The sequence below is a fragment of the Setaria viridis genome, chromosome 6, assembly GCF_005286985.2.
Source record: "Setaria viridis chromosome 6, Setaria_viridis_v4.0, whole genome shotgun sequence".
Classification (NCBI taxonomy): Eukaryota; Viridiplantae; Streptophyta; class Magnoliopsida; order Poales; family Poaceae; genus Setaria; species Setaria viridis.
Window position 1 is genome coordinate 5,798,173 of NC_048268.2, and position 71,767 is coordinate 5,869,939.

Consider the following 71,767-nt stretch of genomic DNA (forward strand, 5'->3'; position numbering starts at 1 on the left):
CAATCTCACCCTTTGATGCATACTTAATACCTAGTTTTTCAAACACAACCTATTGGCCTGTTTTACAAAATGCATATTATTTCACCGGAAGACATGGTTGGATAGCCACCCCTTGATTGTTATGAACATTCCTTGTTGTCCTGTGCTTATCTCTAAATATGACTCGCTCTGTTTAGATGATAACCGCCGCTAGAACGCTTAGGAATTTGTTACTCAAATGCAATCATTATTACACTAGGTGTATTCGGGAAATAAGTGCGTGTGTGGGTGTCCACGCAAGAGAAATGGCTTTTGGGGTTGGGAAAAAAGGATGTGTAGACGGGATGGATGGGTGTTCCTCGTGTGGGATGCCATGTTGTTGTGCTCGTACCTTGGTGGTTGAGCAATGTCGGGAGATATCCATCCTGTCGTGATTAAGGACCGAGTTGATGTGTCATCTTGCCTAATTCCACTATCGTGCAACCACTCGACCGTTGTATGGGCAACGGCTTAGCATAAATCCCACTAGCTGAACTGTTAGTCCTTAGGGGTGCTGGTGAGCAACGGGAACCCATGGAAAAGGAGTAAGATCTTGGTGACTTAGGTCCCGGTTACGGTCTCATGGACGAGCTGTGAACCCCTTGGGTGTTTCCGCGAGGGCTAGCCAGCCTTAGCTAAGGTGGGTAATGGCTTTGTTAGGATCTGTACCGTCACTAAGGTGATCGTGCTGCGGTACCCTACTTGTGGGAAAAGTGTACACCCTCTGCAGAGTTAAAACCTATCCGGGTAGCCGTGTCCACGGCATTGGACGAGTTACGGCTTGGTCACATAACTAGTGTTTGGGCAAGAATGTCATGTGTGTGTGTGTGTGGAATTTCAGAAGAGTCCAGCAGTTGTGCCGTGCGCTATGACGAACGGGGAGTCCGATAGCGTTAAAAACTTGGGTCCTTTGTGTAGGATCCACCCCACTCAATGTTTCGATTAGTAAAGGAAAACTTTACAAAAACCCTTTCGAAAACGATCCCCTGCATGTGTTAAAATCTAGCTTTTCCGCAAATGAACTCTAGCCTATCCTTGTTATACTTGTGCATAAACTTGCTTGTATCCCCTCCGTGGATGGGGTTGGACTTGTTGAGTACGTTAGTACTCACCCTTGCTTCATTGCTACAGAGGAAGACCCCGATTTCGTCGCCGAGGACCTCGAGTAGAGGTTGTGTCCGCACCCGACGCTGCCTGTGGTGTTGGCCTGCCCAAGATGCTGCTGCTGCCGTGTAGTCCCGAGTGCTATCTTTTGGCAGTCGCTTGGTTAGCCGCCGTTATTTATTTACTGTTTATCGCTGCGTGGCTTTCACGCCCACTCCCTCGGGAGTTGTACGGTAACTGAATTATCTGTCGAATAAATGTGCTATCAGCCTCCTGGGACTGATATTTGTATCACATTTAGTCTCTACTTATGTGGGGACGCTTCAACAGTGGAGGTGTCATCCAGCCTCGAAAACTTGGTGAAATCGGGAACTTTGTACCGATGGGGAAACGGCAGTAAGTCATAAGTAGGCGGGTATGGTGTCTTGTATGTGTAGGTCTGCATCTTCGGTTTTAAACCGAATTGCTCTTGAATCACCTCCGCTATACGCGCCGTCCAGTCTGGTTGTTACTGGTGGACTATCGGCTGGGTAATCGACATGTGCTGGTAGACCGGCGACGAGATGACTGGGTGGTGGGTGAGAACGTGGGGCACTTGATGTGACGTGGCCGGTTGCGTAGTCGGGATCGGCTGTCTGAGTGAACCGACGGCTTCGTCATATAGAACGATCGGCGCGCCCCGAAGTGCTTCCGTTGCTTCTGCCCCCCTGCTCATCTCCGGCACGACGGACTGATATTGTGGCATCATCGGCCGCGCAGCCGATTGGAAAGGTGCTTGGATTGGAATGCGTCCATAGCTGGCCAATTGATCTTGGACGGCCGACACCGATGGTGCCCCCCAAGGCATTGAATTCGAAGAAGACAACTGCGCGGAGGACAACTGAACGGACTGCGGCTGGAGATACGGCGCGCTGTTAGGCCCCAGAGGGATTGATGATGAGGAGGTGCCGGGACCTCCAATTGGAGCCTCGATCGGCTGAGGAGCCGAGTAGGGTGTATTTGAATAACTCCTGGTTGGGGCCGTGATAGGTGGAGCATATGCCGGCCCCTGGTACCCTTGGGATACGCTGTTGGCCAAGGAGCTGATGACGGCATTGTATACAATATTAGAAATCACCGGGGATTGATCAATGAAAGCTTGATAGACAGATTGTTGAACCATCTCGGACATCTTGCCCGATTCCTCGGTGATTGTGATCTGGCGGCGAGTTGAAAACGGAGTCTTTTTGACAGTTTACCCGCTCCTGGTACGACTGAAGGATTGCAGACATGTCTTCCGGTAGTATGCCATCTGTTTTTCCAATTCCTCCTTCTGGTCGTCCCTGAGGTCTGCTTCCGTCACTTCGATGACGTTGTCCTCCGAGACTTCGGTAGCTTTTGACATAGTGGCAGTTCTATTTGTCCCACCGGGCGTGCCAAAAGTGTGTTGGCGCTAGAAATCGGCTGATCGAATTCCCAGCGTCGGACACACGACCCGGGAGAATCTGCTTAACTCCTGTTCGGGTGATCGCCCTGGTGCGGTTCGCGCGACGTTCCAGCCAATCTGACCTGCTGATTGGCAAGGAAAGAAACATGTCAGATCCCAGATGTTGCGATCGGCTAAAGTTCCGATCTCAAGATAGCTTATCAGCGAATCGGCCGATTTGCCGTAATAAGGAAATCGGCTATAATGCAGCCGATTACCGGGCAGCGTTAATAAAGAAGACTGCTGGAGTAATCTAAACAACACTACAGTAACAACACTAGGAACAGATCTAAATCGGCTGTACGTAGAACGAATAGATTGAATAACGAAGTACAGGAAACCCGAAAGTTCCAATTCCTAGCTGGATAACTGGTGATAAAGTTAGAACAACAGGTAAAACCTAGAATTCTAGTGAATATCGATAACTGATGAATAAATCTAAACGAAATGACAGCGATGCGCCCGAAGTTAAAGCTTAGATGTTACTCGGTAAACGGAACTTACAGAATCAGCCGGAGGTCAAGTTGATGCAGCCCAGCCAACTCGTACGAACTCGTGAAAAAGAAGAAAAGTATTGGCGAAGTCGCCTGCTTGAAAGTAAGTATAAGGAAATAGTAGTTTGTTGTATTGATTTGATGATGATTACAGATCTATGAAGGTGGCTATTTATAGCCTGTTACAAACGACTCCTTAACCGACTAGAACTCTATCTCTAATTTTAAACGAAAACGAATATTTACAAGTACGATTCGTACTGGAGTTGATCATCATGCTCTCATGGGCTAACTCCCTTTTTATCTTCATAATCCACTTCAAGCCCATACCGGCCCAATTGCTCCAGCCTCCTAATCGGCCGATTTTTAACCACTCCATCGGCAAGGGACAGCCGATTACGACCCACATGTCGGGGGCTCTGACTACACTGACCCTGGGACCTAAGGTCGGGCGAGGCGGAGATCCTCCCTCGGAGGGTCGGGCGCATCCAACCCTAGGACTCAGAGGTCGGGCGAGGCGGAGTTGAACCCTTGAAGGGTAATCGGCCGATCCTTGACTGTAGCACCAATCGGCCGATTTCCAACCGTGACCTCTGTGTCTTGCCGCAACTCCTGATTTCTTCCTTTCCTGACGCCGATTTCATACGTGTCAAAATCTGGCGTCAACAGTTTCATTCTATATATTGTGTATATATATTGTGTAACCTGATAACACAAACTGATAGTTGTATATGAATGTTATCTGTATATGAATGCCATTTGATGGTAAAGTTCACTACATCTAGAATATAAAAAAAATTGAAGTAGATTATACAAAAAATTGAAAGTTGTATTTACATTAAAAGGAAAGCTGCAATTATCCTTAGAAAGAAGGAAGGTATGACAGGTAGGAGGTAATGTCACCATGCTTCTGCAGAAGGTTATCATAACCAGCTATCCCTCGATCCAAACAGAAAACGGGATCATCCCATCCCACGTTTATCCCTCAAACCAAACAAAAAACAGGGACGCCCCTGTCCCTCTAACCAAACAAGAAATAGGATCATCCTATCCTAGAAAAGTAGGACAGGACCATCCTGTCCTACGTTGTCTCCCAACCAAACACACCCTAAGATCCTTGAGCCTAGCAATCTTAACCCACCTCTGCCTCCATTTGCGCAGGTGGTTATAAATTTGGTTAGTGATGACATTGACTTCAGCAAAATCAGAAACCATCCTAGCAACTTGCCTAACATGCACTTCCTTGAAGCCTTTGTCAGTTTTGACCCCTTGCCTAACCAGATCATGAAACCTCCTAAGTATGAAGGCTGACTGAACACTGGTCCATTGCATTGGCCCCCCAGGCTGGGCTCCATTGGGTGGAGGGGCTGATGGGTTCCCTTCCTCCACAGCAGCCACCCCACCCTTGGCCCCTGCCTCATTGACAACACCAACAACATCCTCACCCATCACAGCCATGTCCTAACCATCATACCATCAGAAAAAGAAACACCAAAGCACTTAGAAATCAAATAGCAAAGAAAATACTGCATGCAAATATCATACCATGCATATTGTTCATGATTGTAGGTACACATCATAGCAAAGTACCAAGGTCATAGAACATATTACAAATTCATCAATGCTACTTAACAGTACATGACCCCAAGTAGTTTAGTGGAATTAAACTCTAGAAGATCCCCTATTCTGCCACATTTGTGCAGCCCATGCATCCCTTTGTTGTGCCCAGGTTCCATTGTCAGGACTATTTTCTGGCTCAGGGGGGGTATCAGTGGAGTTAGGAGTCCAAGCAGCTTCATTGTGGATATGTTCATCTTGTCCATGTCTAAGTATCCAATTGTGCAGAATACAACAAGCAAGAACCAACTTCACTTGGGTTTTGTAAGGATGGAAAAGCTTGTTATCAAGGATTCTGAATCTATTCTTTAGAGCACCAAAGACCCTATCTACTGTCACCCTAAGAGAAGAATGTCGTAGGTTAAACAACTCTCTTTGATTTTGTGGCCTATTTGAACCAAACTCCCTCAAGTGGTACCTTGTACCACGATATGGCGGCAGGAACCCAAGCCTGGCTGCATATCCAGCATCCACAAGATAGAATTTCCCTAGACAATGTAACAAATGGAGATGGTTTATCAGTTTAGTGTGTGCAAGTATTGTTGGCATGTGTGTATGTGAGTTATGGTACCTTGTGGGACTGTAAGACCATGTGCCATTTCAAGAGCATCTGATAAAATCAGAGCATCATGTGCAGATCCCTCCCAACCAGCAAGCACATATGTGAACCTGAGATCAAAGTCCACTGCTGCCAGTACATTCTGAGTGACGGTGTGCTTCCTGCCTCTAAAGGCAGCTTGCATCTTCAAAGGAACTCTAGCTAAGACATGTGTCCCATCAATTGCTCCTATGCAATCCTAAAAATAAAAAGTCATATTAACAGGTTGCTACCATATGGGTAAGGTCAGTTGGTTTGCAATTAGGAAAGGGCCACCAACCTTGAAATATGGGTTCCATCTCCTGCTGCCAAAGATCCTAGGATGGACACTAGTGGATGGTGGAACAATCAACTCATTTCTCAACTCACCAACTGCATACAAGACTTGATGAAAGAACCTACTGATAGTTTCAGGTGATCTCCTAAATGTCATGTTAATAACCCTGAACCTTTGGTTGTGTCCCACTACATGCAAGAACATTGCTACCTGTTCTTCAACAGTGGCATGGATGCTATCCAGAACCAACTCTCTAGACCGAAACAAGTCACACAGTTGGAAAAAAGGTGCCCTTCTCATCTTTAGCAGGTTGACACAATGGACATCATCAGATTCATAAATGAATCTGAGGTTGCTATTCCTCTCTCTGTCCCTCTCTGCCATGGGTCCATAGGTAATAGATCGAGCATCCTCACTTCTCCTTCTAAACCATAAGAAAAACCATGCAGCAACAACAGCAACAAGAGCAGCCGCAACCCGGCACCTACCTTGCAAGTCCATGTCTAAGAATACAATGCAGTGTTCATTAGAGCTCAGTACAAGAACTTGGGGCACTACAAGAAACCTTGTAATCTGTGACGAACTAAATCTGTCACAGATTGCTGAAAAACCGTCATAAAGCAACGTCTGTGATGATTTCAGATAACGTCATGTATTGAGCGTCACAGATTAACGCTGGTGACGTTTTCTTCGTTCCCTTCATTTTCGTCACAGATGAGCACAATCTATGATGATTTTAAATTGTCACAAACCACCCTCGGGCCCATGTAGCCCAGCTCAGACCCAATGTTTTGTGATGAAAATAAACGTCATAGATGGTTACCACGTGGCAGCCAACATGGATGGTGACGTGACATGGACGCTGATGTGGCAGATGATGTGGCATTCACGCTGACATGGTAGATGATGTGGAATTCACACTGACATGGCAAATGATGTGGCATTCACACTGACATGGCAGATGACGTGGCATTCACGCTGACATGGACGTTGACGTGGCATTCATGGTGACGTGGACGCTAACGTGGCATTCACTCAATTGGGCCATTTTTCAGCCCACATATGAAACCCACTAAACAGGCCAGAGCCCACCAAATGCAATTTCAGCCCATATATCACAATCATCATTTCAACCCAGAATACATATAATATTATATCAACCAAAATAACAGCAGTTAGCATGTCCAGGTTCCAGCAAATACATTCAGATCATTCAAAAATAGCAATACATTCATGTTTCTCTGCTTCCAGAAACAACAGTTAGCATGAACAGTTAGCAAAAACCAACAGGACCAACAGTTATCATGCACCAACAGCTAGCTTGGTCAATTTTGACCCAGAACAAGCTCAAGCTTGGCCTTCAACTCATCTTGCTTCGACCTGACAAACACTTTGACCTCAGAAACACCACCATTTCCTGCTGCCCTACTCTTCACCCGAGCTTTCCTGCAAGTGATACACGATAAGTTTAACATTCATTTTGTTTTCTTGGAAAATACCCACACTAAGATGTGTAACATTCCAATAGAAAGTCACTCTACCAGCAATTATCTTGTTAGCTTCACATTATATAGCAGGTTGCATAGAATATTTAACTCAGAAAAGCACTTTTAATACTTTGTCAAGAAGAACATCTGAAAGACTGCATATAATGCACCGAGTACTCTACAAACTGCAGCAGCTTATTACAGATGGATCATCGATTATTATATATGACAGCTCCATCAGGTCTGCATGTAATGTAATGTAATGTAACATATAGATGATAAGCTATAGCTAACTAATCTTTCTCATTATCCAATCCAGCATTACTGTCATGTGAGAAGTGGGACTTCAACTCAATCCAGCATTGGTAGTAACCACGGTCTCGGCACGGGGAATCGAGAGCCCACCTGCACACGCGAGGGATCAGCGAGGACTCGAACATGAACGCCAGCGTGCCGCGCAGCCTGAATGGCTCCTCCTGGTTCTTGGCATCACCAGCTCGGCGAGGCCCAAGGTAAGTAGGCAAGTGACTTATAAAAAAGTAAAGATAAAAATCAAACTAATCAAAGAAACTGGAAAATTATAACAAAACAAGGTTATATATTGTATATGGAAATATTACTCAACAGCCAACAGTCAGTAGCACAAACAACAAGCATGAGCAGCCGCAAAAAACAAACATGTAACTAAACTTCCATTTACTGCTACAATTTGGGACAACCTCTAAAGTGACATGGAACAAATGAAGTATTCCATTGTAAACATTGATATAATGAAAGCAAATAAAGTACTCAAACAGTGCTTGTCACTGTTGGCAAATCCAAATTCACCACATCTAAACCGTACAACAACAAAAATATAGGTCAGCAGCTTGAAGAGATAGAGAGCTTGCGCAAATAACGAGGAGAATGAAGAACAAAATCACCAGCTGCAGGCAATTAGTGGCGGGATAATGGGGCTTCGGATTATTGTTGGGGAAGGACAACAATCCCACGCACAGATCCGCTGCTCCTGCGTTGCAGTAACATTAGAGAATATCAGAAGGTGTAGGCCAGCAAATGGGGAAAATATCTACCTCCAGAGTACCAAGTCTTCCCCTCCAGGCCGTCGCAAACCTCGTCCGCGAACGCCCGCGCCCGGCCCCCTTCCTCCGCCTCCGAGCTGCCTAGCCTAGCGCCGGATCCGAGCTGAGAAGGCGAGGACCGGAGCCTGGGGCCGCCATCGCCACTAGGCTTCAAGCCACCGACCGCCCTAAGCAGGTCCGAATGGAGGGGGGAGATCCGAAGCTGTGGGAGACCGACCACCCTAAGCAGGGCCCTAGGGTTCTCCCAGTGGCGGAGATCCAAACGGAGGGGGGAGGGGACTTACTGGGGACGCCCGCCTGACGAACCGGCCCCCTTCCTCTACCTGGCCTACCACCGGATCTAGGGAGGGAGGCGCGGTCGTCGGCGCGAGGAAGAGAGGAGAGTGGGGGGGAGAAGGGAGGAGGGGCGCTGTCGAAGGTGGAGGAGGGAGGCCCGCTGGGGTGGGGCGGTGAAGGTGGGGATGGCGTCGTGGGAGGAGGAGAAAGGGGAGTGCGGCTGCGGAGAGGAGGAGAAAGGAGAGTGCGGCTGGAGGTGGCCGGTGCCAATGGTGTCCGGGAGGAGTTAGGGTTTGGGCAGGGGATGCAACATGTTATATATGATGGGAACGCGATCAGAGTCGTCGAATCTGCGATGAACGGTTGGAGATGGTTGGGCTATTTGGGTCGAAATAGCCCATCTTCCATTTCTTCTCTGCTTAATATTTTTCTTTTTCTTTTTTCATTTTATTGCACCATTGTGAAGTAACACACAAAAAAAACTATCTTATATATATCAATATATTTTTAAAATGTAATAAACAACATATAAGTTGTTACATAGGAGTTTCAAGAATTTTTTAATAGATTTAGTATTTTCTATCATTTAAATGAATTTCTACGCGCTTATCGAAAGTAATTTCAAGTTGAACTATGTGTACCTCCAATAAGATTCAAAAAAATACAAAAAAATTACATTTAGACTTTTATGTTCAATTATAGATCATTCCTTGGAGATAGATGAAAAATTAAATTATCTTCTAGGGACAATTCAAACTTCTACCTCCAAATTACCATATAATAATTACAATAATATCTAAATTTGGTCAGAAAATTCTAAAAATTTACATGACAATATATTTTGGGTCTATAAGCTTGACATAAAAGTTTCGTAAGATTTTAAAAAAATTAGAGTGTACGTTGTTTACATAATGTACAGACCTCTCACATTGTTTCACACAAATTAAATCAAACTTTGAGATTTGAATACCTGGTAATATGTTTGAACTCGTACGCACCTCAAATTTGGACACAACCTTACTTTTACCATATTGTTGACATTTGTGGATTTACATTGCCACTTGTTGTGCAAAAAAAATATTTTTCTATTTTTGAACTAACTAATTAATACACTACCCTTGTGAAGTAACATGCAAAATAATTATTTTAAATACCCCTAATTACATTTTTAAATGTAATATACAGCATTTAAGTTATCATTTAGGAGTTTCCAGATTTTTTTAACATATTTAGTATTTTCTATCATTTAAATGAATTTCTACGCGCTTATCGAAAGTAATCCCAAGTTGAACTATGTGTACCTCCAATAAGATTCAAAAAATACACAAAAATTATATTTAGGCTTGCATGTTCAATTATAGCCCATTCTTTGGATATGGATGAAAAATTCAATTGTCTTCTAGGGATAATTCAAACTTCTATCTCCAAATTACTGCATAATAATTACAATAATATCTAAATTTGGTTAGAAAATTATACAAATTTACATGACAACATATTTTGGGTCCATAATCTTGTCATAAAAGTTTCATAAGATTTCACAAAAATTAGAGTGTATGTTGTTCACAAAATGGATAGATTTCTCACATTATTTCATATAACTCAAGTCAAACTTTGAGATTTGAATACCTCGTATAGCTAGCCTATGTGTTGACGCTAGATTTCGTCACTAGTAAAATCGGCGTCAAGAAGAGAAGGAGTCGGAGAAGCACACTTGGGAATCGGCCACATGGTGCTACAGTGTGAGATCGGCCGGTGACTTCTGTCTCGCTTCGGGTTGAACGTGCCGAAGTCCCAATCGGTAGCCTTTTGCCGATGAGGAATCGGCCGATTAGGAGGAAGGGTTAATTGGGCCTGCATGGGTTTGGAAAGGAATAAAGGGATGAGGTGGAGATCAGCCCATGAAGCGTGGAGTAACCAACCTAGCACGAATCGTGCTTGTAGATATTCGTTTTCTGTTTGAATTAGGGATAGAATTCTAGTCGGTTAAGAAGTTATCTGTACGGGGCTATAAATAGCTACCTTTGTAAATCTGTAATCATCAACCAATCAATACAACATACTACTTTTTCCTCATACTTACTTTCAAGCAGACGACTTCGTCAATACTTTTCTCTTTTTCACGAGTTCGTACGGGTTGGCAGGGCTGCATCAACTTGATCTCCAGCCGATTCTGTAAGTTCCGCTTATCGAGTAATATCTAAGCTTTAACTTCGGGCGTATCGCTGTTGTTTCGTTTAGATTTATTCACTAGTTATCGATATTTACTAGAATCATAGGGTTTTGCCTGTTTTTCCTAGTTTTATCACCAGTTATCTAGCTAGGAATCGGTAGTGTCGGCTTCTTTTACGTTCTGCTATCAAATTTATCTGTTGCCGATTAGATCTGTTCCTAGTGTTGTTATCATAGCTTTGTATCGATTACTCTAGTAGTTTTCTGTCTACAAGGCTACAGTGATCGGCTGCTTTATAGCCGATTCCTTTGTTAAGGCAAATCGGCCGATTCGCTGATAAGCTCTCTCGAGATCGGAAACTTAGCCGATCGTAATTGCTGAACCTGACACGTATTCTTCCTTGCCAATCAACAGGTCAGATTGGCTGGCACGCCGCGCAAACCGCACTAGGGCAATCACCCGAACAGGAGCTAAGCAGATTCTCCCGGGTCGTGTGTCGGACACTGGGATTCGGTTGACCGATTTCTAGCGCCAACACACTTTTCGCACGCTCGGTGGGACCAATACAACCGCCATCATGTCGAAAGCTGCTGAAGTCTCTGAAGATAACGTCATTGAGGTGACAGAAGCAGATCTGAAAGACGACCAGAAGGAAGAATTGGACAAGTATACGGCGCAGTTCCGGAAAGCTTGCCTGAAATCTTTCAGTCGCTCCAAAAACGGGGAGACTATCAAGAAGAATCCATTCCCTGCTCCCCGCCAGATCACAATTTCTGAGGATTCGGACAAAATGTCCGATATCATCCAACAGTCCATTTATCATACCTTCGTTGATCAATCCCCAGTACTTTCAAATATGGTGCACAACGCCGTTGTCAATTCCTTCGCTGGTGGGATACCTCAAGGATACAGGGGACCGGCATATTTTCAGCCGATTCCACCAAACCAGAATTATTCAAATTCAATTTCACAGCCGATCCAATTTTTTGTCGGGAGTTCAGGTGCTTCCTCATCATCAACTCCTATGGGATATGGCTCCATCCAACTGTCCTCTGCACCATTCCCTCCAGTTAGCCCATCACCCTGGGGGGCACCTTCAGCCACGGCCGGTCACAATCAATCGGCTAGTCAAGGAAATCCTCCATTCCAGGCATCCTTCCAGGCGGCCATTCGGCCGACCGTACCACCATACCAGCCTGTCGCTCCGGAGGTCAACAAAATAGCAGAGCTCATGCTATATGATGAAACAAGTGGTTCATTCAAACAGCCGACCTTTACTACACAGCCGGCTTTCACCCAGATACCACCTGCTTTCAATCAGCCTCCATTTATTCCGCCTCCGGTGTACCAGCACGTGCCAATACCATAGCCAACGATTCACCAGCAGCAGTCAGATTGGTCGGCACGTATTGCGGAGGTGATGCAAGAACAATTCGGCTTGAAGCCGAAAGTACAAACTTATACCTACAGAACACCATACCCGTCTACATATGACCTATTGTTGTTTCCCCATCGGTATAAAGTTCCTGATTTCACTAAATTTTCGGGGATGGATGATACTTCGACTGTAGAGCACGTGAACAGATTCATCATCCAGTCCGGAGAAGCAGCCACGCAGGACGCCCTACGGGTACGGTTGTTCTCATCATCTTTGTCTGGTTCGGCCTTTCAATGGTTCACGACATTGCCGCCAAATTCGATTATCACATGGGCCGATTTAGAAAGACAATTCCACAAATACTTCTACACCGGGGTGCATGAGATGAATCTGTCCGATTTGACCAGCCTCAGGCAAAGAAGTGACGAGCCGATATCCTCGTATATACAGAGGTTTCGGGAAATCAGAAACAAGTGCTACTCCTTGGCTCTAAACGACGCGCAGTTGGCCGATATAGCTTTTCAAGGCCTTCTGCCCCACATCAAAGAAAGATACGCCTCACAGGAGTTCGAGAGTTTGAGCCAGATTGTCCACCGATTGTCTGGACAGGAGGTACGTTCCTTCGATCCACGAAGGAATTTCCAGAAGAAAGTGGCGTTCCTGGAAGAGTTAGAGGATGAGGAAGAGATTGAAGTCGGGCTTGCGGAATGGATCAAGGGGAAGAAGCCGATATCATGCCCATTTGGCAAAAAGGAGCCGGAAGTGTTCGGTTTTGACACGACTAAAGCCGATAAAATCTTCGATCTTCTCCTCCAGGAAGGACAGATTAAGCTCTCGCCGTACCATACAATACCTTCTGCCGAACAACTAAAAAAGATGAAGTATTGCAAGTGGCACAATGCCACATCCCATGATACCAATGAGTGCAAGATCTTCAGGTAACAGATACAGTCGGCCATTGAGCAAGGTAGACTTAAATTTGAAGTGCCGGCAAAATCGGCCAAGCCAATGAAGATCGACCAACACCCCTTCCCCACCAACATGGTTGATACGGGGAAAAATTCACTCCAAACAAAAGTGCTGACATCCGAATCGGCCAAAAAGAGTGGCGCCGTCGACCCCAGAAATCAAGCTACGCCTGAAGATGTCAAGGGGAAGCGGCGGATGGAGGATGACGCCGGCGAATCAGGAGAGCCACGCATTACTTCCCAGTTCCTGCTCCAGAAGTACCAACGTCAGCATGACCGCTCAAGGTCCCGGGAAGAAGCAATGCGACGGCACGAAGAGCACTGGAGGTTCCCGTTCTTCATTCACTGTTGGGAAAACAACCTCAGGCTACCTTCGGCCGATACTTGCCCAGAATGCAACGGCCCATATTGTGGCAATCGGCCATTCGACAGGTCTCGCTCCAGAGACGAAAGGCCAGAACCGATCAGCAGGAATTGGCGCAACCAAGATGACCAGCGCCCTCCCGTGCGTGATCGGCTGGGGGGCAGAGGTGACCGATATGATCGGTCGGAAGATAGACGCCATGACAGGCAGGGGGGCAGGACTGATCGGCATGACCGGTCAGAAAACAAAGCCAACGTTCACAGCCGGCTCGAAGAAATGGCCGATGCTCGGGTGACAGACGAAAACCCGTTAGGACGCGAACCAGAGTGGGAACGCGCCAAGTCAGGGGGCAGACCAATAAACCCCAGGTGGTGTCCCGATGGATTGACCAAGTCTCAAAAACGAAGAATCCAACGTCTCCGCCAATGGGAACAGCAGGAAGAAGAACAACAGAGCATGACAGATAAGAAGGAAGGAAGGCCTCGGGTGTGGCACCCCAAAAGAAACGATAAAGGGGACGACGAATCGGCGGGTGACGAATCGGCAACCGAGATCGGCATGGTTTTCATACTGCCGATGGAATTCATGACTCCCGCCGATCAACAGGATGTATCGGCAATAGAAGAACAGACAGCACAGTTGGCTTTGGAGCCAATGATGGCCACGTTCGAGAAGCCCGAAGATGACGAACGACAACACATGAAGGCATTGTTCCTTAAAGGGCATGTTGATGGTCGCCCCCTTACTAGACTGATGGTAGACGGAGGAGCTGCTGTCAACATCATGCCGTACGCCGTACTCCGGAAGCTTGGGAAAAGTGACGACGACTTGACCAAGACAGACATGATGCTCAAGGACTTCGAGGGCAAGGTGTCAAACGCTCGCGGCGCCCTCTGCGTCGACCTCACCATCGGCAGTAAGACCCTTCCTACCACCTTCTTTATTATTAATGGCAAGGGGTCCTACAACATGCTACTTGGCCGGGACTGGATACACGCAAACTGCTGCATCCCATCAACAATGCATCAATGCCTCGTACAATGGGTCGGCGATAACATCGAGGTGGTCAACGCCGACTCCGCATACAGCATTGCGGCAGCCGACACGCAGCAGTGGAGCTGCGAAACCGTCAGGTGCATATCCGGCAGAGTATGGGAGACCGATTTCCTAAAGGTCACCGATTTTGGCCTACAGCCGATCCGAGCAGTCGGCTCCGAAGACTCAGAATAGATGGATCAATTCGCCCGAGAAGATGGGAAACTAGGACACGGGTTCACGTCGGCCGATTCATTAGAGATGATAGACTTAGGTGATGGTACCAAACCAAGGCCGACTTATATTAGTGCAAATTTAGACCCAGAATACAAGTGTAAATTGACAAATTTATTAAAGGAATTTAAGGATTGTTTTGCTTGGGAGTATCACGAGATGCCCGGTTTAGACCGATTTATTGTTGAACATCGGTTACCCATAAAACCAGGGTATCGGCCGTACCAACAACCCGCACGGCGCTGCAATCCTAAGATTCTACCAGACATAAAAGCTGAAATAACTCGGCTAATCGAAGCAAAATTTATTCGGCAATGTCGTTATGCCGAGTGGATTTCCAACATCATACCAGTATACAAGAAAAATGGAATGCTACGCGTTTGCGTTGATTTCAGGAATCTTAATCAGGCCACACCGATGGATGGTTACCCCATGCCAACGGCCGATGTACTGATCGACGCTGCCGCGGGGCATAAAATCATTAGCTTCATGGACAGAAACGCTGGATACAATCAAATACTTATGGCCGAAGAGGATATACCCAAAACGGCCTTCAGATGTCCAGGGCACCTTGGTTTGTTCGAGTGGGTGGTGATGACTTTTGGCTTGAAGAACGCTGGCGCTACATATCAGAGAGCCATGAATTACATATTTCACAAACTCATTGGCATTCTGGTAGAGATCTACATCGATGATGTCGTAGTCAAGTCCAAAGGTCACGAAGAGCATCTGGCCGATTTGCGAAAAGTGCTAGAGTGTACCAAAAAACACGGTCTTAAGATGAATCCCAATAAATGTGCTTTCGGTGTATCCGCCGGACAGTTCTTAGGATTCTGGTACACGAACGAGGAATAGAGATCAATCGGAAAACCATAGCGGCCATCAACAAAGTCGTGGCCCCACAGAACAAAACCGAACTGCAGTCTTTAATCGGAAAGTTGAATTTCATCAGAAGATTCATATCTAATCTATCTGGGCGGATTCAGGCGTTCACACCACTGCTAAAGCTAAAGCCTGATCAGGAATTTATATAGGGCGAGGAGCAGCGCAAAGCATTGGAAGATATCAAGCAATACTTGTCTCGCCTCCAGTATTGGTTCCCCCTCAAACTGGTAAGCCGTTTAAACTATACTTATCAGCCGATGAAAAAGCTATTGGGTCGGCTCTAGTCCAGGAGTTCGAAGGCAAGGAGCGGGTAATTTATTATGTCAGTAGAAGACTTCTGGACGCTGAAACAAGATATCCTCCGGTGGAGCGTATGTGTCTATGTCTTTACTTTTCATGCACCAAACTCAGGCACTATCTACTGTCGGCAGAATGCGTGGTCGTATGCAAAGACGACGTAGTAAAATACATGCTATCACTGCTGATCTTGAAAGGCCGAATCGGCAAATGGATATTAGCTTTGTCAGAGTTTGACCTGCGGTATGAATCGGCAAAAGCCGTCAAAGGTCAAGTCATAGCCGATTTCGTCGCCCAGCACTGTGGACCGGAGATTGCCCTCGTAGAGCCAGCACCTTGGACATTATATTTCGATGGGACATCATGTGGGGTCGGATCAGGAATCGGCATCATTCTCATATCGCCTCGGGGGGCAAGCTATGATTTTTCTCTGCCGATAGAAACCGCCGCTACTAACAATCAAGCGGAGTACCGAGCTGTATTAAAGGGCCTACAACTATTAAGGGAAGTCAAGGCCGATTCTGTTGAAATCTTCGGAGACTCCATGCTTATTGTGGATCAACTGACCGGAAGGTCCGAATGCAAAGATGACGTATTAAGAATTTATTACGAAGATTGCTTACAGCTTTTAAAAGAGTTCAGATCGGCAGTAATCGAGCACATCCCAAGGGACCGCAACGAAGATGCCAACAAACTCGCCCAGCATGCATGTGGATATCGGCCGATTCTAGGTGCTATGGCTCTAGAACTCACGGCCGATGACTGGCGTAAAGAAATTGCCGACTACCTGAAGGATCCGTCTAAAAAGGTGGAACGACGAGTCCGTTTTCATGCTACCAAATACGTACTGCTCGAAGATGACCTGTTATACCGAACGGTCGACTGAGTTCTTCTCAAATGCCTTGGGACAGAGGAGGCCAAGACTCTAATGGGAGAAATCCATGAGGGAGTATGTGGAGCACACCAATCGGCCCATAAGATGAAATGGATGATCAGGAATAATGGGTACTACTGGCCAACGATCCTCGAAGACTGTTTCAAATATTATAAGGGTTGTCAGGATTGTCAAAAGTTTGGAAATGTCCAACGTGCACCCGCATCGGCCATGAATCCTATCATTAAGCCATGGCCGTTCAGGGGATGGGGAATAGACCTTATCGGCCAAATTTACCCACCATCAAGCAAAGGGCACAAGTTTATTCTGGTGGCTACTGATTACTTTACCAAATGGGTAGAGGCAATCCCATTAAGAGCTGTGACATCGGCTATCATGGCCGATTTCGTAAGAGATCACATCGTCTACCGATTCGGTATCCCTCAGACTATAACAACCGATCAGGGAACAATGTTCACATCGGGGGAATTTGAGGAATTTACAACCGATATGGAAATCAAACTGTTGAATTCTTCTCCGTATTACACCCAAGCCAATGGTCAGGCAGAGTCCTCCAACAAAGGGATAATCAAGATGATCAAAAGGAAAATCGAGGAACAGCCAAAGAAGTGGCATCTATGTTTGACTGAGGCCCTATGGGCGTACAGGATGGCTTGTCATGGGGCTACCAAGTTGTCTCCCTACCAGTTGGTGTACGGTCACAATGCAGTACTACCGTGGGAATCAAGGGCGGGATCGAGGCGTATTTCGCTCCAGGACCAGTTAACGGCCGATGACTACTCATCACTTATGAAAAGGGAACTTGACGATTTGGCTGGCCAACGATTGAGGGCTCTGATAAGCATTGAAGAAAACAAAAAGAAAGTAGCCAGGTGGTACGATAAGAAGGTCAAAGTCAAACAATTCTCCCCTGGGGACTTGGTATGGAAGTTAGTATTGCCGATTGGGTCGAAAGATCCTAAATTCGGAAAATGGTCTCCTACATGGGAAGGGCCGTATAAAATCGGCAGATGCGCTCCAGGGAATGCTTACATTTTGGAGACAATAGAAGGAGAAGAATTTACTAGAGCTCTGAACGGAAGGTACTTAAAAAGATACTACCCCAGTATATGGGTCGGAGCATAAGGAATTAACCGTAACAAGATCACACATAGCCGATACAAAACGGTTCAAACACATAGTCGTCCAAATCGGCCGATTGTATTCATTCGGTACGGGCGACGGGTTACATGGCCGACAAAACATTAGTCGCCCTTAGAACAAAAAATAAATAACTAATTATTCTTCTTCTTACGCCCCCTCCCATTCCGTTCCAACTCATTCATGATGCGGAGGTATTCTTCTTCTATTTCCTTCATTGAGGCCTCCGCTTCAACTTGACGAGGAAGAGGATGACTCCGATCCATGGGAGGGCGCGAAGTTCCTGCCGTCGTGTCTTCGAGGACGACTTACGGAGGAAGCGGATGGCTCCTGTCGATGGGAGGTCGCCGGCTACCGTTGCTCTCCACAAAGTCCAAGATTGTACGGGCCGCCGTGGCGACATCGTCTTGAAGGTCGTCACAACGATGGCTCCTGATAGTTGGAGATCATCGGCTACTATCACTCACCACGAAGTCTAAGACCACACGAGCCTCCGCAGTGACGTGGTCTCGAAGTTCCTCACGATGAGCCATGATCAGCTCCTTGTCCTCCGACGTCAATGGGTCCTCAGAGTGAATAAGCTCGATGGCGCGCACAAGCTCAGGGCTAAGACGTTGAGGCTGAAACGAAGAAGGAATAAGAAGGGACATTTTCTTCCTAGGATCTAAAAAAAGAAAGGGAAGTCGAGGTCAAGATTTCACCTGGTTAACAGAAGAAGAAGAAGCCGACGAAGCCATGACAGAAAGTCGCACCGATGAGAGGAATGGGAGAGTAAAACCGAAAGCCAAACCGGTACTATCGGGAGGAAGTGCCTAGGCCGGTATTTATGGGAAAAAGATGCGTGGAAATTTGGTAAGGCTACGTCCCATCGGAAATAAGAAAGGCAATAAATAGAAAGGGCGTCGCGAGGGACGGTCAAAGTAGATAGTAAATGTTCGTACAAAACAATCAGTGTTTTACAGATTACCCAGAAGGGTATCGATAGCCGTGATTGCTCGACGCCGAATCTGATCGGCAGAGTCAAGGACCCGTTGGTCTTCATCCGCGGATCCAGGGACTTCTGATGCACTGCGGTGGAGTTTTAGGGCCTCGTGGGCAAAGCGCTGCCTCTCCCGTGTCAAATTGGCAATGACAGAAGGTAGCTCTTGGAGCTTTTTCTCTTCGGCACTAATTGCCTTGGTCACTTGCTCCATCTCCTTGGCAAGCTCCGCCCTCCGACGCTTGAGGCGATCTATCTCACCGATGATCGCCGGGTGGGAATCTTCCAGAAAATGGATGCGTCGATGTGCCTCTTGAGCTTGACGCTTGAACGTGTCCTCTTCTTCACGAGTCTTGGCCAGCTTGGCGCGATCGGCCATGTGACGAAGGGCTCTGAAGACCGGGATCCTCATAGACTCGATGAAGGCTGCCGGCGCCAGGGCTTCCTCCGCCTCTTCAGGTACTCGTCCGCTGACGTCACTGAAGAGCTGCCAAATCGGTGAAGCGTCTTCTACTAGTTAGCCGATGTCCCCTTGAAGGAGGGATCGGATACTAGCAAGTTTGGCTCGGACGTCATCAGGAACGGAGCTCAAGGCAACTTGGTGAGAAGCAACTTCTTCATCGTCGGAAAGGGCGACCGCAAAAGAAAAGAGGCTGTTGTCGGGGGTGTCTTGTTCCTGGAGATAATAAAGAGGGAGAATAAATCGGCTGGGAGTAAAAGCAAATCGGCTGAGTAAAAGCTGAAACATAACTTACCGCTTTGAAGCGAATTTCTTCATGCTGCACTTGGGAAGCCGTCACGCCTTGCTCAGGGGCCTGCGCCATGGGTTCATCAGATGAAGAAGATTCCACAATGATTGGCACGGTGCTTGGACCAGCTCCCTGGGAAAAGGCCGGTGGTTGAGGAGCGCTTGGTGTGCCGATGGCCTGTGTCAGAGGATTGAATAAGTACATTATGCAAATACTAAGGAAAATTGGTGAAATAGTACTATACCTCAACGGATGGAAGTGGGGGCGCGCCGATGGCCTGTTGGGTTGCTGCCGATTGTTGTATAGGGATGCTCTGTGCAGTCTAGAGATAAGAAAGGTTAATATCAGAACAACAATCGGAAGGATTAAAACTTAGGATTACCTGAACGGCCTCCAATAACAATGACGCGGTGGCTGCCCCAGCTTGCGCGACGGCTTGGATATCGGCGTCTTGGATGACCTGAGAGGATGGTGCGGCTGGAGTCTCTGCCGATACGAGCACAGGAGGATCCACCGATTCTACGCGAGCTCGGACTCGGCGACTGGTCTTCTTGGTGATCCTCTTCTAGACTTGTTTCGATCGGCCAGCGATCACGTCTACGGACGGGGCATCATAGCCGATGAGAGGATAAATGGTGTATGGATGATTCTCTATTAGCCGTCCGCTCCGGCTGTGTGTTGGAGGAGTTCGATTCTCGGCCTGAAAAGAATAAGTAGAGCCATTGGTATTCAAATCACGTTAAGAGGAATAAAAATCGGCTAAGGAAAATACCTCGGCGTTCGGGTCGATGTTGTCTGGATCCAAGAGGTTGCAGTATGCCGATGCCGAATTACAGAAGAGAAATTGCTTCCAATCGGCCCACCAGAGTTTGAACGGCTGGACAGCAAAGGGAGCTACTAGCCAGTTGTTCAGGTCAATGGTACTGGAGTCCGGAATCCGGTCTCGTAACCGATTGTAATCCAGACCAGATGTGAGCTCATCTCTAAACTTGATTCGGCCAGCGAAATACACTTGAATCGGCAGCTGACCCATGCCAAACTGACGTGCTGCAGTGGAAGGATTGTAGAATTCATACGTAGGGGCGTCCTTCCCCGAGAAGAAGTTGGCTGGCAAGATTCCTGGCTTGATTAACTCATCATAGAGCTCTTCATCAAATCGGCCAGTGGTCGAATCAAAGCAGGTTGGGAGTTCAAAGACTGGGTCATCCCGTTGATAAGGAAACCAAATGGTTGCATCTTCATTAAAGCCGTTATAGAAGCATCGAAAGTACTCGGCTACCTTTGTGGCAGAATACGTGCAACCTGGGAAAGCTGATGCCGCTTCACCAAAGGACATGCATCGGCGGCGTTCGGTAGGGTCTTCTGCCGATTCGATGTTGGGGAACATCATACGGTCCACCCTTTGCTGAGTGATCTTGCTCATGTAAAGATTCAGCCACAAGTTGATGAACCACCAGGGTCCGCCTGGGTTTCCGATCGGCTCTCCTTTGAATAGTCTGATGCCGATTTGATGGAGCATGTGGTACGCCGCACCTAGCAAATGTTTCCCAAGAGGGACATGGTTTCCCCTGGACAGTGCTTCAGCTAAAGCCTGGGTATTGGTTGATGGGCCGGCGGCTCTTCCACAAAAGAAATGTTTTTCTAACCACATCATCAAGAAGGCCGTATGCTCCCTATTTTCAACAGACCCGGTTCTTTTATTGCTTCTGATGAACCCCTTCCACCCGCCGATTCCCCTTGTGTCCAGCCGATGTGACGTTACGGCTAAAAGGTGGAAGGGTGTGTCCGGGGAAGAAATATCAAGGCCGATCAACAGGACCACATCGGCCAGTGTTGGGGTCATAGGTCCGTGCCCAAATAAGAAGGCATTAAGTGCATCAGACCAAAAATAAGAAGCCGCTATTACTAACGGCTCATTCTTCTCCATCTGGGACAAGGAAAGGTTGATGCATTGGCCGATTTTGAGTTCCTCCCATGAGACGCTTTTCGACGCGGCTACCCTTTGGTACCATTCCCTCCAACCTGGGGTTTCATTCGGCCAGGACCTAAAAGTACCCAACCATTGATCTAAGTCCATGTCGGACAGTTTGAAGGGTATCCTGTGGGTTTCCAAATTGATAAGATCTATTGGATCTGGGTTCCCCATAGGTCCGAGACAAACAAGGCCGGGATTTCCCGTAAGTTGGATGGTAATGCGATGCCTAATCGTCTAAAAAAGGAAAGGGGAGTGTAAAAAGTAAGAAACAGATCTAGAGTAAATGCATTACTGATAGAAGAATGATTCGGTATTTACCTCTGGGATGAAGTTCTAGGTGATCGGCGTAGTCGCCGGTGCAGATGCGGATGATGGGGCCGCGATGGGGATCGCCATTGGGATCTCCGATGAAGCTCCTTCTTCTATGGATGGAGCAACGGCTGACGCCACTACCACCGGAGGCGCCACTTTTGGGATGTCGCGCGCCGGAGAGCTGCCGGAAGGAGCTGCCATTGGAAGAGAAGGGGAAAAGTAACAAGAGGATGGCGCTAAAAGGCTTCGGCGGCAAGGGAACGATGCTGAAGAAAGAAGAGGGCGCGCGCGCTTGGAAAAAGACGTGAGCTTGAAGATGAAGTGCGGGGTGAAGCGCTATTTAAAGGATGCCTGAAGGGGGGTAAAAACAGAATTTTCACCGCGCCGGCGTTTCGAGTTTTTCAGGAGTAGTGGCTGTCGTGGGCGCCCGTTTCGAAAAGATTGCAATCATCAGCTGGAAGACCGCGAAACGGAAGGATATTTTCACTGCGGCCGTTTCGGAGGGGAGGTTATAAAGAATTTCGAAGTAAAAGACTATGTTTTGCTCCGAAACTGGGGGGCATGTGTTGACGCCAGATTTCGTCACTAGTAAAATCGGCGTCAAGAAGAGAAGGAGTCGGAGAAGCACAGTTGGGAATCGGCCAAATGGTGCTACAGTGTGAGATCGGCCGGTGACTTCTGTCTCGCTTCGGGTCGAACGTGCCGAAGTCCCAATCGGTAGCCTTTTGCCGATGAGGAATCGGCCGATTAGGAGGAAGGGTTAATTGGGCCTGCATGGGTTTGGAAAGGAATAAAGGGATGAGGTGGAGATCAGCCCATGAAGAGTGGAGTAACCAACCTAGCACGAATCGTGCTTGTAGATATTCGTTTTCTGTTTGAATTAGGGATAGAATTCTAGTCGGTTAAGAAGTTATCTGTACGGGGCTATAAATAGCTACCTTTGTAAATCTGTAATCATCAACCAATCAATACAACATACTACTTTTTCCTCATACTTACTTTCAAGCAGACGACTTCGTCAATACTTTTCTCTTTTTCACGAGTTCGTACGGGTTGGCAGGGCTGCATCAACTTGATCTCCAGCCGATTCTGTAAGTTCCGCTTATCGAGTAATATCTAAGCTTTAACTTCGGGCGTATCGCTGTTGTTTCGTTTAGATTTATTCACTAGTTATCGATATTTACTAGAATCATAGGGTTTTGCCTGTTTTTCCTAGTTTTATCACCAGTTATCTAGCTAGGAATCGGTAGTGTCGGCTTCCTTTACGTTCTGCTATCAAATTTATCTGTTGCCGATTAGATCTGTTCCTAGTGTTGTTATCATAGCTTTGTATCGATTACTCTAGTAGTTTTCTGTCTACAAGACTACAGTGATCGGCTGCTTTATAGCCGATTCCTTTGTTAAGGCAAATCGGCCGATTCGCTGATAAGCTCTCTCGAGATCGGAAACTTAGCCGATCGTAATTGCTGAACCTGGCACGTATTCTTCCTTGCCAATCAACAGGTCAGATTGGCTGGCACGCCGCGCAAACTGCACCAGGGCAATCACCCGAACAGGAGCTAAGCAGATTCTCCCGGGTCGTGTGTCGGACACTGGGATTCGGTTGACCGATTTCTAGCACCAACACTATGAAATCATGAAATAAAACTGTGAATCTGATACCTTATTTTCCTCCATCAACTCAAATATCTTTAGATGATATTGCGCTCTTCGAAATGGCAAAATAATCTTTAGATGATATTGTACTAATGTACTTGGATATTACTAGGTTGTGCTACCTCACCGTATGGTCAGTATTCTGTCTTCAATCATCTCAACCACATTAAACAAGAGTCCTTGTACGCGAGCCACAGCATGCATAGGTTCTTAAACTCTCCCCAGAGGAGGCGCATAAAAATGTCCTTATACAATAGCAAAATGGTCACCAAGCCACAAGTAACACTTCTTGACAAAAATAGACGAGCCGGTAACATAACTGACCTAGTAATCTATTGGTAAGGCGATCGTTGCCTCACCAGTTGGGCTCAGGTTCGAATCCCAGTTGCTGCACTCCTCTTTTGCCATTTTATCTCGCACAGCACAGCAGCAGGCCCAAGAGCACCAGCGGCCCAAGCTGAGCGCGCAGCACAGCAGCCGGCCCAAGAGGAACAACAGTATATCTAATGTAAATTTCATCTAGCGAACACAAGCGAACATGTTATTCGGTGGTTAGGCACGCAATCTGCTTCCTTGAGGTTGCTGGTTCGAGCCTGCAGCTCCGCACATATTTTTTGATAAAAATAAAGCGTCCGACGTGGCCGGCCCGCGCGGCGGAGTGGCCCGACGTGGCCCGATAAAGCGGCTGACGTGGCCGCCCCATGCGGCGGAGCGGCCGACGTGGACGGCCCACGCGGCGGACTGGCCCGACGTGGCCAGCCCACGTGGCTGTCTGTTAGATGACGTGGACTCAAACACAAGCACTTCTTAAAAAAAGATCAGATACATTAATAAGGTCACAAGTAGCTCGATGGTGAAAATGTATGCTTCTTTTACATGAGATCTCATCTTCAAATCCACTTATCACAATTTTTTCCTATTTTTGATTTCAATCATTTTTTCCAAATTATAGTGTCATGACAATTCTAAATTGAATTGATAATCGTGACAAATTTATTATAACGTCACAGGTTTTGGACCCCTTCGTGACGAATTTATTATTACGTCACAGGTTTTGGGTTGCTTCGTGATGAATTCAATATAATGTCATAGGTTTTGGGCCGCTTCGTGACGAAATTGAAAAAACATCACTATGGGCCTCATATCCACTCTGACAGGAAATTGAAAATCGTCACAGATTATGTACAGTTAATGACGGCCACACCCGAAGGTGCTCCTCTGGCAGCAAGGATTCATCATCGACCTAGGCACTTTGCTCAGCTCAGTACTACGGGCGTGATTGGTTGTAAAGGAGTTAGGCATGGTTCAAGGACACAAGAAATCAGATTGAAAAATATACATGACAACCATAGATCCGCATAAGAACCAACATAGGGTTCATGAAAACCATAAATGCAGATGCGGAACAACCATAGATCCGTATCAGAAACAACCTAGGGTTCATTGACACCAACCAAGATGTACCGTCGCAGGACCGACGGAGGCACAGGGTGCCGCCGGAGGACCTCGACCCACCGGGAGGATGGTACAAGAACCAAAAAAAATTCAGATCGACCTCTACAAATGTGAGAACCATAGATCTGCATCACAAAAGTACTTAGGGTTCATCACAACCAACCAAAAAAGACGAATCGACAGATCAGCGGGGGGAGAGGAGATGAAGCAGCGTAAAGAGGAGGGGGAGATGTAGCGTCGCAGCACCGGCGGGGGCACAGGGCGCCGCCGGGGTACCTCAATCCACCGGTGAACCGAGGTCGAACAGGAGGAGGGAGAGGAGAAGGCGCACTAGGGAGGAGGGGAGCGAAGAAAGTGGGGCGAGGATGGGAGGTCACCGTAACCTCCCGCACCTTTAGCCCCGGTACGGTGCCATCTCCCGCGCTCCGCCCAAATCTTCCCGCCAGCATCGCTCCATTCCAACTCGCGAGCGAAGGAGCCCTCTGGACGGACGGGGCGATGTGGGATGGAGTGGGGAAGAGGAACGGGGGGGGGGTTGAGTCGTTTCGGTTCTGGGAGGGAAACCGAACACGCGAGAGTGCACGGGACGCTTCGGGTCATGCAACGGACGACATGCCCTAAATACGTTGTTTATTTTACTAGTTCGAAAATAATTCAACCCCCACCACCCTCCGCCGCCCCCCAGCCGCAACGCGAACCCGGCTCCGGCCCTCTCGTCTCCCCTCATTCCTCCCCCACCTCTCTCTCTCCCTCCTCCCCGACAGCCGCCGTCTCCGATGCCACGCCGCCGGTCGTCGCTGCCGTTCTCCTCTTCCTCTCCTCTCCTTCCACCCTCCGCCCGTTCCCGATGTCGTGCTGCTACAGCAGCACCATCTCTCCCTCCCTCCCTCTCTCGCAGAGAGGGGCACCGCGACCGCGCGGGGCCGCAGCGAGCTGAGTGGCCGCCACCTCTTACGGCCGTCGTCTCGCTGCCCGCTCGTCCTACGAGCTCCCTCGCTTACCGCGCGATGGGGGAGGCGAACCAGATGGCCGGCAAGGCGAGACGCCGACCTCATCCTCCACGCCCGCTTCTTCTCCCCGCCGGCGACCACCGCGGGCACCAAGTGTACACCCCAGCTTCCGTGGGGTGCTCCGGTGCCCGCTTCCCTGGCAGGCGGCCAGCGCGTCATTTCCCCAACGCCCAAGCGGCGTGCAGCGGCAACATCAAGCTCGGGCACCACGGCGGTGGTGGCCGTGCTCTTGGCTCCGCGTCGCTGAAGGCCGCCCGTATACGACAGCAGGTGCTGGTGGCTCATTCGTTCGTAGGGGAGTGGTGAGCAACAGCCGTGGTGCCTCATTCTTGGTTTTTTAGAAGCGATTCTTGGCTAATGCTCTTAGGGAATTTGCATTGCCAGTGATTCTATCAGAGTGCTCAGAATGGATAGTGTGGATTCTTCTTCCCCATTGTGCCTTGCTCAGCATGAGTAGGTAAGGTTGCTATTGTCAGGTAATCAATTATCTGCATGTAAGTAGACTGTAATAATAAAGTGAAAACATATAATAAATGGAGCACCTTGCCACTATTATTCCAGTAGTTTTTTCTTGGCACCATTTTTAGCCAACCTTTTAATGGAAGGATGAGCTTGACCAAACAGATTACTGTTATTTTACATTGTAGGAAACAAATTCTAATTTTCTAACCCACCAGCAAAAATTGTTATCTTGAAAAGGTGAGGAAGTTTTCATGTACCATAAGTGGGATCATCTTTCATGTGACAGCTGCTGTTTCTTCACCTAACCATTGAATAGCTTTATTTTTTTCAGTGCCTGGGTTTAAAATTGAACAAACTGGAGCTCGTGTATTTTGTTTGTATATAAGATTAAAAGAGAAATTTCGTACCTTATCGAATTAGCAAATGAAAATGTTTCTATGCTTCAGTCCAAAACAAAAATGCACACATTGTGAAGTAAACATGGAGATCATGAGCTGAATTCTTTACCACACATATGTGCTTAAGGATATACTGACAGTTTTTGCTTTGAGGAGGATTCTCAAATCTTTAAGCCATAGTGCATGATATTATCGCTTGTCTCTTTTTTCTGTGGACCTTTTTCATACTAAATTAGTAATGAGATCCATATGATTCTTGCATTTTGGTCATAGATTTTTGTGCACTGCATGGCTCTTTGTGCTTCAGTTTTTTTAACACAACGGCTAGACTTATCTCAGGCACAAACTGGCCTTGCACATCTGCCTTGCTTGGTTCTGGACAAGAACCTATTTTCCCATACATGGATGCTAACTCAGTAGTGATAACCAATGGTGTGTCCACTTAATCTTTATTTCTCTGTGTTTTAAATTTGTTGCTAGCTTCAGGATCATGATGTTAAATTTTTGTTTTGAACCTGTATGGTCGAATTTGCAGGTTTTGATGTTTTGTTGGGTGGCAGTTTGTGCTACAACGGCTTGCTTCTAAAGAAATGCATAGACAACTCAACATACATTGAGACATGCCCAGATATTGGATATATCGCTTTTGGTATACCGGTCGAATCTTTGTATTGGTGGGCATTCACTGACAGTACAGATCTATGCAAAAGTGAACTCTTCTATTGTTAACTTGGCTGATCACATCTCCTTTGCAGGTTATTCTTCACCTGGAGCTTTACATAAGTATAATCTGAATTCTGTGTAAATTGCCAGTATGCCTTTGACTGTTGAACACAAGTAAAATTTCTTATATTTGCACGCAAATTGTGTGGCAGACTGGCAGTACATCGCGTTGCTAGGAGATAGCATCATCAGTGTTTTTCGTTGGAACATTTAGTTTTTACCATCATCAACTTGAATGCACATGATCTATTTGTAATCACAATGCCGTTGGCAATTCTCCCATCAGTCTGGCTCAGGAACCTCAGCCTCCTCTCATATATTTCTGGTAAGTGGAAATGTAGAATGTCTACAACATTCCCTATTATTTCTGATCTTTCAGAGCAATGGACGACTATTAAGGTATAATAATGTTTTTCTAAAGAATGACAATATCATTTGACTCTTCCTGATAATATTTCATTTAATTTTTAACAAAAAAATTATCTTTCGGCGAATGAACAGGGTAATAGTTCATCCTAACAGTTCAACTCCAGGCATTGAGTAGCACTCATGGCCAAAATCATGGATACCAGAGAAGAAGAGATATCTGTGCTGTCAGTGTTTGCTTCTTTGCCATTACATCTTTTGCTTTCAATTATGGGTCTCATTATGCTAATCCTTCAGGTAACATTGTGGCTCTCTTCATAGTTCTATTGATTAGGTTCTCTGTTTATGCATGTGAGAATAAGTATACTTGCTTTCTCTAGCTTATATCCATATTTGAATATATCTGAACTGCATGGGTTTTCAATCAACTAATTTAGTGATTTCCTTCTATATTTTTTTTGGTTCTGATACATATATGTTTAAATGCATAGAGATGTTTCCATCGACGATCTTAAATTTCCTTGTTTGGGTTCTGCATTTTATTCAACTATGACATGTGTTTCATTTTATCCTTTTCAACAGTATGATAATTGAAGTTAGAATTGATTATATGTTTTATCCCACAGTAGTGGATACGTTCGCACAAGTGCTACAAAATAAGTATACAATATGATGATTAATTCATGCTTGCTGGTACAGTGCTCCATTGAAACTCCATAGTTCAGTCTCACTTTATCCGTATTATTGATTGGCACAGTCCTGCATCTATCATGCATGTGAAAAAGCTCCCAATGGCTCTAGCAAGGCAGTATAGGGATATCTCTATATTCTGCTCTTCTTCCTGATAACAGTGCCAAACCTGTTGGAGGCTATCATGCGGAAACAATTTAGTATCATGAACCTACATCATTGAGAGGGCCTAGAAGGATATATTCAATCATTGGCCTTTATGAATGACTCCTTTTTGTAACACCAAAGTAGCCTAGACTCCAGGCTTGATGCTCTCTAAGATTGATGATTTTGTGTATAGTAGCATGTACATTGTATAGATATGCATGCTGTTTGTTCCACCGCATGCGCAACATCATTCTGCACCTGTGAGAATCATCTGTACTTTATGCATGTCTTTTTATCTATGTAACATTCTGCATCTGTGAGAATCTGCTGTGCTTTATGCCTGCTATTTTATCAATCTGGATGCTAACTAGTGCCAGTAATGTCTCAGTGACAAGAAATGTAGCAAAAGTCAAGAGTATGCAGCAGAGTATAGTTTGCCTATTCTGAAAAATGTTCTTCCAAAGACAAAGGGATTCAATAGCTGTTTGCAAGAGCCGAGGAGTTCCATAGATGCTGGTAACTGCTCATACTTCCCTTTGGAAACTTTCACTTCTTTATTGTAGCATTTGCAAACAAATATTTGGGGATTCGTGCATTAGAAGTTGACATCTTACTCTAGACTGAGGCTCTTCTAGCCAAGTGGCCAGTTCAGTTCACTAGCTGGCTGACATGCCCCAAAACTCTATTCATGTTAATTGCGAAATAAAATTCTAAATATTGTAATAATTTTTCACTATCCTGGAAACTTAACTGTACTGCATGAAGCCAAGAACCCATGTTGCAAGTGGCATTTATGAACGTACTAACATAGCAAGTTTTAGTAACGATATACTTTCAACTGGTTGAATGCGAATAGTTCGCGGCATTTTGCTGCAAACATTTACTGATTTGGTTGCATGACTTATACTTTGCCGATTGATGCAGTTTATGATATCACAATTGCATATAAGCATCGGCTACCGACTTTTCTTTACAATGTTTATGCCATTGATCCTTCCAAAATCCACACCATATCAACAACATTCAAGTCTCTTGACATACCAACAATGGAAGGCAAAGTGGCTGGCTGGCTGATCGAACACTTCGGACTGAAGGACGAGCGGACTGAAGGACGAGCTCCTGTCCAGTTCACGGGCCACTTCTCGAATAAAGGGACTGAAGGGGATCTGTTGACATGCAAGTGCCTTGCGAATTTTGCAGCTGTGGTTAGGGCATCATCACATACGTGACTTTGTTTTCATCTGTGTGGTTCAATGTTTCGTAGCGTTTGCACGTTCGGAGCGTATATGCATGTGTTCAACGTGTTTTGATACTGGGAACTTTGTATATGGTTTTGTATATGGTTTAATCGTTGAGTATTCTTTGCCTAAACTGAGACGAAGAAATGAGTATGTACAACAAGCGGCGCTGCTGTCCTGCAGCTGTGATATGCTCCGTGCAGCTCGAGAGCTTTACCTTCCCTTAATGTCACCACTGGGTACCTTCCCTTCATGTCACCACTCGGTGGCTCCCAACCATCATGGCGTGGTTTCCCATCGGCGTGATCCAACAATATCCTCGATCAAGATCTAATCCTGATAATAGAGTACCAACAACTAGCCTACATTTTTAGAAAAATTTTGTACCAGCTTATATTTTTTGAATTTGAAATGAATTAGTTATGATTTTTTTATTAAATCAAAATTTTTTAAATTTCTAGAAAATGCAAAACCATCCTTGAAGGGACAAATTTGTCAAACAGTTGGAACAGTTGGATGCCTCTCCCTGTGCAGTTTTGTAGGTGTGAGTTGAAAATCATACTTCTACCTTCTACTTATAGTTGAAGAGTGAAGATAGGACTTCTTTTTCCTTTTTGAAATATTCTATGATAGTTTCAGCCATAAAATGTCGGAATTGGGACATACTCTCCGACTTCGTATTCCTTGTATGCATGTTTGATGAAGATTATAGAATAAATTTCACTAGCTGTTCATGAAACTTTGGGGCCGTTGGGTTTCGATTGCTTATTTTTAGCACCTGTCACGTCGAATGTTTAGATGTCACGTCGAATGTTTAGATACTAATTAGAAGTATTAAACGTAGATTATTTATAAAATCCATTACACAGATGGAGGCTAAACGGCGAGACGAATCTATTAAGTCTAAGGGGGTGTTTGGATACGAGGTGCTAAACTTTAATAGTGTCACATCGGATGTTCGGATACTAATTAGGAGGACTAAACATGAGCTAATTACAAAACTAATTGCAGAACCCTGTGCTAATTCGCGAGACGAATCTATTAAGCCTAATTAATCCATTATTAGCAATGGTTACTGTAGCACCATATTGTCAAATCATGGACTAATCAGGCTTAATAGATTCATCTTGCGAATTACACTCCATCCGTGCAATTAGTTTTGTAATTAGCCTATGTTTAATACTTCTAATTAGCATCCAAATATCCGATGTAACATGTGTTAAACTTTAACACCATATAACCAAACAGGTCCTAATTAGTCCATGATTTGATAATATGCTGCTACAGTAAACATTTGCTAACGATGGACTAATTAGGTTTAATAGATTCGTCTCGTCGTTTAGCCTCCGCAATTAGTTTTATAATTAACTCATATTTAATCCTCCTAATTATGCGCAGTCCCGGCCACTGCCAGTGTGGAAAAGCCCAAGCTGCTGGCCTGCTGCTGTCCAGCTGCAAGGAGTCCGCACTCCGCGGCCTTCTGGCATCCGGGACCGTTGCCCCGAGCGCGGCCGGCCGCCAACACCCGCGTCATCGAGTGGGAAGAGGAAGGCCGCTCCGGCGTTCCTGCCCGCTGCCTGCTGGCGATGGGGGCCGACGCGGCGGGGAGGCGGACGCTGCTGATGGTGAACCTGGCGTCCATCATGGAGCGCGCCGACGAGGCGCCGCGGGGCTCGGGGCCCTCACGCTGTGCCGCTCCGCCGTGCAGGCCGCCTGCTACCCGCTCGCCGCCTACGCTGCCGCGCGCTACGACCGCGCCCGCGTCGTCGCCGCAGGGGCCTTCCTCTGGGCCGCTGCCAACTTCCTCGTCGCCGTCTCCGACAGCTTCGCACAGGTCGGTCGTTCCGCCGCACACCCCCCCCCCCCCCCCCCCCCCCCCGCGCGCTCTCTCTCTCTCTCGCCTGCGCGCAAAATTAGCTTGGTTTAATCTTGTATTTGCTGTGATCCTGGCGCATATTTAGTGCTTAATTCGGGTGCTTTCAAGTTTCGCGGCATGGCCCAAGATTTGGATTCCGCGTCTTGTGAAATTTGTTGATTCGATTAGTTCACATCGAATTCTAGTACTGCCTGCCAGCAGATGCATCTTTAGGACTCGAGACTCAACTCAAGAATACATCAGTGCGCCGAGTAAATCTAACCTCTTCCAGTGGACGACTAATATGAGATTCACAAGATATGCGGCCAGGGTTTTCCTGACTTGATGAATATAGTCATGAATAGAAATCGTGTTCCATCTTATTAATTATGAAGCGTGCTAAATATGAACAAAGGCAACGTTCTGATTTAGAACTGTGAGTCAACATATACAACATTTGGTAGCTACTTTTAGGGCTGATTTGAGTCTACGACAATGTCTTCAGAATGAATGTTACAGGTACATTCTAATCGTGCAAAGTTACTTTTACGATGCTGGAAATCCTTTTACTAAACATGTGTAACAATTTTTAATAGGTAGCTGTAGCAAGGGGAATGAATGGTATTGGACTAGCGCTGGTCACCCCTGCTATTCAATCTCTGGTGGCAGACTACACAGATGACAAGACACGTGGCTCAGCATTTGGATGGCTTCAACTCACTGGAAACTTGGGATCTTTGATTGGAGGTTTATTCGCAATCATGTTAGCATCGACCACATTTATGGGCATTGCTAGTTGGCGTATTGCATTTCATGCTGTTGCTCTCATCAGCGTCATAGTTGGTATACTAGTTCGCCTGTATGCTGAGGATCCTCATTTTTGGAATGTTGGAAAAGGCAAGCAGCTTTTCTGCAAACCAGTGTGAACTGAAATGAAGGATTTAGTGATAGACGCTAAAGCTGTTATCAAGATACCATCGTTTCATATCATTGTGGCTCAGGGTATCACAGGGTCGTTTCCATGGTGTGCACTATCATTTGCTCCGATGTGGCTGGAGTTGATGGGCTTTACACACAAGGAACTGGAATTCTAATGATCACATTTGCAGCTGCAAGTTCTCTGGGAGGGTTTTAGGTGGAAAGATGGGGGACTATCTTGCTAGGCGCTCTCCAAATTCTGGTAGAATTATCCTATCTCAGATAAACTCTGCCTCTGCAGTCCCTCTTGCTGCTTTGCTGCTGCTAGGCCTACCGGATGACCCATCTACAGGTTTTCTGCATGGTTTTGTTATCTTCATCGTGGGTCTTAGTATATCCTGGAATGCTCCTGCTACAAATAAGTAAGTTGCCACAGTTCATGGTCCTTGAGTCTCTTTACTGTTGCAAATTTATAGAAATACATTGGGTGAAGTAATGCTCGATTATTAGTATTTTATACGTGCGATAGTAGTGTCAAAGTGGGAAAAATACTTTGCAATTACCTAACAGTTCAAGGTAAAATACAACTATGAAATTTAAAAGTATAACGAGGCCTCTTATGATGGATTAGCTATTTCATTTCATGGTCTCAACATCTGTCGATCTGATACATCACATGAGTAGTCTGATGAAGATAATGGTCTATGTGCAACTGATGACTAATTTGAAATTTCTTTTGCCGGCAGCCCCATATTTGCGGAGATTGTTCCTGAGAGATCAATGACAAGTATCTACGCGCTCGATCGTTCATTTGAATCTGTCTTTGCAGCGTTTGCTCCACTAGTTGTTGGATATCTAGCAGAGCATGCCTATGGTTACAGTCCGGTCACTTCTGGAGTTGGCATGAGCAGCATTGCGAGGGACAGAGCAAATGCTGCTGCACTTGCTAAGGCTCTTTACGCTGCAATCGCAGGCCCAATGCTTCTCTACTGTTTCATCTACTCCCTGTTGTACCAAACATACCCCCGTGACAGGGAGAGGGCAAGAATGGAGGATACTCTGATATCGTCTGAGCTGCAGAGGATTGAGTTGGAAAGATCTCAAGGGAGCAGAGAATATTTCCTTGGAGAAGATGTGGCAGTGATCGATGCTGAGTGCGGGAAAGAACTACTAGACGCCGATGATAATGAGGAAACAACGTGCTTCATGAAATTGGACAAAGGAGGCCTGCCAAATGACTGTGAGCCAACCGAAGGTGACAACCAGCCAAATGAGCTAGTGTGAGCCAACAGAAGGTGACAACCATCTGACTTCTACAGTTGCATGCCCACGGTAAACGGAAGAAAATTCGGTGCAGCCGGATGCACAGCGCATCCGGTGCACACCCGTCCGCTCGGCCTCCACGCGTCAGCCGCTTCAAATCCAACGGAAGCAATCGCGCGTCTGGTCCAGCGGCTCGGCTCCGACGCGGCTCGGCTCCAGGATATGACAAAGCTCGGGTTAATGGCTCCAGCGACACAGACGGACTCTGCGCCGCGAGGGTTTGGGGAACGCGACGCAGTTGCCGCCGCAGTTTCCAGGCAACAGCAGCAGCGGTCCATGTACGATACCCGCGATGAAGCTGACACCCTCACCTTCGACACCCGGACGGCGGCGCTGGACATCATTCCTGATCTTCCCGAAGGTGTTCGCCAGCACCGTATCGAGGCCGCCGTGCCCGTCGGGAACAATGCTGTATGTGATCGAGAACAGGTCGCCGCTAGAGTGGAGCCAGTACGAGGACGACTTCTGCGTGGGAGGCTTGCACTACCTCAAGCTGGACGAACAGCAAGACGCCGGCGGAGACGACAAGGCGAGCCTCAAGCTGGACGAACAGCAAGACGCCGCCGGCGGCGACAAGGCGAGCAGCAGCTCGAAACCAAGCGAGGAGCGGTGGTCTTGGTGGGACCTGTTCGATGTCGCCGCTGCCGGCGACCTCTCGTATACCCGCTTCCAGCGGAAGGTCGCGGTTCGCGGAAGGTCGCACGCCGCGGAAGGTCGCCGGTGGTGCATCGAGATCACGGTAGCGGCGGGTCAGATGGAGGAGGCGGCGGCAACTGCGTCGCGTTCCCCAAACCCTCGCGGCGCAGAGTCCGTCTGTGTCGCTGGAGCCATTAACCCGAGCTTTGTCATATCCTGGAGCCGAACCGCGTCGGAGCCGAGCCGCTGGACCAGACGCGCGATTGCTTCTGTTGGATTTGAAGCGGCTGACGCGTGGAGGCCGAGCGGACGGGTGTGCACCGGATGCGCTTTGCATCCGGCCTGCACCGAATTTTCTTCCGCTTGCTTGCGCTGAATGTCTGTACTTGGTACCCTCCTCGCACAAGTTTGGAAAGTGATGAAGCACTGCTACTTGACATGATCATGTGCCTAATTCATGATTGCTGGAGTCCAAGCCCAGCTGAAAACATCCGCCTGACCTTGCTGGGGTGCATTGCAGCATCCTACCTGCAGGGCAGCCAGCCTGAGATCCATTACGATCAGTAGCTGCATCATGCACAAGTGCTGTGAGGCTCTCTCCTCTGGTGCTCCCCCGCCCTGCCGAGGGGTCGAGCCCCCACCACAAACTCAATCGCTGGAGTGGATCAGGCTAACCCAGACCGAAACTTCATTTCCCAGCTCTTCTTTTCTAGACTGGCTGAAGCTTTTGGAAGGCAAGTACAACAAGTCAACAACAATATACAACAACGCCGATCCTCCGCCGCATCGGGACGAGCCGTGGTGCCTGCTCGCTCCACGGCTACTGCCTACTTGAACGACGCTCGCGGCTTGCCCGAGTAACGTCTTCGGTTCAAGGTCAGCTGAAACTGAAACACAGCTGGTCTTGCTGAGATGCATGGCGGGCGGTGGTGGTGTCCGGTCCGGTCCGGGTCGGTCCCTGACTCCCTGGAATCGGAGCAGCGCCGGCGATTGGATGAGACAAATCTCCGATTGGTTCGCCGACGGGAACAGAGTCAGAGAGAGGAGAGGACAAGGCTAGGCAGCGAATCAGTAGTTTTGTGTGATCACGACATGGGCTGGAACCAACAGTCAGCTAGCAGGCTAGTATTATTACTTCACTCTGCTTTTAGGGGCGTTTGTATCGTTAAAGTCTTCCGGGTCGCATCAAATTTGCGGAGGCTAATTAGGAGGACTAAATATTGAGTTAATTATAAAACTAATTACACAGAGGCTAATTCACGAGACGAATCTATTAAACCTAATTAATTCATGATTAACACATATTTACTGTAGCATCACATTGTCAAATCATGGACTAATTAGGTTTAATAGATTCGTCTCACGAATTAGCCTCCATCTATGCAATTGGTTTTGTAATTAATCTATGTTTAATACTTCTAATTAGTATCTAAACATTCGATGTGATAGAAATTTTAGTTTGGACAAAAGAATCAAACACCCCCTTATTTTGTTTGTTTATAGAATCGTCCAAATGAATATCAAGTTTTAAGCACCACCCACATTTACCTCGAGCACAACAAATTATTGGGATCCTCATGCTATATATATGTGTATCTGCACACTGAAATTTTCAGCTATGTCTACATAAACAATGGCAGACAAGCATTTATCAGTTTGAAACTGCTTGGAACAAAGGGAAAGCAACAATACCTGTTCAACCAGACATAATTAATCCTAGGATACGGATTGTTCAAGTAAAAATCCATGTCTGTTTGGTAGAGCTCCGTATAGTTCTGATTCTTTATGGAAATTGAATCTCTGAGAGAAGTAATTATGTGGCTGAAAATTATAAACTGATAGAGAATCACTTCACGGAATCAAGAGAAATTACTTTTTCCAGCTCCCAGCCTCTTAGTTCATTTTAGAGAATCACTTCACAAAATCAGCAGAGAATCACTTGTCTATAAAAAACTGTTTGGCAGAGCTCCTGCTGAATTCAGCAAAGAATACCTTAGAATCTAATTGACCAGTAGAATCCAATCGCCAAAGAAGAAATGATCACAAATCGAGGAAGCATTTCAGCTAGCACTGGATAGCTGCAGCAAATAAGTTTGTATTCGAAACATGGATGTCTAGTCCGGATCACCTAACCTAAACTGCTCGAGAGTGCATAGCTGAAAACGGCATTGTGGTCAGAAAGATTTGTACCTTCCAAGGGCCTCTTCTTGGGACAAACCATCACCTTCCTGCTGCTATCTTTTGGGCTGGGGATCGATCTTCTGCTTGTCAACCCTCATTGAGTATTAGCTGCTCTCCTTAACACGTATCACGTATGGCAATCTCTTCTCAGGATGTGAGAGGTGTCTCCTCTTGTCAAAATTTATCCATTCTTTTTCTTCTTTACCAATTACCAGAATGCATGCATGCCAAGAGTTTGCATTTCAGTACATTTCATGGGGTTCATTTTGGAATAATTAGAACATCTCAACATCCATAATAAGTCACAAGGATCATTGCTCCAAGAGTTTTCTCTACTTTGAACTGTAGATGGAGAACAGCCTGATGCACGTTTAATATTCATCCATCCTATTGCACTGTTCCAAGAGAGTATTCAAGTTGTAAATAGCTGAAATACAAGCTCTATTGAGAACTGATGGATGACTGAACCAAGAGTTCACCACATTGTACGTGGTGCAAGCTATTCTCTCCACCACGAGAAGCAAAGCTTGGACCAACATCCTATCAGTATCTGACGCGCCTGCTTGGATTGTAGAAGTAAAATCTGGGGACTATCTTACTATTACTAATTGTTGGAGGTTCCTTTTGAAGCCTCCAGGTGAAGCCACCTATGATTCCTAGGTGGACACTCTAGAAAAAGAGAGAAATCCTAGAAATTCTCAAAAAAAGCAAAACATCCGACCATCAATCGATAGATTCAAATCATCGTAGCCATTGGATCTATTATGTTTTTAAAAAATTACCCACCTATGCCATTATAAAAATAGCCTAAAGTAACCCCTAAATCTATATATAAATTACCCACCTCTGCCATTATATAAAATAAACTAAAAGTAACCCCCTAATCTTCATCCAAATTACCCACTTATGCCATTATAAACAATATTTAAAATAAGCTCCTAATTTGCAACTGAATTGTCTACCCCTATTACTTAAAAAAACTTAAAGTAACCCCTTCAATTTGCATCTATATTACCCACACATGCCATTATTAAAAATAACATGAGGTAATCCTACGTTTGAATCAAATAACCTTATTTAAAAATATAGAGAAATATATGATTCTAAATAGTCTATATCTTTCACTACTAGTATACGATATAATAATTAAGGTCTATACGCATGATGTGTGTCACCATTTATAAGGATATAAAGTGATGAGAATATAGATTTCTATGTTAAAATTGTATCTCAAACTTAGGTTTCATTAAACAAATTCAAGCGCATACCTACAGTGCAAAGTGAAAAGTTAAAGATTATAAATGTGGATGAAAATATTATAGAGTAATTACTAACTAAAATCTATCACAATTGGGTGAAGATATTAAGTATATATCTACATAAGTATTGTGTTCGAATATTTAACAAACAAGAGATAGCTTATGGTAATAGTTTTGTAGCAATGTACTCTCATTTTTTTTCCATTGGAGACTCCGCATTAGTTCCCACGAGACAAGCTAGAAAAAAGAGACAAATTATCATAAAAATTAAAAACATCAAACACCAATCCTGTAAACTCTAATAATCATAGCCATTGATCTATTATATTTTCTAAAAAGTATTGTGAAAAATATTCAAAAATGAGCTCTAAACCTATATCTAAATTACCAAGCTCAGCTATTATAAAAAATAATCTAAACTAACCCCATAATCTTCATCCAATTTACTAATACACATCATTATAAAGCATAACTTAAAATGTCATTCTAAAATTTTATCTATGTTACCCACGTGTGTCGTTATTAAAAATAATCTAAAGTAAACAACTAAATATTAATCTAATTATCTTCATGTGCATCATACAGAAATGTCAAAAAGTAAACTAATATATTATTATAAATTACCTATTTATGTCATTGTTACTATAAAATACTAAGTTAAAGTATATGCACATGATAAGTGCCACCATTTAGACCATTTATATATGTACGTGAGGAATCGATGAAAATTATTAATTTATATGCTAAACATAATGTATAGAGGATTGGAGGTGTGATACAAAATGGAAAAGGTACGAATATGGATGAAAACGTTCGTAGAGTAATTATTAATTAAAATCAGTCACAACTAGATAAAGATAGGTACATATTTATATAAGTATTATGTTGAAGTATTCAAAATAAAAGAGTAGTAGGTAAACAATTTTGATTATAAGCTAGGAGTTTAATTTCTAAATAATTTTTAAATACAATAGCTTCTAAACATATTAGCCCGTGTGGGAGCACGGGTTGATGGACTAGTCGGTACAAATAAGAACGAAAACCTGGGAACTATCGCCATTGCTTGGATCTAAAATAGATGAACAAACCTTGAGCGAGCAGCCTGGTTACAGTGATCGCATTAGTCCTCCCTCTCGTGATGTTCGTGTAATAATCCAAAAAATTGTAATATTTATTTGAGTGAATTTTGTAAAAATTTTAAAAAAATTATTTGCATGGTGTGCTCATTTGAAAATGTTAGCCAATTCTTTCCTCTTCCCAAAATTTCATTTCAAAACTTGTGTAGAATGATTTGGATCTTCTTGGATTTTATTTGCATTTCATGTTTGAGTGTTTGTTTGAATTTTGAATCTAATTCAAAATTCAAACTAAATCTAAATCCAAAAATAAACAAACCTAACCTCTAACCCATCCAGGCCGGCCGTAGCCCACGGCCTGGACCGCTAACCTCGCTACCCAGCCTGTCTCGCCTCGCCTTTCGGTCTGGCTCGCACTTGCCCGCCTCGCCGTCACCCCGCGCCTGGCCCAACCGGCCGCCTAGCCAGCCGGCCAGCCCAGCTCGCGCCTGTGCTGTACCTGCGCACCCCTCTCTCTTTCTCTCGTTGCTGCATGACCCCGCCTGTCAGCCTCACCTTCCCCCTCTCCTGTGCATCTTCCACCTCCTGCCGTACTTCCCACTCACGCGCGTCGCGCGTCCACGCCTCGCCCCCACCCTCGCACCTCACCGCCTAAGTTGGAGCGCACTACCGCACCCGTGACCCTCTCCATACCCCCGCTTTCGTGCTGGCAGCCCTAGATGGGTGCCACGCCGCCGCGCTTGAGCCGCCGCCTCATCCCGACTACCCACGTCGTCGGCACCGCATCACTAACCCTAGCGCACCGCCGCTCGTTCCAGAACCTTCCCCCGCAAACCCTAGCCACCTATCCGCTATAAATATGGGCCCCAGGCGCCTTCCTCGCCATCCAAGCCACCAGGGTCCTCTGCACTGCTGCCACCTAAGAGGGGAGAAAGGAAGAAAGAGGGCAGAGGGGAAAGAGGAAGGAGGAGAAGGAAGGAAAGCAGAGAAGGGGAAGAGGAGAAGGGAGAAAGGAGAAGGAGGCTGCTCGTGGAGCTGGAGCTGCCCAACGCCGTCCGCCGCTTGCCGTCAACACCTCCACCTCTCCACCCTACACTTCACCGTGAGCTCCGCCACCCTCTTTTCCCCTCATCTCTTTTGTCTCCTAGCCGCTGTCACCGTAATTGTAGGAGGGCCGCGCCTCGCCGTGCCGCCGGCCACCGCGGGCCGGACTATCGCGCCCCGTGCGCCGTCGTGCCCTGCCGCGATCGAGGGCAACACCGGGACCACGCGCACGTGTGGCCATGCCGCGCCACGTGCCCACGGCCTCGCGTCGGCCGGTTGACGCGTGCAAGCGCACGCGTGGCCGCGCCGCGCTCGCACCAGCCCGCGCCGCCGCGCACCGCACCACGACGTCGCGCCCCGCCGCGACGTCCTGGGCGTGGTCCCCGCCGCTTAGGCCCTGCGACGTCACGTCGCGCCACCGCCGTGGGCCACATGGCTACCGCATAGGCACCACAGGGCAGGGCCATGTAGGTTACACACGCCACGTGGCACTGACGTGTCTAAGCCCAGGCTTACTTGTGGGGCCCACTGGCCGGTGGGGCCCACTGGTGACGTTGCCCGTTGATCGGTTAACGCTGACGTCATCATGACATCAGCGGACACATGGCACGCCCTCGTGCTGCCACATGGCCCAATCCGATGCTGATACATGTCACCCTTTTTAATAAATATTTTAAAAAATTATTTAAATAATTAAATAAATTCTTTAATTTTTAAAATTTCATAACTAATTCATTTTAACCCCGAAAAATATGAAACCAGTTGCATTAAATTCGTAAAATTGAGCCCGTGCTGTTTGTAGATAGTTTGATGTTATTTGGATCTTCTAAATTCGACTTTGTTGGACTTTTTGCTTAGATGTAATGTCGTTTAATTTACGTTACGTTGTATCTTGTTCTGTTCAAACCCAAGCTATGACCTGGACAGGGACAGGGACAGCACGTGACTGATTGGGACAGCTTTTGTAACTCTCACGCAGACCCAGCGCACCTCACTTGGGATGAGTTTGCTACAGCGTTTCGCATCCACCATATTCCTGAGGCAATCATGGACCGGAAGGCAAACGAGTTCCGCAACTTGAAGATGGGAAACATAAAAGTCTAGGAGTACGCCAACAAGTCTCTGGAACTGATGAGGTACACACAGGATGACTCCAACACGGAAAAGAAGAAGATGTACTATTTTCGCAAAGGACTTCACCGGGGCATGGAGATGCACTTGTCCACTCACGACTGTCCTACTCTACACGCACTTGTGGGCAAGGCACTCCGAGTGGAGAAGTTGAGACTGGAGTTCGAGGAGTTCTGAGGGCACAAGAGGAAGCGCCAGGACCAGTTTGGACGCTCAGGGCCGTCTCAGAGGCCGAGGACAGGACCCCCACAATTTCAGCAGCAGAAACCCCGCAGCTACCCTTCACAGCCGCAGCGGTACAGTAACATCGGTGGAGGAGGTGGAAGTTCAGGTACTTGGAAGCCGAGGCCCCAATAGCCTACCTCTCCTAAGGGTGCAAAGTCAATTGTCTGCTACACGTACCGTCAGTTCCGGGAAAAGTCGTTCGAGTGTCCGCAGAAGATTCACGCAAAGGATAGAACCGCACCAACCAGTACCAGACACCAGCACCAAGAGGACCCTAGCAGAGGAACTCAACAAGGACCGCACCACCACCTATCCGAGGGTGCCTGAACCACCTGACTGCCGAGGACGCCGCAGCAGCGCCAGATGTCGCTCTTGGTGAGTTTCTTGTTGATTCAATCAAAGCTGCAGTTTTGTTCGATACTGGTGCCAAGTTTTCTTATGTTTGAATCAAGTTTGTGGAAGAACGATCTCTCCTCACTACGCCTCGACCAAGACCAATTATAACCAATTCTCCCTTAGGAGAAGTAAGGAGCACCTAGAGTGCAAGACAGTTTCGTTGGTGATCGAAAAGCAGCAGTTCCTAGCAGATTTGACAGTGGTGAAGCGGTGAAATCCTGTAATTTTATAGCCATCAACGAAACAAAGTCCGACTTTCATAAATAGAGTACTAAGCGCTTCTCCCGTGGCCTTTTCAAAGCGGTGCATAGACGAAGCTAACAGAGAATGAATCGATTCATTCCTACTAGAGGACAACGAATCTTTGTACAGATGAATGAATCGGCTCAAGAAAACGAATCGGTGCATGGGCAATAAGAATTATTTGCACGCACAGTAAATGACCAACCACTTCCTTGCAAGCTGCTCGGGTGGGAAGAGAAAGAAAGAAGTTTTTTTTTACTGTATGTGATCCCAAGCGACGTTTCGCCACTACCGACTAGTTTCTTGCGTAGCCGATTTTTCTGATACGAGCCGGATCACTAATGGATGCTCTAAGCGCTGCAGCGCTGAAGTATGAGCCGCTGGACCAGGCTTTCTCTGTCGGAACGTCAAATAAAAACCAACCGAGGTAGTATTAATTAGGTTGGGATGAGACGACCCTAAACCTGTCAAGTCTCTGTGACAGTATGTTTATATTTATTTTTCCTACCAGAAGCTGAACTGAAACGTCGCCAGTTCGCCACGAACCTTAGGATTGGCAGAGCATCATCTCCAGTTGATGAAGCCCAGCTGGAAGCGCCTGAGTTTTGTCTGTTGTCTACCGTAGCGCTGTGTAGCCTAATGGCGCGCGCGACCTGGCATGGTCTCAAGCGTTTTGTGGATCTGATCATTCATGATGGTCGTCATACTAATCCTCTGACGCATGCCTTGTCCTTGGCTTCTTGCACGCACGTATCATGTCAAGCATGGAGCTCGCCAAATCCAAACTTTCAGCCAGTCCCAATAGGTCGAATGGAAGCGGCTTCAGTCTGACCCTGACACCATAACTACTACCGAGCCTGTTCCCCAATCCCCATCGCCACTAATCTGACACGACACGGTTATGACCCCTAACCGATCGAGCGGCGAGCACTGACTGACTTACCATCAAGTTTTTGAAGCTCAGCTGCTCAGGTGAAAGCCGTCTGATCTTGCAAGATGCATTGGTCCATGTTCTAAAGGCTGGAGCTGAGGTGTTTGGATGTCAGGGACTAAAGTCTAATCCCGTCACATCAGATGTTTAACCAGTAATTAGAAGTATTAAACATAAGTTGAAAACTAATTGTATAAACGAGATGGATCTATTAAGTCTAATTAATTCATAATTAGCACATATTTACTGTAGCATCATATGGGCTAATCATAGACTAATTAGACTTAATATTCGTCTCGTGAATTAGTCCTCATGCAATTAGTTTGATCATTAGACTATATTTAATATTCCTAATTAGTGTGCAAACATTCAACGTGACTGGGATTAAAGTTTAATTAGGGGTATTCACCCCTTAATCGAAGCTTGATCAGGTGAAAGAAAGCTGCCGAGTTCAGTCTGGCGAGAAGGCTGCACGGCGCGCCAGTGCGGAATCGCGATCGGAAAGATTGGCATGGAATGGCATGGCTGCCGAAGAGAGGCAGAGGAGAACAGCCTCTGTCCCTGTGTGTGTGGCTGTGTGCACTGTGCGCGTTGCACTGCTGCACCCCTGCGTCATGGCTTCGCCAAGCACAACGCCAGCGATCGTCGGATCACACAGCCATACAGGAGTCTGGAACGTTTGGACCCGTCCGTGACAGGGCGTTACGGATTTTCGGAGCCGCGATGGGGACTCGACACGACGCGATCGGATCGGCCCCCTAAAGGTGAATGCAGGGAGAGGATCCCAAGTTCCCAACCCAACGAGTCCGTCCAAAGCTAAAAGGCCACTCCACTCCTTTCCCCCTCGCGCCAGTGCTGGCGAGGCCGCTCTCTCTGGCAATGGCACCGAGCTTTGCAGCTTGCATCCTTTCGACGGGGCAGACGCAGAAAAAAAGAACAGGACAAGGCACAAGCTTTTCATCGAATCAAAGAACTTAAAGCACCGTCGCTTTCGATCCATCTGTTCCGATCGATCTCCCTTGCTTTGCTGCTACTGCAGGGTTCCTCTCTTCCTCCTTGCAGGGCAGCCACTGTCCCGTCGATCGCAAGTCCCAGCTCAATCACGTCGTCCCCGGTCTGCTGCGCGAAGCGGGAGGCCATGATTGCGCCGTTGAAAATACCCTCCTCCTTGCCGAGCAGCCGAGATCGGCCGCCCCGTCATCCGTCAACTCCGCAACCCGTGCCGTTGCTTCCCCATGCCCATGCGCGCGGGGGCGCGGCCGTAGCCTTTTCGGCGTAGAGGTAGAGCTGCGCGCGGCGCAGCCTTGCAGCAGCGGGGTAGGTGGAGTACGTGGAGGCCAGGGCTGTCTCGTTTTCACGTGCCGGGCCAGCGTACCGGAGCACGAGCCGCCCTCCCTGATCCGCCGTATCGGGAAGCTCTGGAGCCCCTGGGTCCGGACCGGATCAAAGGCTGCCCTCCTGCTGCTGCTGCCGCCGTCTCTACCTGCTCCTCAGGACACTTCCAGCAGGCGAGGCAGGTTCACTACCCTGCTATTGACCTATTGTATACGAGAACAAACCAAACCAAGAATTCGTTCTGCTGCCACCGCGCTACCCTCTCGTGCCGTCGCGCGTGAACCATTGCGGATCCATCTACACAAGAAGCATCGCTCCTGCTGCGCATCCGGTGGCCACATGCGCCGCTTGCTCCCGCCCGAGCCAACAAGGCAACAAGGGGAGGAGAACGACGGCGTCCGGAGGAGGGAGAGGGACACTGCAGGAAACAGGCCGCCCGGACAGCGCCAGCAACGCAGCACGACCAGCAGACCAGCCGCGGACGAGCCGAACGATCCAAGGTACGTGCCGACAAACATGCTCCTGCCGAGGAGATATCGTCGCTCCCGGCTGCCGCAGCGCAGAGATCTCGATCGGCGACCGCGCCGGCCGAACGGCGAGCGGCTCCGGGTCTCAGGCGGACAGGTAACAGGTTTCAGTTTTCACCGAAGTGGCAACTGTTTGACCACGAACCCTCGCCCGCCCGCATTGATGGCGCCACGGATCCGGACACGCGCAGCGCAGGGAACAGAGATTCTCTTCGTCTCTCCTCGTTCTAGGAACCAACCACAACCAACCGGAACCAAATTGGGTGGAGACGGTATGCAAAACGCCCTCCGTGCAGGACCTCCTCGGATGTGCGCCCCGTGGGATCGGACGGGGGACACGAAGAGGCATCGCTCAGCTCGGGGGGGCGCTGTTTTTCCTCCTCGCGGCTCCGCTTCGCGCTTGCTCGGCTCAGCCTGCGTCACTCTCCTCTTTGCCTCACAGGAGCTGATTGCGCCTAGAAAATAGATCGAACCGCCACTTCCACCTCCTTCGTCCTCCTGTGCCGCCGCCGCAGTTGTGCCGCGGGTTGCCCTCTTGTTTCGCCGCATCAAAAGCCCACCTGGACCTCACTACTACCCAGGCGGCCTCTTGGTCTTGGACGTAGACAACAAAGGCGTGCCTATAGCTCGACACCACGGTCACCGGAGCCACGAGCAGCCTGCCGCCGTGGAAGCTGGTGACGCAGGTCCTGCCTGTACCTACGTCAACAACGATGATCACAGAGCACATCTAAGCCTTGTTGTACCTAGGGCCATGCTGGATGCTGCCTGGACCTGGTCATCGTTGCCGTCCTCCTCATCGGCCTCTCCCTGATATGAATATGTTCATGTATTTATGTATATATAAGCATCTTTATTTAACTAATCATGCTACAAATTACATGGATGTTTTGTGTGAAATTTCAGAACTATGGGTGATGCAATTGAGAATGGGCACTGCCACTTTGAGAATGCGCACTGCCAATTTGAGAATCTCAGTTTGTAAAGTAGATAAGCCTTCATTCTTCTGTGCCAAAATTTCTAGCAATGACATAGAGAATTGCAAAGTTGCTTGTTCCTTATTTAGGCCTTGTTTAGTTGGCAAATTTGGGAGATGCAAAATTACTGTGCCAGCACTGTAGCACACTGTAGCGTTTCGTTTGTATTTGTGAATTATTATCCAAATATTGACTAATTAGGCTCAAAAGATTCGTCTCGCAAAGTACAACAAAACTGTGCAATTAGTTTTTAATTTCGTCTACATTTAGTACTCCATGCATGTACCGCAAGTTTGATGTGATGAGGAATCTTCTTTTTGCATAGTGTCAAAGTTGGGAATTGGGGGGAAACTAAACATGGCCTTACATGGCTGCTCTGAGTTAAAGATCTTTGAACTGTTCAGTTTGTAACCATGGTGTTTCGGCAGGTTATTGAATTATCAAGCGCTAAGGGAGCATCTTCTGCCATAAGTCCAATATGCACTGATATGCAGTGATGTCAAACAATGTTTCTCTATGTTGTCACATGTGAGCTGATGCAATAGGATGGCTTTTGAGCCTGATGCTGTTTGGAAGATCAAGTTAGCTCATGCACTCGAGGCTGCCTGCAGGAAGAACAAGTTTAACAAGAGGAGGCTGCCGAGCGTATGTTCGGCATTGCAATAAGGATTCACCTCAAAAGGAGGCAGTGCAGTTATCAGATTGTACGGTGTAGTTATCAAATTGTCCAATGTATTAAAAAATAAGATTGTTCTGAAATAAACATGGATGTTCTAAATGTAGAGTGCAGTTATCAGATTGTACGGTGTAGTTATCAAATTGTCCAATGTATTAAAAAATAAGATTGTTCTGAAATAAACATGGATGTTCTAAAAAATTGAGGTTGACTGTCATTTGGATATTTTGAAATACAAGTATGAGTGATTCCGATGCAAGACTGATATTCTAAAAAAAAAATGGAAGGAAGACTGATTCCGATGCCATCAAGTCATTATTACACCATAATAAAATCTAGGGCAAATAACAAAATCCCACATGTAAAGGGGAAACTTTAACAGCTTAGCACAGTTACATCTTTTCATGATTGGATCCTCCAGCGAAATGTAATTTCCTAACTGCTGATTGCAATGTGGCGCCTTGATCAACTCCAAGTAACAAACTTGTATATCCTCCTTGTATATATGGGGCAACGTGGTAGAAGAATTTCCAATCATATTAAAGTATGGTATTGTCGTATTACCATATCCACCTTGGATCAACGGAGCAGACACGATAGAAGAATTAAGATCCCATGTCATATTAAATGTGCATATAAGTAAATAAATTGTGAAAATGGTATAATTAGTCTGAATCATGTGTTACAGTTAATTGCTTTGGATTAGCACCTCCATCTCCATTTTCTGCAGCAGTATTTGGATCCTCTCTTGCAGTTGACAAAAAATGAACATAAAAAATTTATTATAGAAGCAAACATAAGGGAAGAAAAACCATCTTGAATGGGTAGGATCACTACCTTTCTTCTTAGCACTTTTCTTCTTTGACTTCACTGTCTTCTTTTCAACTACATTTTTGAACCGTGTATTCTTTGGGCCTTTTACCACCCGAGGAACTCTAACGAAACGCTACAGTGCGAATGTGCTACAGTACTACAACATTTTGGACACCAAAATCAGTCAACTAACAAGGCCTGCTCGCTCCGTCGCCTGGCGGCCGAGGGTCAAAATCCCCAACTGGAACAGAGCATCCCTGAGGAGCGAGGACCACACGCCTGCCCCCGCCGCTCGCTGCCTGCTGCTCTGCTCCCTCTCCTTCCCTCCCCTCCCCTCCTCCCATTTCAAGCACGCGGCTCCGATCCCCGGAGCCAGGCGGGGGGACGGCCGGCCCCGCTAGTCGCCTCGCGCGGGGCCGTGGAGGAGGACCGGAGGAGATGGCGAGGGACTCGGACGCGGCGGCGCGGCGGCGCTGGACGCTGGTGCTGGTGAACCTGGCGTCGGTGCTGGAGAAGGCGGACGAGGTGCTGCTCCCGGCCGTGTACAAGGAGGTGGGCGCGGCGCTGGGCGCCTCCCCGACGGCGCTGGGTTCCCTCACCCTCTGCCGCGCGCTCGTCCAGACCGCCTGCTACCCGCTCGCCGCCTACGCCTCCGCCCGCCACGACAGGGCGCGCGTCGTCGCCGTCGGGGCCTTCCTCTGGGCCGCCGCCACCTTCCTCGTCGCCGTCTCCGGCACCTTCCTCCAGGTCCGTCGGCCCATTCCTCCCCTTTTTCTGTTCCCCCACTCCTCCTGCCCTCCTCCTCCTGCTGTTGGCCTCCGAATCCAGGACACGGACTAAACTTTCCGAGTTTTCTCACTGGCGTGTGGCCCTCCATGCCAGATTCCTTCTTCCCCGAAGGGGAAAAAGGTGGCTTCTGCTCCGCAACGTCTACCCACGCTCTCTCCCCTCACATGCGCTCTCAGAAGAGGGTTTTGTTCAATTTTCTCCCCCAGCCGGCTAGCCCCCTATCCACCCACCCATTCAGCCGCCGCCGCCACCGCCGCCGCCCGCCGAGGGGGAGGAGCTCACAGCCGCAGCCGACGTCCGATCCTTCACCATGTGCAGACGGAACAGGAACAGGTACCCCCGTCCCTGCCCCCACCCCCCCCCCCCCACCCTCCTCCGGGCTCTATATCGCGGCAGGAAATATGTTTTTCCCCTCCCCACCAGGCTTGCCGGCCGGCTACCAGCTTGTAACTCGCCGACGGCGAGGCGGTTGGGGGAGGTGCTTCCACCCTCCAAAACCCCCGTTTTCCTTGAAAACCCCATTCTAATTGGTTTAGTAGTTGGATTTACGCCTATGGGGCCGCGTACCGAACGGCAGCGCGACTGGATCTTGCAGGAGCCGGCGGCCGCGGGGCCGGGGCGAGCGCCGAAGACGATGCCGAGCGCGCCGGCGACCGGGGCCGCACGACTAGGTTCAGGCGCGTGGCAGGCGACGATCGTGTACGCGTCGTTTTACGGCGCCGACAGCGCATGAAGCGCCAAGCCTTACCCGACGCCGCCTTGCCAAACTGTAGAGAGGCTAATGAACTGGCGAAGCAGAGAACAACGAGGAAGACCAAGAGGAGAGGGTGTACCGTGCATTGTTGGGCCAAGTGTTTAGCAGCTCTCTCATGGTGTGCACGGCGAGTGAAGGAAACAACATACAGAGAGAGATGGCCTCCTCCACATCCGCCATGGGGTGCTGCTCTTGCTGCTCTGGGTACGGTGTTGCTGGGCTGCTGGACGTGGAGAGGTAGCCAATGGGGATGAGGAGGTGGGTGTGGGCTGTGGCAAGTGGCCTACCGTGACTGCAATGTGCTTGTAGAAATGCCTAAGGCCATGAACAGCGGAGAGACGGCACCCGTCTGTATAGCGCCACGTATACAAATACAAGCTGACGTGTACGGTTTTAATTGAAGAGAGAGACCCGAGTGCTCCAAGAAGGTGCAGGCGCGTTGTACGGGTCGTCTTCTCCGGACAGCGGCGGCGGCTGATCTTGAGCGGGCGCGCGCGATTTGGCAGGGGAAACCAGCAGAGACGAGGCAAAATTCCCGGTCTCTTTGCCTACTTCCTCCCTTCCTCATCCAGTCACTGCGGCAAACCATGGGGCAAGAGCAGCACGAGGCGGCGGTGCGGCGGCGCATCAGCTGCTGGATGCGGCGTCGACGGGTGGGCGGAAGGAAGCGACAGCGCGGTAGCGGAAGGGCACGGCGAGAGCGGCTTGAGTTAGCAAGGGCACAGCGTTCCAGCTCCGGGGCTGGACCTGTCCTCGGCGGCGCTGCGGCGACAGCCGGCTCTACTATATGCTGGTTATGTCCCGGGGTGCTTATGGCGTTGTGGCTCCCTCCACCGACGGGAGCCAAAGCTTCACCGGCGGCTTCCAGTTCCATAGGCATGGTGGGATGCAGCCCATGGACGTGTATTCCATAGCTATGCAGTTCCATAGCTTCACCGGCAGCCTCCACCGTACGTGCTAGTTCTGAAGAAGGGGTGGTGTTCAGTTAATCTTTGTTCAGTGGTAACCTGTATTCAGTTAAACAAGACGTGTATTGGCATAGTTCAGTTTTTCAGATAATGTCACATATCACTTGTAAATGGTTTCAGTCTATCAGCAGTCAACTACGGCAGACTTCTTACTTTAGTTGTCGATGATCCAGACATTTCATTACATAGAAACTTTTTTGTTTGCTTGTTTATTTTGCTTTCCATTCTATTGATTTCTTGCTACTGGATCATTATCTGAATATATGTCCGGTTTGCACACCTACCAGCCAATGCTAGCTGTACTATATGGTTGCAGATGTCATTTTGATGTAGATGGAATGATCCGTAGTGCTTGCACCTACACTATCATGCCGTGAACCCATAGCGTAATGCTCTAATAAATATTATATTATGCTTCTCGAAGTAGTTCATGTGACTTTATTTGAATCGACTGTGCATTCTCTCGTGCAAGTAATAAAATGGTATACAAAAATCCAATTTACACTTCACCATTATTTGCATGTCCATGAATGAATTAAATAGTTTGCATATGACTTAATACACCGATCACTGTATGTGACATCGCACTATTTGCAGACTAAATTGTTGTACATGCCTTCCCTTCTTCAGGGCCACCCCTTTCCGTTTTATACAGCTGCCAGCATGTTGGAATTTTTAGTAGAGTTTTTGATCAAGACGTTTTTACAGGTTGTCGAAGACGAACCCCGACCGGGTGGCTTACTCCAGGGCGATGGCTGCTAGGAAGAGCGTCGTCGCTGTCCTCGTGTTCAGGGCAAACGGAAAGGTTGAGTCAGGATCCGGCTTCGTGGTTAGCAGTGATCTCGTCCTGACCTCTAGCCACTGCATGGGCGTAGAGGAGCTTGAGGACGAAGATGTGTTGTGCGTGAGGAGGCCCAAGTTTCCGAGGGGAGTTGAGCAACTACCTGCAACTATCGTTTGCCGGGATATTCTCATGGACGTCGCTGTCCTCAAGGTGGCGGGATTGACGTGCGCGTCGCCACTGCGCTTCGCACCGGAGGAGGATGCCACCGTCGGGGAGAGTGTTATCTCGGTCGGGTACTGCGACCCGGACGCCCTCTTGACTGGTGTGACCTTTTCAAGGCTCCCCATTCTCTCACCCGGGCTCGTCAGGTATGTATTCTTCGATTGTTGCTGCTTATAAATCTCTAGCCTGTCTAATGCTACTACTAGTCGTATGTTGACAGCATTTATATTATTTTGTTTATTTGAAGGCCAGAGGGGACTCGCTACCTTTGTACTCATAAGGGTATCCAGCTCTACCATGTTTTGCTCACCTGTGTTAGTATGGAGGGTATGTCCGGTGGACCCATTCTATCGAGGAGAGGTGTTATCGGGATGGTCGATTGCGGTGGTCGTGGTGCTATCGAGATGGGTGGTCATAGCTACACGGAGGCTAAAGCCCCACGCACGATCATTCAGGTGTTGAAGAGGTACCTTGTTTTGCAGGTACGTTGCTCTCACCAGTCTCATGCATGTGCACACAAGTAACAGATACATTACACTACTGCCTTGCAATCTGCTTGCTACTCACTGATGATTTGCCACAATATACCATGCAACATGCACTTATCTCACATGGGCCATGGCACACCAACACATGCATAACCACAACAATTCTCATCTCACAGGCACATTGAAACATACATAACCACAGCACTTCTCACTTGTTTTTTTTTTCGAGAATACGCAGAAAAGCTACGTATCTTTTCATTAAGAAGAAAAATGAACATAGTTCTTACAACGCGGGTTTTTCCAAGCGCACTTCTCACACTTATGTACGATACTTCTTTCTACTTTCTTCAGGGGATTCTGACACAGGAGGAGGCGATCGGGCGGGAGATGACCATGGAGGAGGTGTTGGACTTGATAGCGTGATTGTTGGTTACGGCCACGGTGATGTACGCCGTCGGCGATGACCTGAACTCTGCGAGAGAACTCGACGCAACACGCACTCAAACCGTGAACACTTGGAACGCGAGAGTTTTGTTGCTGCGAACAACTGAGCAGCTTTTTCTGTTTTTCTCTTCACCTTTTATTGTGCAACTACAAAGAAGTGGCGGGCAACAACCAGCCGCACACCGCATGGCGAGCACGTCCATCCCCATGCTCACGATGCCGCTAGAATGCCGCTCAGCCTAGGAACATGCCTAGGAACATGCGAGCTATTCTCGCCATGTTCTCCTACACGCACGGCAGCCACAGGTTGGTGCTCATGCGCATGCAATGCCTGAGAAATAGGAAACATGCAGAACATAAACTAAACAACCTATGAACAAGTCTTACTAACATATCTCCTCCTAAGCCTTGTTCACAGTCTGTACATCAATGACGCCGATCTTGGAGCGCAGCTCACAGAACTGTTGAGGCCCCAATGCCTTCGTCAGTATGTCTGCAAGTTCTTCAGCTGTCCTGACAGACTCCAGCTTCACTCTGTTCTCTTCAACACACTCCCGTATAAAATGATATCTCACATCAATGTGTTTACTCCGATCATGGAACACTGGATTTTTGCTTAGCTGAATCGCAGACTCGCTGTCCATCTTCAGTGTGATGCTCCTGACCTTCTCTCCCTTGAATTCAGCGAGCAACCGAGCCAGCCAGATACCTTGACAAGCAGCTGTGGTAGCAGCAATGTATTCAGCTTCACATGAAGATAATGCCACTACTCTTTGCTTTTGTGATTGCCAGGTAACCAAACTGGATCCGAGGAAGAAGAGAACACCAGTTGTACTCTTTCTTGTATCAAGATCACCGGCCAGATCACTGTCACTGAAACCAGTGAGCTGAACTTCTTTCTCCCTCCGATAATAGCAGCCATAATGCAAGGTCCCTGCAATGTACCTCAGCACTCTCTTGATGGCCACCATGTGCTCAGCTGTAGGACTCTCCATGAACCTACTAAGATACCCCACCGAGTATGCCAAATCTGGCCTTGAATTCATCAAGTAACGAAGAGACCCCACAATGCTTCTGTAAGACGTGGAATCAATGGCAGGGGCTGAGCTGGACTTACTGAGCTTGAGTCTTGACTCCATGGGGGTGTTGCTTGGATTGCATCCCGTCAGGCCGGCACCAGCCAGGATCATAGGAGCTCTGGCATATTGTGATGCCGCCCTCTGACTGCTTCACCTCCAGCCCAAGGTAATAGCGCAGGAGTCCAAGATCACTCATCTTGAACGTCGCCTTCATCTCCTCCTTGAAAGTGCTGATGTCGCGCGGATCTCCTCCTGTGATCACCAGATCATCCACGTAGATTCCGACGATGAGGTGACGTGCGCCCACACCACGGAGGTAGACAGCATGCTCGGACGTGCTGCGCCTGAAGCCGAGCTTGATCAGAGACTCGTCGAGCTTGGAATACTAGGCTCAAGGCGCTTGACGGAGTCCATACAAAGCCTTGATCAGGTGCAGCACCTTCGTCTCTTGGCCCTTCATCACGAACCCCGGCGGCTGCTGAACATACACATCTTCGATCAGCTCCCCATTCAGGAAAGCAGACTTAACGTCCATGTGGTGGACTGCCCATCCTTCACTTGCAGCAAGTGCCAGAAGCAGCCTCACTGATTCCAGGCATGCAACCGGGGCAAAGACCTCATCGTAGTCGATCCCCTGGCGCTGCACATATCCTTTGGCGACGAGCCGGGCCTTGAACTTGGTGACGATCCCGGCTTCATCCCTCTTCGTCTTGTACACCCACTTGAGGCCGATTGGGCGCACTCCAGGGACCGGATCGACGAGCTCCCAGGTGTCATTCGCCTCAATTGAGGTGAACTCGTCGAGCATGGCGAGACGCCAGTTCTCATGTTGCAGTGCCTCATCAAACGTTGCCGGCTCAGCCTCGCTCGCCAGCAGAAGCTGCTCCTCCAGCTCCCGTGCGGCGAGACCTGGTGCAGTGGCCTCCCCAAGGACATTGTCGATGCTCCTGTACCGAGCAGGGGCGTCGGTGTCGTGGTCTGCGTCCAGGTGCTGTGATGCACCGACTCCTGGTGGTGACACGAACTCGACCGAGTCCGCGTCCACCTGCGCGTGCGCTCTCGGCGTCAAAGTTCCAACGCCCGGCACTGGTGAAGCGTGGGTGAACGGAGCTGACGAAGCCGATGTCGATGCTCGCGCGCTCGTCGTCATTGAAGTGGTGACGACCTCGGACGGCAGATCATCGATGACGAAGTCTATCGCCTCGCCTTGCTGGCCCTCGATCCAAGACCACTGCGCCGCTTCCTCGAACACGACGTTGCGGCTAACGTGCACGCGTCGCGACACTGGATCATACAACCGGTACGCCTTGGATCCCGGCTCATAGTCGACGAATATGGTGCGCTTGCTCCTGTCGTCCAACTTCTTCAGGTTCGGCGCCGTCACCTTCATGTGCGCGATGGAGCCAAACGTGCGCAGGTGCTGAACCGCGGGGATGCTGCCGGTCCAGAGCTCGTAGGGGGTCTTGCCACCCACGCTCTTGGACGAGGAGCGGTTCAGGAGGTAGACGGCCGTGGTGACCGCCTCACCCCAGAACTCGCCGGGGAGCCCCTTCGCCTTGAGCATGCTGCGCGCAGTCCCCACGACGGATTGGTTCCGCCGCTCCACGACACCGTTTTGCTGCGGCGTGTACGGTGCCGTGAACTGTCGATGTACCCCGAGCTCGGCGCAGTACTCGGTGAAGTCTGCCGCGGCGAACTCCCCGCCACGGTCAGTGCGCAGGGCCTGCAACTTCTTGCCGCTCTTCCGTTCCGCCGCAGCTTGAACGCGCTTGATCGCCGCGGGCGCGGCGTCCTTGGTGGGCAGCAGACAAATCCACATGTACCGCGAACAATCATCGACAAGCAGTAGGAAATACCGATTGCCGTTGGGAGTCGGAGGCGTGATGGGGCCGCAGATGTCGCCGTGAAGCAGCTGCAACACCTCCGTCGAGCGCCCTTGTGCTTGCTGTGGGAACGGCGTCCGTCGGTGCTTGCCGGCGAGGCAGGCTTCGCAGACCTGCTCCACCTGGCTGAGCAGGGGCATCCCACGGACAAGGGAGTCCCTGCCCATCTTGCGCAACGCCGCGAAGTGGAGGTGCCCGAACCGGGCATGCCAGGTCCAGGCCTCCTCCTCGCCCTTGGCCGCCAAGCAGACCGGCTGTGCAATCTCGACGTCGAGCACATATAGCCGGCCTGGATTGCGGTGAATCCTCGCCAGGAGCCGGCGCTCCTTGTCGCGCACCCGCATCACCCCTTCCTCGATCAACACCTGGTAGCCGATCTCGTCGAGTTGACCGACCGAGATGATGTTGGCGGTGAGGCGGGGCAGGTAGTAGACATTGGTGATGGCGCGATGCTCGTTGTTCTTGCAGGACAGCAGCACCGTGCCGATCCCCTCGATGCGTGCGACGGATCCATCGCCGAACCGCACCGAGCCGCTGATGCCGGAGTCGATGGAGGAGAACGCGGAGCGCGCCCCGGACATGTGGTTCAAGGCCCCGGTGTCCAGAACCCAGCGCTGTGGATCCTGGTTGCCGGATTCGTCGAAGGCGGCGAGGACCCGGTCCTCGGTGAAGTGGAGTTCGCCTTCGGCGTCGATTGTTGGCGGCTTCGGGCGAGCCCAGGTTGAGGGCAGCTCCTCCTGCTCGGTGCTGACGGCGAGAAGAAGAGTAGGCTCATCGTCCTGGGCCGCATAGGCCTGCTCCACCTTCTTCTTGCTTCTGCAGTCTTTGGCCCAATGGCCCATCTTACCGCAGTTCTTGCAGGCGTCGTCGTTGCCGGTCTGGGCCATGTTGGAGTTGGCCTGCTCGTCGCCGCCTCTGCCGGCGCCACGACCGCATCCACGGCCGCGACGCTTTCCACGACCGCCGGAGCTTGAGCTTCCACGCGTGGATCCTTGATCCTACTTCTTGTACCGCTCCAACCATTGCTCCTCCGTGAGCAACAGTTTGCCCGTGGTGTTCTGTGACAGGGACGGCTCGTCGTCGGTCGCCGCCTTGAGTCGTCCAGTCACTTCCTCGATGGAGAGCTTCTCGATGTCGAGGAGGGTTTCGATGGAGACGACGAGCTGCTTGTACTTTGGGCGTGCCACTCGCAGGTACTTTGCGACCACCTTGGGCTCCGGCTCCAGGTCGCCGAGGATTGCCAGGCGCTGCACGATATTGGAGAGGCGCAGCACGAAATCTTCGATCAACTCGCCGTCGCGGAACGTGATCTGCTCGTACTCGGCGCGGAGGCTTTGCGCCGTGGACTTGCGCACCCGCTCGTCGCCGATGCGCATCGTCATGATCACCTCCCAGGCCTCCTTCGCCGACTCCTTGGTCGCGAGAGTGGGCACCATGTCAGGTGGAACGGCGCTGCAAATCGCCTCCAGCGCGGTGCGGTCATCGCGGAACTCGGCGTCGCCGAACTCGACGGCGTCCCAGAGGTTTCGCGACTGGAGTTTCAGCTTCATCAACAACGACCAGGTGTAGTAGTTTGTCTTCGTCAGCTGCGGCCAGTTGCTGGAGCCGCCGGACTCACGGATCACCCTCTCCACCACGACATCGCGCGACCGGCGCTGCGTATGGTGAGTGCGCGAACGTCCTGGACGGCGACGTGGGGAGGGAGTGCGATCCGGAGACTCGTCGCCACCCTTCTTGTCCCCGCTCCCGCTGGACTTGCCAGCGGTACCCTTCGGATGGCGCGGCGGCGCCGACATGGCCGGAGCGGAACGAGGTCGCCGGAATGCTTCCGTGGCTCTGATGCTAATTGTTGGTTACGGCCACGGCGATGTACGCCGTCGGCGATGACCTGAACTCTGCGAGAGAACTCGACGCAACAAGCACTCAAACCGTGAACACTTGGAACGCGAGAGTTTTGTTGCTGCGAACAACTGAGCAGCTTTTTCTGTTTTTCTCTTCACCTTTTATTGTGCAACTACAAAGAAGTGGCGGGCAACAACCAGCCGCACACCGCACGGCGAGCACGTCCATCCCCATGCTCACGATGCCGCTAGAATGCCGCTCAGCCTAGGAACATGCGAGCTATTCTCGCCATGTTCTCCTACACGCACGGCAGCCACAGGTTGGTGCTCATGCGCATGCAATGCCTGAGAAATAGGAAACATGCAGAACATAAACTAAACAACCTATGAACAAGTCTTACTAACAGTGATGGACTGCTCTTATGACCAGGACGGTCCTGATCGATCAGCGACCCGGACACATTCATCGCCACCAAGGCCATGCAGAGCCAACAGGAGTTTTTTGGACCAGTTTGTCTTTTTTAATGGTTATTTTACCTTCTGTGCGGTGATTCGGTGAACATGGGGCGGATCAAACCGGCTCGCAGGAGCGGACAGCTTCCTCGTGTACTGTACTATATCCTGCGGCAACGCCAAATCACACATGATTGTAGTGTTGTTAGGCTTTTTGGATTGATTTAATCGTGGCGATTGGCGAATGACTTAAATGGCTTGTGCTGGTTTGGCATGCGGAGGCCTAAATTCAGTTCTCTCTGGACCTTCTCTGCTTTTTTCCCTAAAGTAATTTACAACGATTTTGGGCAACATCTACCTTCTTCTTTTCATCTTGCAAGATGTTTGATTCTGGCCTGTCCAAGCTCATCAAACGGTACCCTCAACCTCAAGTTAAAGTTTTCTTTTCAAGGGATCGAGACCTCATGCTGACTGAGTAAAAAACCAGCAGCATCTTGTTGGTCAGTCAGAGAGAGAACGACTCGGGTTGCCAATTGGCTACTGCAAAGGTAAAAAAAAGTTGAGAGGTAAAATCTTCTCATGACACAATTTTAAAAGACTAGTAGTCCAATTGGCGCAACATTTTCAGGGTGTAATTAGTTGGTACAAAGTGGGATCACTGCAACTTTACACTACATACCGCCCAATTTGCCTTTCTCCGCCTGGATTTTTTTTCCGAGATGCTACACTCATGATCAGCACTTTCTCACTGATCAATCATCCCAAACCCATGATTTAGCCTTTAAATTCTCCAAGACTCCAACTGGAGCTTCATTTATTGAAAATAACTGCAGCTTTAGCTTTCGCAGGTGGTTGTGCTGTGTGCTTCCTTCACCAGGATGATTGATTGTACCTTGGAAAGCCCAGGATGTGCCTGCAGATGCTCCAAGGCTGCCCAATCACTACCGTTGAATGGACCTTTCCGTCCACTTCATTAGTACCGGCTAGTTCTCCAGGGCTGCCCCGTGACCCGCTTTAGTACCGGTTGGAGGCACCAACTGATACTAAAGGGTGCACATTAGTACCTGTTGGTATCCCTACCGGGTACTAAAGTGGCATATTAGTACCGGGTGGGGCACCAACTGGTACTAATGTGCACCCTTTAGTACCAGTTGTGCCCTCAATCGGTACTAAATTTCCTCCTATAAATCCACCTTCTTCTTCCTCTTGCCCGAGCCATTCACCACAGCTCGAGTTTCGTTCTATCCATGGTGCCATAAGGGAGGTGCTGCCGGATTGAAGAGCATTTTGTGGAGGTTTCACTCATTCAAATGTTCTAAAGGTTAGAAATGTCATCCTCCCTTGATACATGGTTAGTATACTAAGTTTTATGCTTTAGAGCTATAGTAATTTGTGATTTTTAGAATAAGCTACAATTTCTTGTATGCTATAGTTTCGTATTAGTCAAAGAAATTGATATGAGGTTACAGGAATAATTTCATAGTTTAGTACTTTTCAAATATGAACTAAATAAATTATGGCAAATGTGAGCGAGATAAATTGCGGTACATAGATATAATAAGATGAAATAGAGGTACGATAATTAGTCATTTTTAGAATAAGCTACAATGAAGAAAATTTTCATTTATATGTTATATTTGAGCTAAGTAAATTGTGGGAAAAATATAGAATTTTTTCATAGTTTAATCATTTGCAGATATGAGCTAAATAAATTTTGGTACATAGAGATGGCTTCTGCTGCTGGAGGTAGTGACGATGGTGGGGGCGATCGTCATTCCTCTTACGGCAAGGGAAAACGGAGCAAGGGAAAACCATAGTTGGCCCTCATGATAAGCCGAAGAAAATAAACATGTGGGAGAAAGCAATGCTTCGTTATTTGCAAAGATGTCATGAGGATGATGTTGCGGCGGGTCAGGAACCTCCTTTTGGTGGTTGTTATGCTCCACCGCCAGTGCCGGGTGTTTTAGGTTCACTTAGTACTACTGTTGTAGGAGGCACAAATAAACTACAGGATGATGATGGGTCAGCAAAATTTTCGCCTTCACCGCTCAAGATGCTTAAAGTCCTCCTAGATAGTACTAAGTGGATAGTTTGTCATAGTGTATCATGCTGTTCATATGATTCTGGAAGCGTCTTCTTCATGTTCATCTGATTCTGGAAACGTCTCCTGGGAGTCCTGCTCGGCTGCCCCCGCCCCCCTCCTCTCCTCTGCCTCCTCCTCCCTCTCTTTGTCCAGGCGAGCGACGGCTGGGGGATCCTGCGTTGCGCCACCCTGCGCCGCACCTTCTAAGGCAGGACACCATGTACGTGCATCGACCTTCTTATCCCTTCCACTTGTGTGACTTCAGGCACCTGAAGCCCTAGATCTGACCTAAAAATTCTTGCGGCAGGAAAGGAGAACGCCGAAATCGATTAGGTGGTACAGTATTGGTGTTCTTTGTTTAGAGACCGTATGATTTCTAATCAATAAGCAGCACTACCAAAGTAATAGCAGCACATGGAATATCCTCGCGCAGTTTCAGATTAGTTCCATAGTGTTCTTTTTTGAATCATCAAGAGCTTGTTTCAGCTACCCTGCGCGCCTTTTATTTTACAAAACCTCCCTGCCTATTTGCATTGCCTCTTGTAGAGGGATAAGAGGAAATCTTAAAAATGAGAGATTTGTTTCTGCGGCTGCATATACAGCTGCTTGACTGCTTGTGGTGGTTTTGCATGCCTGGTCTAGATTAAGTAGTAGAAGAGAACATGTTAGATATAGTCCTATTGAAGGTAAAGCCTAGGTTTGACTACCTTAATCCCAGTGTACTACAACATGCACGAAAAAAAATGAGGCTTAAGTGAAAAAAATGAGGCTTAAGTGAGCTCTTTTCTTTCAGCTGTCTTTGTGGTAACGCCCTTTGCTCCAAGATGATACCATACACGTATGTTTTGGGGAGCAAGTTGGCACCTAGACATCAGGTGTAACAGTGCACATGTCAGTACTCCATGCTATAGTTGATAGCTGATAGTTGAGCTAAGAAATGATGCTATCTGACCACCTTCTTCTGGAACCCCAACCAAAATTATCAATGTTGGTGTTTCAGGCAAGTCAAGGACCAGCAACCCTGACATATTACGGCCATTATTAGTGTTCCTGATTAGTTGCTCGGTTATAGTTTTATATTGTTGATTCACCATTTATGGCCCCACATTTTGCCCTATTGTTTTATTTCTAAAAGAGAGTTCTGCTCCAGTCTTGAAAAAGATGCGGAAAGCTAAGAGGGGCGGTGCTGATCTCACTAAACGCATTCGTAAGAATAGAAGAGTTTGCAAGAATTATCTCCCCTCCTTAGCTGCCGCGTCACCCCTCTCTCCTGCTCTCTTCTTCCACCGCAAGCCACCAGAGCTGAAGCTCCTCTTTCTCTTCTCCTTGCTTCTCCTCCCACGAACAAGAGGCATGCTATTGCAGCTTATCCGCTTCCCTTCCTTCCAATCAGCGCAGACGAAGCACATGCCAGTACCAATGATCAAGCAGCAACCGCAAACCACATCTTACTCCCTCCGCAAGTCAACCACGTCTTCAACATATTTGTAGAGAAGAATTTTCAGTTTGTTGAACGTCAGGGCGTCCTTTCACCATCTGTATGTGCACAAGACGTACCAAACGCCCAACTGGCTCTCAATGGGTCATCAGTACACTAAGAAGTAGCAGATACACCACAGGTCCTACTGTCAATGCTAGAAGTGTGTGATCTCAGGTAAAGTTCTATTATTTGGAGTGAAGTTTAATTTGTGTTTGATACCAGCTCTTAGTTTAATTTCCCGTAATTCCATAGAAATTTAGTGCTGGAATCACTTGGGGAATACATGATGAGAATGAAAGCACAGAACAGACTAAACAAGGATCAGAAATAGACCTCTTCTGCGTGCAGTGTTCATTTCTATTAGCACAACAGGTACCCACAAAAAACTCGCTAGCACAACAGGTACCCAAAAAAGAACAGAATATGCATGCTCAGGCAAGTGCAAGCTGCTGTCGATCAGTTTCCCTTCCTTTCCTCAGCTCTCCACAGCGACAATGTGGGACAGTAGCACAACGACTCTGTCGCGCCTGGCGTCGACGGCATAGCGAGGGTGTGAAGGCGGGAAGAAGCAGGGACGCTTTCAAAGCAGAGCAAGCGTGTGTAGCGCGTGCGTGTGTGCGGTGGGCACCGTATGTGGGCCCAGCCGTCAGTGAGGGAGAGAGTTAATGTATTAAGAGTTGAGTAACAGAGCAAAACACATCTATCTATCTTTATTCGCAAGTAATACAAAGTGAAATCTCGGGGAACCTTTCCTCGGTGATTATCTGATCCTATCTTGATCCATTCTTGTCTACTCACGTCGCCGGCGATCGTCGGCGGCCAAGGGCTACGACAGCTGGTATCAGAGCCTGGAGTTCCTCAGCGGCGTTCGTTGTGTCCGCGCTAATCCATCGGTCAGACCACAATCGGAGTAGGCTTGCTGAGATCCTGGGGTTTGACGCGCAGAACCAGTGATTCCAGTTGATTTCCTGTTAGTCCTACTCCACGTTGGTTCGATTTGCGGGCGGTCACCACGGCGCCTCCAAAACCCTCGATTCAGACCCGATTTGTGCTGGACGCCATGGATGCGGCGGAACAGAGGGATGCAGCGCGGTGGCAACACATGACTGACAGCATTGACTTGCTCTTCACGCGGGTCAGCGAGATTGGGCGCGTGCAGGAGCAGATGCAAGTCAATCAAGAGCTCGGTGTTAAGGCGATGGAACAAGTTCTCAAAGATCAAGATCTGTTGGCTAAGCAACTCGAGGCAACAGGCAAAGCAGTGGCCCAACTAACTGTGGATCGTGCTCGAGAAGAAGACTTCGATGTTGGTTCTGTGAATTCGCTGGGTTCAGGTCCGCCGATGCAATTCCGTCACCAACGCCAACCAACACAACCCCCTGGAGGTATGCATCCCAGTCGCTTGACATTTGTTCCACCTCGTCAACAGACAGAAGGGCACCCAGGTTATAGGAATGCAGTACCAAAATTGGCATTTCCAGAGTTTCATGGCCGTGATCCAAAGGTATGGCGCCATCATTGTGAGGATTTCTTCAGATTTTATAATGTGCTTGAGCATTTATGGATTACTACTGCTACTATGCATATGAAAGACAATGCTGGCCATTGGGTAGAGGTTCAGAGACTCAAAGGCGAGCTGAATACCTAGGACAAGTTCATGACTGCAGTGGAGAACAAATTTGGGGCATATGATTATGTCCATGCTATCTCTGAACTATTAGAACTTAAACAGACTGGCTCTGTAGAGGACTATGTGTCAGAGGATGAATCTCTGCAGTTTCTGATTGAAATGCACAATACAGGGTATGATAGGATGTTTTTCATTACCCAGTTCACTAGAGGACTTAAGCCAGAGATAGCTGCCATGGTGCAATCTCAGATTCCTCAGTCCATGGAGACAACCGTTCGAATTGCTAAAGTCCAAGAACAGTTACAGGACAAAGGGAGATTTAAACCAACCAAATTTACTTCTGGTTCAAGGAGTTTCTGAGTCCTACCACCAAATATGAGCCTAAACAACCTCAGCCTCTCATTTCACCACTGAGTAAGGAAAGACAGAAGCGTGATTTCTATAAAGCCAACAACCTTTGCTTCTACTGTGCTGAGCCATTTGACTCTAACCACCTTGCCAAGTGCACAAAAAGGCCAAAGCCTCATTTAAATGCCTTGGTGGTGAATGATCTGGATGTCCCTTTAACAGAAGAAGTGCTCCACCAATTGGATATGGAAGATGCTTTGACTGCAGAGTTTTGCCATCTCTCCTTGAATGCACTTGCTGGCACTGATCTTGGAGAAGCTATGAAGCTCAGGGCCATGGTCAAAAACAAAGTGATGCTCATATTGGTGGACAGTGGGAGCTCTCACAGTTTTGTTAGCTCCTCTTTCATTCAGACCTGTGGTATTCACCCTCAACCTATGACACCTAAACAGGTCAAGGTGGCTAATGGGGATATCATTCTAACTGACAAACAAGTCCCACAAATGGAATGGTGGATTCAGGGGCACACATTTCATACAGATATGACAGTGTTGGAATTGGGGGCATTTGATGCTATACTGGGCTATGACTGGTTACAACCACACAGTCCCATGCTCTGTCATTGGGAGGCCAAAACTCTATCTTTTGAGGACTCAGGCAGGAAGGTTTTTCTCCAAGGAGTGGTACCATCTCAACTTGCTTTACAAGGAGTATCTTCAGACAAACTGCTAAAATGTATGGCTGGTAATGATGTGGGGGCTTTTGCACTGGTTGAGGTAAATGGCACTACAACACCTTCTCTCACACCTGCTCCAATTCAGCAACTTTTAGAGGAATATAGTGATGTCTTTGAGGATCCTAAAACCCTTCCACCACCAAGATTTCATGACCATCATATTCCTTTATTGCCCAATGCTATCCCTGTTAACTCCAAACCCTATAGATACTCACCTTTGCATAAAGATGAGATAGAAAAGCAAGTGAAGGCATTACTAGAAGCAGGATTAATTGTACCAAGCAATAGCCCTTTTGCCTCCCCAATCTTATTAGTACAAAAGAAGGATGGTACCTGGCAATTCTGTGTATATTACAGGAAGTTAAACTCCATTACCATCAAAAACAGATACCCTATGCCCATTATAGATGAGATATTGGATGAGTTAGCTGGTACCACATATTTTACAAAACTTGATATGAGGTCAGGATATCATCAAGTAAGAATGCATCCTGGAGATGAATACAAAACAGCATTCAAAACTCATCATGGCCACTACCAATTTTGAGTTATGCCTTTTGGTTTAACTAGCTGTAACAGCCTCGGATAAAAAAATCCTTCGCGTTAATCTTAATCCGAGTCCCTGATCACCTGTCTCAGTTTTTCAAGCCTAAGTGCTCAACCTCCAGATCTCCCGACCCCTTCGATCCGACCCCTCGCCGTGTTTTCCCCAGTTCCGACCCCGCCGACCCCCAACCCACCGTCGGATCTTTCTAAGTCTTCCCACAACGCCGCCCTTCAGTTTGAGCCGAGGACCACCGAGACTGACCGGTGGGCCCACGAGATCTTTCCCCCAGATCTCCCGCGACAGGCGCACTTGAGTTGCATGCCCGCTTCAGAGTTCCCCAGCCGCGTGGCTCAACTCCTCCGACGCCCGCCGCTCCGCCTCATCGCCGGCCACGACCGGATGGATTCTCGCGCCTCCTTCCCCAATCGTGGCAGAATCTACTCTGCTACCCTTTCTGCAGCACCTCGCCGCCCGCGCCCATCATCACATCGCCAGATCCCGGCTGCAGAGCCTGATGCCGCCTGTCTTTTCCGTCACCTCTCCATAGTCGCGCCGCCCCGGTCCTCGCTACGCGACGATTCCTCTTCCGCCAACCCAGACCACGGCAGCGACAGCTCCTTTTTCCGTCTTGTCAGAAGCCACCCCAACAATCTGTTGCTCCGTGCTCGCCCGCGTGACCGCAGCCGCCTATCATCTCACCTGTGCGCCCTCGTTTCTAGCGCTGTTTCCCCGGTCACTTCCATCAGACCCACCGCACGACGACACCCACCTCCGCCAAATCTCAACCACCGGCAAACCCGCGCCTGCGCCGCCCTGACATCGGTGCCCAATGACCGCCGGTGTCATCCCCGAAGTCCTGCTCCACCGCCCTCGTCGCTCAATCGCCGCCCCGGCAGAGCACTCCATCGCTTCTTCCCCGACCTTCGCGCCGCTCCCCCTTCTCACTTCCGCGCCGCTATAAAATGGAATGCCGAAGCCCCGCCGGAGTTCCCCTTTGCCATCGCTGCCCTCTCTCTTACTCGTTGTTCGTGCTCACAGCGCCACCACCGAAGTCTGACGAACTCTCCTCTCCGTGCAAACACCACCTTCCCCGAATCCACCAGCCACTGCTTCCAGTGCTGCTCAAGAGCTTGCTTGTGATCCACAAGAAGCACCGCCACCGCCGGACTACCGCCGGACATCCTCGCCGCTATCCCAAGCCCCTTAGTCCTTCCGCCCAAGCCTCCTCTGTAAGACGAAGGTCAGCTGCCGACCCTTGTTCGCCTCGTCCGACCCCTCCTATCCGCCCGACCCCGGTTCCGTCTCGTCCGACCCTGTCTGTTCCGCCGACCCTCCTCCGCCTCGCCCGAGGGCTCGGTTGTATCTTTTTCCTTGAACCGAGGGTGTATGTATAAAACTTGGGGACCTTTTCAGTGTTACGTCTAAGGACCCCTAGCACAATCTATTCCTCTATATTAAGGGTCAGATCATAAGTTCCTCCCCATCCGACCCTTATACCTTGATCTCCATCGACCCCATTGAACCTCCCCACCCTCCTGTAACTTGCCGCAAGTTTCTGGGCTCAAACTTGCAAATGTTGCCATTGAAATAACCGTCTAAATGCTAACCAATGCATTGCATTCGTGTAGAGCTGCGTCTCGCCGACGGCTTCTACGAGCTGCACCCGGCGCCAGAAGACGAAGGTGTAGCTGAGCTCCTGCCTCCAGAAGCCGAAGCTGCCCAAGCAGACGAGCAGTTTCCCTCCTCCTTGCTCGAAGGCAAGCCCCGGATGCATGGATCCCCTATGTTTTACCAAACTTGCGCATGCCTTCTTTAACATGCTTGTGCATTTACGTATAGGAGTTGTTTGGAACCATAGATGCATAACTTAGCTCCCTTGATCTGAACACTAGCTGTTGGACCGGGTAGATGCTTGCTTAAATAGGAAACGGTAAAAGCCGAGTGATTTCCTGTCACTCGCGAGTTGTAGGAGTTGGTTGTTTCTCTTCTGTTACAACTATAAGGACGATGGACGGGGCAGGGTTTTGGGTAACTCTTTGGTGGTCGGTTGATCGCCCCGTCTGTCTATGAAACTTGCTAAGGTCCGACAGTGGTGGTGTTCGCGATCAATTGTTTGAAGGTACTAATCTCATACCTAGTATGGGATAGGGAAGCCTAGTACCTGATTGAACTAGGGCGTGGCTTATACCCCTGCTGTCCCTGGAACGAGGTTCCCATGGTGCATCATGTGGGTGCAAGTGCGGTCACAGTACGGTAGAGGCCGGGACTGTGGAGCATTGCATGCCAAGGGAAGTTTGGACCTGACACGCGCCTGGGAATTGATGGGGACGGCCGACACAGGAAGCGACCTTTGTGGTGCGCGGATGTTGTGAGATTAGGTTCGCCATGCATGGTTAAGAAACTCGAATCGATTCGTCTGCCTCTCACAGTTTGAGATTGCTTGATCGCTATGTCACCCTGAGTAAATAAGGAATCTGATGATGACATGGTTTTGTTGATGATGTATATACCTTTGGTTGGTTCTATGTTTGCTTAGAACAAGTTGCTAACTTAGACTGGATAATGAACTTAGAACTTAAGCTAAAACTTGAAAGTAGGGATACACTTAGCGCTTTTGGCAAACAAACCCCTCAGCCAAAAAGCCTTGCATGTCTAGAAGAAGTGGAGTAGCGCGCCCCCTGTCGGTTAAGTCTTGTTGAGCTTAGTAGCTCAGCCTTGTTGTGGCTCTTCTTTTTCAGGTAAAGTTGAAGCCTCTGAGCCTCCCTCTGCTGGCACTTTGCCGCCCCCAACTCCCTCCGGGTTGGACGGTTGAGTGGGATCCCTCCTCGGACGGCGAGGAGCGGGATCACTGATGTCCCGGTTGGCCTCACCAGGGATGTCCGACCCCGACGAGTTAGCTTCCGCTAGTTGTTTACCTTCTGTTGTTTTTCTTCTGAACCTTGTAAAACTCTGATGTTGTTTATGGCCAAACTAAATGGTTAATTTGTTAACTCAGTAGACCTGTTGTATTCTCTGGAACCGCTCACCTTCGTGTGGGTTTGCTATTCGGTCCTGTTCAAGTGGTTAAATCGGATGGAATCCGACGGCACTTCGTATTTACTTGGTTTAGGCGTGAGTGTCGCATATCATGCGGCTTAATCATGTTTATCCAAGCAAATCCGAAGTGGATCCGCCACACTAATGCTCCTGCCACATTTCAGTGTCTTATGAATGAGATACTAGAACCATTCTTAAGAAAGTTTGTGCTGGTATTTCTAAATGACATTCTTATTTATAGTCCTACTTTGGAGTTACATGTGGTTCATCTGAGACAAGTACTGGCCAAGTTGAGGGAGCATACATTATTTGTGAAACTCAGCAAATGCTCTTTTTCCCAAGCTTCTATGGAGTACTTGGGACATATTATTTCACATCAAGGAGTGGCTACAGATCCTGAGAAAACAACTGCTATGGTCAATTGGCCAATTCCTACAACTGTGACAGAGTTAAGGGGTTTTCTAGGCCTCACAGGCTATTACAGAAAATTTATCAAACATTATGGTATTATTGCTCGACCCCTAACTAATTTACTCAAGAGGAAGCAATTTGAGTGGTCTGACACAGCCTAGCAAGTATTTAATTAGTTGAAGTCTGCCATGGTTAGTGCACCAGTTCTGGGAATTCCTGATTTTCATAAACAATTTATTGTGGAAACAGATGCTTGTGAGGTGGGCATAGGTGCTGTACTGATGCAAGGTGACCAGCCAATAGCATTTTTGAGTAAAGCTTTAGGTCCAGCACATCAAAAACTGTCTATATATGAGAAGGAATTTTTGGCACTTATTATGGCAGTAGAAAGATGGCAACCATATCTGCAACGGCAAGAATTTCTCATTAAAACAGACCATAAGAGCCTGTCCTATATGTCTGAGCAACATCTTCACTCTGACATGCAAAGGAAGGCCATGACTCGATTAATGGGGCTTCAATTTAAAATAGTGTACAGACAGGGTAAGAAAAATGTGGCTGCTGATGCACTGTCAAGGGTCAGTCACTTATTAGCCATTCAAGCTATTTCAGAAGTGAAGCCACTGTGGGTTCAGGAGGTGATTAATAGTTACACTACTGATCCTTTTGCCCAGGAACTGCTAACAAGACTGGCTGTGCTATCACCTGATGAAAATGGGTTTTCTTTACAACAAGGCATTATCAAGCATAAAGGGAAAGTCTGGATTGCTCAGAATTCAGCCTTGCAAATAAAAATAATTGCTGCACTTTATGCTTCAGCTATTGGGGGGCATTCAGGGATTCAGGCCACATATCATAGAGTGAAGAAATTATTTCAGTGGAAAGGGCTCAAGACTGATATAGAAAATTTTGTTAAATAGTGCCAAGTCTGTCAGCAAGCCAAACATACTAGTACCCATCCTGCAGGATTGTTACAGCCCCTACCCATTCCCAAAGGTGCTTGGAAGGACTGGACAATGGATTTCATTGAAGGTCTCCCTGTCTCTGAAGGCTACAATTCCATTTTAGTGGTGGTGGACAGGTACACCAAGTATGCCCATTTCATTCCATTGAAGCATCCCTTTTCAGCTCAAACTGTGGCTAAGGCAGTGATGGAAAATGTTGTGAAATTACATGGGTTTCCTCAGTCCATTGTTTCAGATCGTGACAGAGTCTTCACCGGTGCCTTTTGGAAAGAGTTGTTCACCTTGTTTGACACTAAGCTACTTCGCAGCACAGCCTACCATCCTCAAACTGACGGGCAGTCAGAGCGAGTGAACCAGTGTTTGGAGATGTACTTGCGTTGTGCTGTTCATAATTCTCCAAAACGTTGGAAGGCTTGGTTAGCATTGGCTGAGATTTGGTACAACTCATGCTACCACACAGCAATTGGGTGCTCACCATTCAAGGCTCTTTATGGCTATGACGTCGATTCTGGTATGGCACCCTCTCCTGATAGCATAATGTCTCCTGACGTTCAAGATTGGGTTAAGGAACGGCAAGCCCAGCTGAGTAATCTCAAGGAAAATCTAGCAAAGGCTCAAAATCGTATGAAGTTACAAGCTGATCACAAACGAGTGGACAAAGAGTTCCAGGTGGGTGACAAAGTGTTGCTAAAACTACAACCATATGCTCAAACTTCAGTTGTCAACAGGCCATTTCCCAAACTCGCTTTGAAGTATTATGGACCATTTGAAGTTCTGGAGCGTATTGGTCAAGTGGCTTACAGACTCAGGTTGCCTGATGGCTGTCTGGTACATCTGGTTTTCCATGTGTCACAATTCAAACCTTTCCTTCCATGCTATACTCCAGTTTACTCTGACATGAAGCATATGGTGGATTTGTCGGTCCATGATCTGGAGCCTGCTCAAATTCTGGACCGACGCTTGGTGAAGAAAGGTAACAAAGCAATTCCGCAGGTGTTGGTGCAGTGGACTAATCTACCACCTGAGTCCGCGACCTGGGAGGATTGGGGCGTCTTGACGACGCGGTTTCCAGCAGCAGTTACTTGTGGACAAGCAACTTCTTCAGCCGGGGGAGGTGTCGCGCCTGGCGTCGACGGCACAGCGAGGGCGTGAAGGCGGGAAGAAGCAGGGGCGCTTTCAAAGCAGAGCAAGCGTGTGTAGCGCGTGCGTGTGTGCGGCGGGCACCGTCTGTGGGCCCAGCCGTCAGTGAGGGAGAGAGTTAATGTATTAAGAGTTGAGTAACAGAGCAGAACACATCTATCTATCTTTATTCGCAAGTAATACAAAGTGAAATCTCGGGGAACCTTTCCTCAGCGATTATCTGATCCTATCTTGATCCATTCTTGTCTACTCATGTCGCCGGCGATCGTCGGCGGCCAAGGGCTACGACAGACTCCAATGGTGTCTCTCGGCAGGCGGTTGGTGAATCTTTCATTCTTAAGGAGAGAGGTAGGCCGGTAGGGAGCAGTGATACTTATATATAGCCCACTTCCTCGTGCTATTATATATGCGAGCACACTTCTTGGAGTTGCATTGGAGTCTAGGATGCGGAGATGCATTGCGTCCATGTTCACCTACTGATGGGCCAAGATTGTCATGCAAATTATGAACCACCAATCCAGTTTCAGACATACTGACTTTCGTAGGGTCAATTGGCAGAATGGCAGGACGACATGAAAAACAAAATGAAAGCGTGACTAAAGGTTCAGGGAGCAGAGCAGATCTACCGAGTCCTGGACGATGATGTCGTCAAGAAATTCACTTACTTTATAGTATGTTTCTCATCTCATCAGTCAGTGTTGAAAAGCTATGACAGCCCCACATTCGTTCAGCAGTCAACTTTGAGATGGAACTGAAGCAGGCGCTTCCATGGGCACAGGAGGAGGTGCTTCAGCAGCATGAGAGACCACAGGGGAGGCTGTGGATCATCTATAAATGTTGTTCTACTTCTTGTGAAGACGAACGCGAGAGTGGAAGCTGATGCTGATCAGAAGACTGACAAGAAAAAAAACGCAAAAAAAATACAGATGCAAGTACTTCAATAATATGAAGTTCGCAAGTCTTAATTTACAGCATCATTATATACTACCCCAGTACGACAATTATACTGATATTAGAAAAGAAAGGAATAAGACAAGCGTGAGCATCGAAGGAAGCACACTTTAGTTTGGTCAGAGAGATATGAATATGTGATGGTTCATAGAGTGATGCAATTGGACATTTGTTACAAACTGTTTGATAAGGGTTGGGTGTAGTATTAATTTTGGCACTGAAACAAGACAACTGACAGAGTGTATCATCATCATCATCATGAGACTTAAAGCAAAGATCCGTGCTCATCGTCTGCCTGCTCATCATCATGAGACTTAAAGCAGAGGAAACTTAAAACAGCAAATGAAATTTATCTGCACATATACCTTGGGGTTGTATATAAATTGCAGGTGGTTGGTACGTAAGCCATTCATATGACAAGAGATCGCCGCCTCAAGAAATGATAAAAGGGAGGAGTAGGAAGTAGAACCCGCCAAAGCTCATGTCTATGTAGCTTTTGCTTGTTCAGAGCCAAGAGCAACTCCCTGTGGATTTAGAAAGGGGAAGGAAGATGAGAGTTCGTAGTCAATGTCATTAGCTACTTGGGCAAGAAGTAAGATTGATTAGGAATTGGAGGGTTCAGGAATCCAAAATAAACTTGAAGTCTGCGTGGGAGGTGAAGCACGCCCAATGCACACGGCCCATGCAGACAACAATGATGTCGTCGTGAAGAATAATGCTCGACGTAGCTCAGCAGCACATTGGAACTGTAGGATCCAGGACCAGCAAGACTCGGAGCTAGTAGCTGCAATTTGCAACGTCCGGTAGCCTGAATGATATTAAAAACTACTACCTGCGAGGAGCAGTAGCTGCAATTAGCGACTGGAGCACCGTGATTCTAATGATGTAAGGTTTTCTAATATTTTTGGGGGAAATTAATCAGCGAATAGTGCATAAACAATTTAGTTCAGTTGAAGAGGGATCACTGATGAATATATGATGACTAATTTACTGATGTTGTCTGATATAATGCTGTCCAATACAAAAGCTGTGTTGGAGGAAGAAGGATTCAAAGTTCACTAGTTTAATTTGTGGCTGTCACAGGACACTAAACTACCGCGTACGATGAAATTATGTAAAAAGAGGACCATACGCTAGCCTTCCCGTCTCAGCAGGCGGTTGATGAATCATTCATTCATAAGCATAAAGATAGGGAGCAGTAATACGTACAGCCCACTTCCTCGTGCTCTTGTATATAGCATT

The 71,767-nt window shown here is 48.0% G+C and overlaps 2 protein-coding genes, 1 long non-coding RNA gene and 1 pseudogene across 12 annotated transcripts; 3 read left to right on the plus strand and 1 right to left on the minus strand.

The window, feature by feature from the left end:
* Positions 1-4,743: 4,743 nt before the first annotated feature.
* LOC117861274 (protein ALP1-like) lies at positions 4,744-8,127 on the minus strand. The gene is made up of 4 exons (XM_072294499.1): positions 7,466-8,127; positions 5,577-7,019; positions 5,270-5,495; positions 4,744-5,186 (listed from the first exon to the last, which is right to left on the minus strand). Exons 2-4 carry the CDS (start codon positions 6,072-6,074, stop codon positions 4,744-4,746), a joined length of 1,167 nt encoding a protein of 388 aa, XP_072150600.1. The 5' UTR covers positions 6,075-7,019; positions 7,466-8,127.
* Positions 8,128-25,588: 17,461 nt separating this feature from the next.
* Positions 25,589-29,773, plus strand: LOC117861332 (uncharacterized). 9 transcript variants are annotated; one of them, XR_004641745.2, is made up of 5 exons: positions 25,589-26,225; positions 26,308-27,215; positions 27,319-28,169; positions 29,098-29,225; positions 29,634-29,773. It is a non-coding gene; the product is annotated as an uncharacterized lncRNA (long non-coding RNA). The 9 variants fall into 9 exon arrangements; XR_004641749.2 differs by having other exon boundaries at positions 27,319-27,905; positions 28,008-29,225; XR_004641746.2 differs by having other exon boundaries at positions 27,319-27,831; positions 28,008-29,225.
* Positions 29,774-31,340: 1,567 nt separating this feature from the next.
* LOC117861065 (uncharacterized) lies at positions 31,341-46,716 on the plus strand (annotated as a pseudogene).
* An 814-nt stretch (positions 46,717-47,530) lies between these two features.
* LOC117861067 (uncharacterized) lies at positions 47,531-52,074 on the plus strand. 2 transcript variants are annotated; one of them, XM_034744533.2, is made up of 4 exons: positions 47,531-48,615; positions 50,713-51,156; positions 51,258-51,492; positions 51,850-52,074. In XM_034744533.2, exons 1-4 carry the CDS (start codon positions 48,593-48,595, stop codon positions 51,919-51,921), a joined length of 774 nt encoding a protein of 257 aa, XP_034600424.1. In that variant the 5' UTR covers positions 47,531-48,592; the 3' UTR covers positions 51,922-52,074. The 2 variants fall into 2 exon arrangements, with proteins under 2 accessions (XP_034600424.1, XP_034600425.1); XM_034744534.2 differs by having other exon boundaries at positions 47,537-48,240.
* The last annotated feature ends 19,693 nt before the right edge of the window (positions 52,075-71,767 follow it).

Coding starts and splice junctions, on each gene's coding strand:
- LOC117861274 (XM_072294499.1), bottom strand. CDS start 6,074: ATGGACTTGCAAGGTAGGTGCCGGGTTGCGGCTGCTCTTGTTGCTGTT. Junction 5,496..5,576: donor GATGGAACCCATATTTCAAG/GTTGGTGGCCCT, acceptor TTTTATTTTTAG/GATTGCATAGGAGCAATTGA. Junction 5,187..5,269: donor TGGTCTTACAGTCCCACAAG/GTACCATAACTC, acceptor TACATTGTCTAG/GGAAATTCTATCTTGTGGAT.
- LOC117861067 (XM_034744533.2), top strand. CDS start 48,593: ATGTGCAGACGGAACAGGAACAG. Junction 48,616..50,712: donor TGCAGACGGAACAGGAACAG/GTACCCCCGTCC, acceptor ACGTTTTTACAG/GTTGTCGAAGACGAACCCCG. Junction 51,157..51,257: donor CTCTCACCCGGGCTCGTCAG/GTATGTATTCTT, acceptor GTTTATTTGAAG/GCCAGAGGGGACTCGCTACC.